We start from the raw sequence: 60,948 nt of genomic DNA, 5'->3' as shown, positions 1-60,948 counted from the left end.
AGTGCTAACTGCAGCTCAAACAGAAATAAATAAGCATAGGAAATTACTGAAATAATATGTCACAGGAAATTCAATGTCTGTGAGAGGGACACTATTATATCCTCCATAATTAATAACCTGGAGGGGTTGCTGGGGGTTTGTTTTGGTAGGTTGTGGTGTTAGTGACAGTGGTAGTGTGACTCCATTTGGTTAACAGCCTTTGGAATGTTATGATAAAGGGACACAAAATCACCTTTGTAAGAAGCACGAGAGAGAGAATGAGAGAGGGAGAGAATGAGAGAGGTGGGGCAAGACCACAGGTAAAGAATTCAGAGTGAATTAGCCCTATGTGACCACAAAAAAAACAACATGGGAGTATTTTTTATAATATTTTATAATAATATGTCATTTCATAATCAGCATATCTCTATACCACATTCACAGTATTGTACACCCTGACCCATTAGATTCATATAAACACGTTGTTCCTCTGTTGGTTCCTGGTACTCAAAGAAATAGAAATGTCCTCTCCAGGATCCTCATATACAAATAAATGTACAAGAATAAGAAAAATACTCTCCATATTTTACACATTTATAAAATGTTATTTTACAAAAAATCTCCCAGTTAAATCAAAAAATCCCTTGCTTATATAATTTGTCATTTGTATTTATAGTTTCATAATTACATACATGAAAAAATGATTCAGTACAGTATGTGGTAGCTTTTCTGTTATAGATGATAGCAGTTTCCTATAAGTAAATTAAAAGACAATATACTGTATCTGTGAAGACAGGTGATTCTGCTGTATGTTCTACAACAGGGGTGTCAAACTCATTCCATGGAGGGCCTAGTGTCTGAAGGTTTTTGTGTTTTCCTTTAAATTAAGCCCTAGACAACCAGGTGTAGTGAACTAATTAGTGACCTTAATTCATCAACTAAGTACAAGAAAGGAGTGAAAAACACGCAGGCACTCGGCCCTCCATGGAATGAGTTTGACACCTGTGATCTTATGATGGCCTCATTCCTTTGAATAAATAATTGTGTCTCCCCATATTAAAGTGAGCAACATAATTATCAGGTTAATGAATGTATCATGCTACCTGGATACAACTGCAGCTCTAGTAAAACAATAACAACTAGGCCACAGGAGGTCCTCATGCACTGCTGGTTTTGTTCTGTCTTATTGGTCAATTCAATAATCTAAGTCAAGATGGAGAGTTATTGAATTGATGTGTTATTCCAGCTGGTTCCAGAGTGAAAGAGATGACCTACAAATACATCATGTCCATGTAAAACACAATATTATCCCTCTGTTGTGGTAGGTCATCTGATGCTCCTTCTGTCTCTATGGATCACTCCAGACACAGCCCACCAACCAGCCTGGAGGTCTTGGGCATTGCTAGCTGTGAGGGCCGGCAGCTCTCCCTCCAGTCCAGTACTAACAGAGAGTCAGGGGGCCCTTGTGTTCGGGTGCAGTGAGGGTAAGAAGCAACAACAATAAGCTTGGAGTTTTGAGACTGTCTGCCTCACAGCTCTCACTGCAAGATGATACTCTTGGCCTTCAAATTAAGAGGAAATCTCTCCTCCTTCCCTCGCCATGCCCCTCAGGTGTAGATATCAAGAATGGAGTAAAGTGTATGAACAAGGTCCCAATGTGCAGAGTTGTAGGCTTTTTAAACATGAAAGGAATTTTCTTATTTTACACAACAACATGGCAGTCACAAGTGGGCCTGAAGACAGCTGGGTCTATGAGAGGCCGTGACCTTCTGGAGCAACAGCACTCCATGTTATTTTTGTTGTGTTTACTCTTTGTCAAATTTTCAGGGGAGAGAAACCTTGTCCTGAAGCAAAATGGAATTGGCTTCTTTAAAAGCAAGTCTGCCAGGGAAATTCTCCCGGGTCTAATGTTTCATCCTGGGACCTCTGTAACTCCAGTCCACCAGTGACCTATACGAACATGAAGTCAAACCATCTGACTACGTTTTAGATGAAGAACATGCTTGGTGGCTGTGGAGTACATTAAAGGAGAAAACTGCCCGTGTTGCGATAAAAAGGTGGTGTTCTCTTGAAGATGGTTCCGAGACAGAATCAATTGGATAGATATACTGGTATGACGCAGCCCCATTCCCCACGTCAATGTGTAAACGTAGTTAAACGTAGGCTTCGTTTGTCGCTACTGCATGTAAAAGTCAAATAAATATGATGTACATCGACATGGGGGAGACAGAGGAGCATATATCACTCCTATTTCCCATACTAACACCATGATGATCAACAGTAGTGTTACATATTTTCCTATAGAAGGTTATGATATGCCATAACTGTGTGTATCAAATGGGAGTAAGGATGTTCAAGGGCTGAATAAAATGTTTAGTCCTGTCCTGTTCTGTCCTGTGGAGGTCAGAGGGGGCCCTTGGATCCAAGCACACATATTGTAAAAGCCTCACTTGACTTTGTTGTGTTGTGTGTACAATAATGCCATGACATCTTTGTGGTAACTGAGAAGAGGGAACACGTAATGTATGTTTCGAGATGTGCTGTATGTGAACACACTTCATGATTTCTGGACAGAGGAATAAAAGCTATTGTATGTTAGCTAAGCAGGCTAACAACCAGCAGTGATTGTCACAGTCCCAGAAGAGAACACATGCAGGATCAAGTAGGCTAATACCATGTTGTCTCTAACACTGTGTCCACATAGATCACATGTTTCTCACAGACTCTCACAGTGAGATAGAGTGTGAAGTATTGTCTGCTTCTCCTCCTGCCAGTATTTACCTTTTCACTGACACCCAATGACACTGTCTAGAATTGAACAGATGGTCCTGTTAGAAAGTCAAATAAAAGTGATAAATATAAGGCGATTTGAGCGGAAAGCCATAAGGCACTTCCAGTATGGTGATGGTGACAGCCATTATCATGTGTGTTGTAGTAAGTAGGCTCTCAGGATTGACACCACACTGTCCACTGAGTTCCTTACATGATGGCTGCTAGTTCCGCTGCGTTTAGTTGCATGGAATACACATCGGATACTTTTAAGGCAAAGTCATCATCATTGCCTGCATGATTGTTGTGTGTTGTTTTCTGTAGTGAGGTAACAATTAAAATTGTTGTTTTGTGGTCAGCTAATGTTCGTCATTTGTCTTGTTTTTCTCATGAGACTAACTGTGCATGTTTGGTCTTCTCTTGTTGATGTCTCCTAAACACATTAGTAAAATTAGTACTATGACAAGGTTTTACATTGTGATGATGTTCCCATCCTCTCTCATGCTCTCCTGGCTGCTGCTGGTCTTGGTGGGGCTGCCGTTGTGAGTAGGAGTGGTCAGGGAGTTCAGAGAGGCCTTGCTGTCTGACAGAGAACCACTGCTGGGCAGGAAAATGCTCTGGGGGAGGGGCCGTTGCCCCAGTGACGAGGACAATGGAAACTCCCTGTGGCTGCCATTACCATTGGACACACAGTGGTGGGGCAGGTATGGCAGTATGTCACTCTCAATGATAAGGTCTCCATCCTCGTCGCTGTCGCCCTCCGCCACACTGTTACTGTTGCTATAGTGACTGACACTTTGAGAGGCGGGGCTGGGGGCCAAGTCATGGGAGATGGTGGAGCCTATGGATCCAGAGGAGCTGTTCCCCCCTACCGAGACCTTGCTTCCTCGAAGAACCACGTTATTGCGCTGGTTGGCTGGCTTCACCGTCACGATCAGGTTGTGGCTGTTGGCCACCATCATGTCTGTCACCTGGTCCAAAGACTTGCTGTCCACGTCAATGCCGTTGACCTCCAGGATCTCATCGTTAACCCCCAGCAGGCCTGTGCTCTCAGCCAGGCCTCCACGTACCAGCCGGGAGATAAAGACACCAGGCACCTTCTCCACTCCCTGAGGCGTGACCCGCACACTCACCCCGTCCCGGATATAGAAACCCAGGGGCTTGTGGGTGCCGTGCTTGTGCAGACGGACGCGCCGGTGTGTCTCGGGCAGGATGTCGACATCGATGATGGAGGAGATCTGCCGGAAGTCCTGGGGATGGCCAATCATCAGTCCTGGTTTGGTTTTCTGCTGTGCCGGGCGCAACCCTGCCAGACCCTTTTTCCTCCTCTGCAGGGAGTTGGTGGCAAAGACCACAGGCTCATCCACATCTACAGGACAGAGAAGCCATGTCAGAAATACACATACTGTATGACAAGGCAGCACCAGGGTCTCAGTTCATTCCAAACATGGATAATAAAATACATTGAAATATGTTCTGACATTTTTTTTAAAAGGCATCACATCCTGTCATAATGTCACCTTCTGGTGTCAACAGCTAACCTGAAGGTAAGACATGGATTAAATTGAGTTAGTTTAGAGTGTGAAAGGTGGAGAGACATAGCACAGGTTTTAAATCTACTCTAATCTTTTGCCTCCGTCTGTCTTTCCGTGTGTAAACCGTCAATCTCAAACGCTCAGAGCAGGAAAAAGCTCACCTTTCAACTCTCAAGAAGGAAGTTTAATTTCCCTACTATATAAATACACATATTGATATAGAATGCAGTGGTCTCACTTTATCCTGCTGTATGTTTCTTTTGGCTTTTCTGCGAGAGATTCATTAAGATCCAATATTATGTCAACCATAGAGATCCTATGAAGTTATATACTCATTTTTATGATGTCAACAATCTGAGCTGAGTGTAGGATTTCCAAAAACATTGAGTCTCTATTCCACACTGTTTTCATAGTTACGGTTCCCAATGCCCTCTATCCCACTTCTCCTTTTCCACTCCCTACTCTCCACTCCACCTCTATCTACATCTCCCTGTCTGTCTCTCTCACTCACATCTTCCCTGTGCTGATTGAGAGCAGAAGTTGCTGGCAACAGGAGAACAGTATTTCAGAACCTGCCCCATAGACAGACGGAGACAGACTGGATCTGAGAGATGGAGAGATGGAGCAGGGCTGCAGGGGTAGGTGTAAGGACACAGTGAGGATTTCCATAACTCTCTCTCAGCCCCTACTGAGGGGTCAGAGGTTGCGAAACAGAATCAGATTACATAGCAGGCAGATGAATCACAGCTTCAGTACCCACTGTTAAGATGAAATAGACCAGGCAATCTAGATCCATCATCACACACACCTGACTCATCCACTGGTGACATAGTCATGTTTTTAGTGCTAGCAGGCAGGTAGCAGCATGGGGAGGAACCACTCAGGGCTCAAGTCTAATGACAAGCCATGCTCGCTGCGGAAGAGAGAATATTTTAAGTTATTTTTAAACTGCGGAGAAGGGCGTGCTATGTGAACCTGCTCCTCAGAGAGAGACAGAGATATGTAGGAGAGGTCTAGATGTGGCTCTGGTGGGCGGAGACTAATGCTACCAACACGTCTCCTGTGCCACTAGGGGCCCTGATAACTCTAGACCAATTTTATTCATCCCACAGAAACGCATACAAAGCCCTCCCTCACCCTCCCTTAGGCAAATCAGACTATGACTTTATTTTCCTGCTTCCTGTTAACAAACAAAATGTCATAACAGGAAGTATCAGTGGAGCGCTCAATACAGAAGTGGTCCGATGAAGCTAGTACAGACTGAGATATGTTCCGGGATTCATCCGATAGCATTGATGAGTTTACCACATCAGTCACAGGCTTCATCAATAAGTATATAGACAACGTCCCCCCCCACAGTGGCTATACTATATGTGTTGTAGATATGTGGTAGTAGAGTACGGGCCTGAGGGCACACACTTAATGTGTTGTGAAATCTGTCGTGAATGTATTGTAAATGGTTTTAAAATTGTATAACTGCTTATATTTTCCTGGAACCCAAGAAGAGTATCTGCTGCTAAATACGAACGTATCCAAACCAAAAACCTTGGATAATAGGGAATATCCTCGCTGGGCTAAAGGCTAGAGCTACCACTTACAAAGAACGGGACACGGACATGGACACATACAAAAAAGCTCACTAGGACCTCCAACGAGACATTAAACATGCAAAATTGACAATATAGGAGGAAGGTGGAATCCTATTACACCGCCTCTGACGGATGTTGCAGGGCTTGCAGACGATAATGGATCACAAAGGGAAACCCAGCCTTGAGATGCCCAGTAATGCAAATAACACAACAATTACATACTTAATGTTGCTGGGTCATGCAGCAAGACAATCTAAAACCACACAAACAAGTCTACATAAAAATAGCTAAAAAGCAACAAATTTTAAGATTTGTAATAGCCTAGTCAAAGTCCAGACCTAATCCCAATTGAGATTTTGTGGCAGGATGTGAAACGAGCAGTTCATGTTTGAAAACCCACAACTGTCACTGAGTTAAAGCAGTTTTGCAAGAGTGGGCCAAAGGTCCTCCACAGTGATGTGAGGGACTGATCAACAACTACAGGAAGTATTTGGTTGGAGTCATTGCAGCTAAAGGTGGCAAAACCAGTTATTGAGTGTAAGGGGGCAATTACCTTTTCACAAAGAGGAATTGAGTGTTGCATAGCTTAAATAATTAAAGTAAGTATTCATTGTTTTTGTTATTTGTAAACGCAGGTTCCCTTTTTTTAATATTAGGTTTTGGTTGACGATCTGATAACACTCACTATAAAAATATGCAAAGATCAGAAAGGGGGAAATACTTTTTCACAGCACTATATTTCTGATTTTTGAATATTTTTATAGTGAGTGTTGGAGTTGAAGTCAGAAGTTTACATACACGTTGGAGTCATTAAAACTCATTTTCAACCATTCCACAAATTTCTTGTTAACAAACTATTGTTTTGGCAAGTCGGTTAGGACATCTACTTTGTGCATGACACAAGTCATTTTTACAACAATTGTTTACAGACAGATTATTTCACTTATAATTCACTGTATCACAATTCCAGTGGATAAGAAGTTTACATACACTAAGTTGACTGTGCCTTTAAACAGCTTGGAAAATTCCCGAAAATGATGTCATGGCTTTAGAAGATTCTGATAGGTTAATTGACATAATGTGAGTCAATTGGAGGTATACCTGTGGATGTATTTCAAGGCCTACCTTCAAACTCCACGCCTCTTTGCTTGACATCATGGGAAAATCAAAAGAAATCAGCCAAGACCTCAGAAAATAAAGTGTAGACCTCCACAAGTCTGGTTCATCCTTGGGAGCAATTTCCAAATGCCTGATGGTACCACGTTCATCTGTACAAACAATAGTACGCAAGTATAAACACCATGGGACCACGCAGCGATCATACCGCTCAGGAAGGAGATGCGTTCTGTCTCCTTGAGATGAACGTACTTTGGTGCGAAAAGTAAAACAAGTCCTATATCGACATAACCTGAAAGGCCGCTCAGCAAGGAAGAAGCCACCGCTCCAAAACCGCCATAAAAAAGCCAGACTACTGTTTGCAACTGCACATGGGGACAAAGATCATACTTTTTGGAGAAATGTCCTCTGATCTGATGAAAAAAAATAGAACTGTTTTGCCATAATGACCATCGTTATGTTTGGAGGAAAAAGGGGGAGGCTTGCAAGCCGAAGAACACCATCCCAACCGTGAAGCACGGGGGTGGCAGCATCATGTTGTGGGGGTGCTTTGCTGCAGGAGGGGCTGGTGCACTTCACAAAATAGATGGCATCATGAGGATGGAAAATGATGTGGATATATTGAAGCAATGTCTCAAGACATCAGTCAGGAAGTTAAAGCTTGGTCGCAAATGGGTCTTCCAAATGGACAATGACCCCAAGCATACTTCCAAAGTTGTGGCAAAATGGCTTAAGGACAACAAAGTCAAGGTATTGGAGTGGCCATCACAAAGCCCTCAAAGTATGTAAACTTCCGACTTCAACTGTGTGTGTGTGTGAAAATATATATATATATTTGTGTGTGTATAATATGCATATTTATATTGTATTATACAGGGCACATTTGGAAAAGAGACCTAAGTCTCAATGTCTTCCCTGTTAAAGTAAAGGTTCAATGAAAAAAAATCTTCCAAGATTCCAAATCCCAGTATCTCCCATCGTCTAATTTACATCACTTTGCGTGGCACAATACATCAACACAAAATGCAGATAACTTCTCACACATTCTTGAATCTTATCACCACACCTCAAAACTGTATGATAGGGTTGCGCTCCTGTGTCGCTCCATTTTGAACTGATTAACACCATTTCCCTGTAAAAAAGGAATCCAGAGCAGTACAATAAAACATTGGTAACTCTTTATGAACACCTGAAACAATCCAATCCTTCACACCTCCAACGGTGTCCGTGCTCCCAGGGTATGTGGGAACGTCCCGCCCCGGACAAAGCCACAGATGAGGTGTGTTTGACCTCTGTGATAACCCACAGATGGTCAGCCATCTAAACAATGCCATAAATCGTGATTGAGTCATCATGCTGGGCCTCGGCCCTTCATCCCTGGCCTTCATCATCGTTCACATTTGTTCATTCTCTCTATTTTTCAACAACACACACATACTGTACACACACACTTTCACATACTGCTGCTAATCTGTTCTTCATTACTATCATCACCACCATCATCGTCATTATTATTATCATCATCATCATCTATTCTGATGCCTAAGGGCAACAGACAGGAAATCGAGAGGAGGAACAACAGACAGACATCTTACAGTGACTGCCTTTATGTACATATCTACATCAAATACCTCGTACCCCTTCACAATGATCTGGTACTGGTACTCCCTGTATATAGCTTAATTATTGTGTATTTATTCCTCGTGCTACCCTTAAAACAATTTAACTCTGCATCATTGGGAAGGGCTCGTAAGAAAGTATTTCACAGTAAAGTTGTATTCAGCCTATGTGAATAATAACATTTGATGTGGTTATGAGGAGCACTGTCTGCTGAGAGGGTGAAAAACAGGAAGTCATCAACACCTCAGTGAGGCCATGGAGAAAGAAAAGAGAGCTTTTCCCACTCTGGCATTCTGATTTTACTGCCTGTTTGGTTATACCGTTGGGAGATCGGTGTACGACCACTATATATCATAAAGGATGCAGTGTATATGATCCTCTTAATACCGTTATAAAGGCACATTCAACACAGTGGTCGCTAGCCTAGCAGGGCCAGTAAGCAAAAGGTTACTGGTTTGAATCCCTGAGCTGACTAGGTGAAAAAACTGCCGATGTGCCCTTCAACAAGGCACTTAACCTTAACACACTGAGCTATAGGCTAGTCACTGCAAAGAGGTTTTATGGATGACAACATTAAACTGATTTGACCAAAGCCACAGGCTGTTGTATGGCGGGATAAAAGGGAGATTTGATGTATATCCAGGCTCAACTAGAGGGCATGAGACATAATGGGAGGGTGACTGTCTGTCCAGACTAGTGGTGATCCCTGACCTCAACACTATGAAGGGAAAACAATCATCTGCTCACCAACAGAAAATCTCTTCCAACATAGTGAGTAGACCGAAAACCCGCTGCATTCACTGCATGTGTATTAAATAGATATTTATATGTTCCTATACTATATGAATTTCCAGTTATGAAAAGCATGTGTGTGGTATAGTTGACATTTCTTTGTTTGTTTGAGTTCATAACATATATGTTTAAGTGTCTGTCTGTTTGTGTTTGTCTATCTGTTTGCGAGTGTCTGTCTGTTTACGAGTGTCTGTGTCACACCCTGACCTTAGAGATCCTTTTAATTCTCTATTTGGTTAGGTCAGGGTGTGACTAGGGTGGGTAATCTATGTTTTCTATTTCTTTGCTGGTCGGGTATGGTTCCCAATCAGAGGCAACTGTCTATCGTTGTCTCTGATTGGGGATCATACTTAGGCAGCCTTTTCCCACCTGTAGTTTGTGGGATCTTGTTTTGGTACTGTGCTGTTTAGCCCTACTAGACGTTACGTTTTGTTTTGTATTTGTTTTTTTTTCTGTGTTCATTTAATAAATTAATATGTACGCCTACCACGCTGCACCTTGGTCCGATCCTTCCATCGACGAATGCTACAGTCTGTCTGTTTGGGAGTGTCTATTTGTGAGTGTCTGTCTGTTTGTGTGTGTCTGTCTGTTTGTGAGTGCTCCACACAGAGCTGTAGCCTGCCCTGCTTCCCTCCCTGTCACCTCCATTAGGCTTATTGTCTGGACCCCCACAAAGAGCAAAGCAGCCTCTGTTATTAAACCCACTCAGGGGCTGGAGGAGGCGGGCGGGAGGGAGAGCCCATCCGGAGAGCACATGGGGGGAGGACTGGAAATGAACCAGCCAGACTGGCGTGACAGCCAGGCACCCAGGAGGAGGGGTAGGCTGGGGGCCGAGGTTACAGACCAGGGGGGTTGGGTCTGCTCAACGATCTAGCTGTCAATAAAAAATATTAAAAAGTCAGCAGATCAGGGAGAACTGCAGTACCTTCTGAATGATGCTTCCTGTCCACATCATCCCCACAGAGAGAAAGCCAGAGTTCATTACAATGGTCTGTTAAAGAGTCTGGACAGAACGGCTAACACACAGAGACGTGCAGGTTAACGGAGTAGGTTATTGAGGGCATGACCTTGTCTGTAGAGAAAAGAGGGAAATGTCTGAAATGCTACTAGCGATAACCCTGGACATAAAAACAGCTGGAGCTAGACTCACTTCCCTACTAAATCCATTTCCCCCTTTTTCTTATTATCAATCTCTGCTTCGCTTTCCCACTCGGTTCTTCTTTCCCTTGTGTCTCTGTGATTGTATTTGTACACAGTGTAAGCATTGCACGGCCAGGGATCTGTGTGGTCTATGAGCACGTCTACACTCTTCCGAGCAGGATTATTGACCAACTGGGCTATAATGTGGTTTAACGGTGAGTGAGATCAGAGGCTAATGTGCAGAGTGGCTAGCTACAGAGATACTGTCTCCCTAGTGTGTGTGTGTGTGTGTGTGTGTGTGTGTGTGTGTGTGTGTGTGTGTGTGTGTGTGTGTGTGTGCGTGCGTGCGTGCGTGCGTGCGTGCGTGCGTGCGTGCATGCGCGTGCGTGCGTATTAGTGCTGATATAAAAAGGATCCATTGAAACCATCCCTTCACCCGGTCCTGTCCAATATAAATAACACACACACAAACATGTACACATTTCTAGGTATGCCTGTATGCAGAGCCTGTATTGCACACAGACAGACTGGAACATCTATAAAGTTGTCCTCTCCCTGCCCTGTCTCCGCCCTCTGGTGAGGGGTTGTGGGATTCTCCAACCCATTCTAGAATACACTGCTATGGTATCCATAAAGAACAGATGACGAATACCAAATATGCTTCCCTCACATGATGAAATCAATCAACTACGCTCCTCTCTATATCATGTGATCTCTGTAGGCTACCGCATGAATCACCTGACTCATGTTATACACAACATTAACTTACTGTAGCACAAGAGCCAGTAAATGCCTGTTAATGAAATGAATAACCAGCATCAGTAGGGCAACTCAGTTCTGAATCACTGCTGACATCTTACATAACCTTGAGCATGTTGAGTTTAATACAATGATGATTTGTAACAATGCTGGCATCATAAGGTGATATACTGATTCAAAGCTAAGCAGTCATTGGATTGAAACACTGGGAAGATAGGCTAAGGTGGGAGGGGTCAGCAGCACTGGGCCTCAGGAGAGGACATTGAAATGAAGTCAGCAGTGGAGGGGCCTCAGGATCTCATCACAGTGCATTCAAATTGCCATTGTTAAAATGAAATTGTGTTATTTTTCCGCAGCTTCTGCCTGCCCATACCATAACCCCACTGCCACCATGGAGCACTCTGTTCACAATGTTGACATCAGCAAACAGCTCGCCCACACCACGCCATGCAAGCTGTCTGCCATGTGCCCGGTACAGTTGAAACTGGGATTCAGCCGTGAAATGCACACTTCTCCAGCGTGTCAGGTCAAGACCCTGGTGAGGATGACAAGCACACGCAGATGAGCTTCCCTGAGACGGTTTCTGACAGTTTGTGCAGAAATTCTTTGGTTCTGCAAACCCACAGTTTCATCAGCTGTCTGGGAAGCTGGTCTCAGACGGTCCCACAGGTAAAGAAGCTGGATGTGGAGGTCCTACACGTGTTCTGCGGTTGTGAGGCCAGTTGGACGTACTGCCAAATTCTCTGAAACGATGTTGGAGGTAGAGAAATTAACATTAAATTCTCAAGCAACAGCTCTGGTGGACATTCCTGCAGTCAGCATGCCAATTTCACGCTCCCTCAAAACTTGAGACATCTGTGGGATTGTGTTTAGTGACAAAATTGCACATTTTAGAGTAGCCTTTTATTGTTCCCAGCACAAGGTGCACCAGTGTAATGGTCATGCTATTTAATCAGCTTCTTGTTATGCCACACCTGTCAGGTGTCTTGGCAAAGGAGAAATGCTCACTAACAGGGATATAAACAAAATGTGTACATTTGAGAGAAATAAGCCGTTTCTGTGTATGGACAATTTCTGGAATATTTTATTACATCTCATGAAATATGGGACCAACACTTTATGTGTTGCGTTTATATTTTTGTTCAGTATAGTATAGTATAGTATTCATGACTCTAACAGAATTGAAAATAACTATAACAGAGCCAGTTGTCTGCAGCCTACAGGCATAGAGCCTCTCAGGCCTCTCTCCCACTGGATCCATCAGACATGCTGATTTACCCACTTCCACAAGCCCCTCTCAGACTCACAAACAGAAGACAAGGAGGAATGGGTATGAGATACAGAGGGAGGGAGACTGATAGCTTTTCCATCAATTTGCCTCCTGCCCATGTATAGTCTATAGTGACAGGTCCGTCTACGCTGCCATTCATGCTAACCTTGGAGGGGGTCCCGAGGGAACTCACTATTGGTCTGCACAGAGAGGTGTGTGTATTAAGTATCGATGGGTATAGAGTGAACATCTGTCTCTCTGCTCTGCCATAAAGAACCCTCCCCCAACGTGAGCAAGATAAAGAAGCTGATCGTGGACGACAGGATAAGGAGAGCCGAGCACGCCCCCGTTCACATCGACAGGGCTGTAGTGGAGCGGGTCGACAGCTTCAAGTTCCTTGGTGTCCACATCACTAAGGACGTATCATGATCCGAACACACCATCATAGTCATGAAGAGGGCACGACAACGCCTATTCCTCCTCAGGAATATATTTGGCATGGGACCTCAGATCCTCAAAAACAGCTGCACCATTGAGAGTATCCTGACTGGTTGCACCAATGCTTGGTACGGCAACTGTTCGGCCTCTGACCGCAAGGCACTACAGACACATACATACTGCCCCCCCCCCACACACACCCACCCACACAGTACCCAATTGTCATACTTGAATAACAGTAAAGATATTTTCATAGAAAATGACTCAAGTAAAAGTCACCCAGTAAAACACTACTTGAGTAAAAGTATAAAAGTATTTGGTTTTAAATATACTTCAGTATAAAAAATAAAAAATCGAATTCCTTATATTAAGCAAACCAGAGGGCACCATTTTTGTGTTTTGATTTAGGGATATCCAGGGGCATAATTTACAAAACAAAGCAAGTGTTTAGTGATTCTGCCAGATCAGAGGCAGTTGACCAGGGATGTTCTCTTGATAAATTGCGTGAATTAGACCAAATTCCTGTCCTGCTAAGCATTCAAAATGTAATGAGCATTTTTGGGTGTCAGGCAAAATGTATGTAGTAAAAAGTACATTATTTAGGAATGTAGTGAAGTAAAAGTTAAAGTTGTGAAAGGTATTCATAGTAAAGTACAGATACCCCAAAAAAACTACTTAAGTAGTACTTTTTACTTAAGTACACCACTGCACATAGACAAACACACACATTCACATTCCTTTTACACCCATCACATACTGCTACTCTCTGTTTATTATCTATGCAGTCACTTAACCCCACCTACATATTACCTCAATCACCGTACCTTGACAAACCCGTTCCCCTACACATTTTGTATTTTTATTTAACCTCAGCTAAGACCACTCCGCCACTCGGGAGGCCACATTACACCACTGCGCGTGCGCACACACACACACACACACCTTCTTATTGGTCTACGATTGGTCATCTCTAGGAGACAGAACGCGTCTCCTTCCTGAGCGGTATGACGGCTGCGTGGTCCCATGGTGTTTATACTTGCATACTATTGTTCGTACAGATGAACGTGGTACCTTCAGGCGTTTGGAAATTGCTCCCAAGGATGAACCAGACTTGTGGAGGTCTACAATTTGTTTTCTGAGGTCTTGGCTGATTTCTTTTGATTTTTCCATGATGTCAAGCAAAGAGGCACTGAGTTTGAAGGTAGGCCTTGAAATACATCCTCAAGTACACCTTCAATTGACTCAAATTATGTAAATGAGCCTGTCAGAAGCTTATAAAGCCATGACATAATTGTATGGAATTTTCCAAGCTGTTTAAGGGCACAGTCAAATTAGTGTATGTAAACTTCTGACCCATAACAATATTCAACAACTGAGACATAAACTGAACACATTCCACAGACATGTGACTTACAGAAATTGAATAATTTGTCCCTGAACAAAGGGGGGGTCAAAATCAAAAGTAACAGTCGGTATCTGGTGTGGCCACCAGCTGCATTATGTACTGCATTGCATCTCCTCCTCATGGACGGCACCAGATTTGCCAGTTCTTACTGTGAGATGTTACTCCACTCCACTCAGTGTAACGCTCATTACTTCGACGATAAACGCGAATCCGACCATCACTCCCGGTGAGACGAAACCACGACATGTCAGTGAAGAGCAATTTTTGCCAGTCCTGTCTGGTTCAGCGACGGTGGGTTTGTGTCCATAGGCGACGTTGTTGCGGTGATGTCTGGTGAGGACCTGCCTTACAACAGGCCTACAAGCCCGCAGTCCAGACTCTCTCAGCCTATTGAGGACAGTTTGAGCACTGATGGAGGGATTGTGCGTTCCTGGTGTAACTCAGGCAGTTGATGTTGCCATCCTTTTATTGTAGACCTCCACAAGTCTGGGTCATCCTTGGGAGCAATTGGACCACGCAGCCGTCATACCGATCAGGAAGGAGGTGCGTTCCGACTCCTTGAGATGAACGTACTTTGGTGCGAAAAGTGCAAATAAATCCCAGAACAAGAGCAAAGGACCTTGTGAAGATGCTCGAGGAAACAGGTCCAGGAAACAGATATCTATATACACAATGAGTCCTATATCGACATAACCTGAAAGGCCGCTCAGCAAGAAGAAGCCACCGCTCCAAAACCGCCATAAAAAAAGCCAGACTCCGGTTTGCAACTGCACATGGGGACAAAGATCGTACTTTTTGGAGAAATGTCCTCTGGTCTGATGAAACAAAAATAGAACTGTTTGGCCATAATGACCATAGTTATGTTTGGAGGAAAAAGGGGGAGGATTGCAAGCCGAGAAAAACCATCCCAACCGTGAAGCACGGGGATGGCAGCATCATGTTGTGGGGGTGCTTTGCTGCAAGAAGGACTGGTGCACTTCACAAAATAGATGGCATCATGAGGATGGAAAATGTTGTGGATATATTGAAGCAACATCTCAAGACATCAGTCAGGAAGTTAAATCTTGGTCACAAATGGGTCTTCCAAATGGACACTGACCCCAAGCATACTTCCAAAGTTGTGGCAAAATGGTTTAAGGTATTGGAGTGGCCATCACAAAGCCCTGACCTCAATCCTATAGAAGATTTGTGGGCAGAACTGAAAAAGCGTGAGCGAGCAAGGAGGCCTACAAACCTGACTCAGTTACACCAGCTCAGTCAGGAGGAATGGCCCAAAATTCACCCAATTTATTGTGGGAAGCTTGTGGAAGGCTACCTGAAGCGTTTGACCCAAGTTAAACAATTTAAAGACAATGCTACCAAATACTAATTGAGTGTATCTAAACTTCTGACCCACTGGGAATGTGATGAAATAAATAAAAGCTGAAATAAATCATTCTCTCTATTATTATTCTGACATTTCACATTCTTAAAATAAAGTGGTGATCCTAACTGACCTAAGACAGGGAATTGTTACAAGGATTAAATGTCAGGAATTGTGAAAAACTGAGTTTATATATTTGGCTAAGGTGTATGTAAACTTCTGACTTCAACTGTGTATATATATATATATATATATATATATATATATATATATATATATATATATATATATATATATATATATATATATATATATGGTACCCTTGTACAGTATATAGCCTTGTTGTTGTTATTTTATTGTGTTACTATTACTTTTCCTTTAGTTTATTTAGCAAATGTTACTTACTTTATAAAAAAAAATCTGCATTGTTGGTTAAGGCTCGTCAGTAAGCATTCCACGGTAAGGTCTACACCTGTTGTATTCGGGCACGTGACAAATACATTTTGATTTGATTATGCTGCCTTTTCAAATAGAATAGGGTGAAAAGGGCACTTAAACTGGTTAAGTTTGCCTCCATCTTGATACAATATCTTCTTGTCTCTAGTTCAGAAAGACAGGCTATTCTAGAGTATGCTAGCTTATTGACAGTGTTACACCTCTGTATGACGTGTTATTGCCGTGTTACAGCTTATTGGCTGTGAGTTTGCACTTCATAATGTTGTGTTATTGCAGAGGGGAACAGCTTATTGACTGTGTATTCATACATCACTAGGACGGGTTATTACAGAATGACAGATCTCACTGGTTGGCTGCTGGTGTTATAAGGCTGAAGAAATCTAGTTGCTTATTTCTGACCATATATACAAATACTAAAAATGTGATTCCTTTTTCTGCAGAACTGTGTGGCTTCTTTTATATTGTTTACAGACAATTTTCACTTCCCACCACAGCTGACATAAGTAGTGTTGTTTGGTACTCTATTAGCTGCCTGGGTTCCTTTGAGGATTAGCTGATCCGCTGATTTCACGCTCTAATCAGACAGACAGCAATAGTCCAATGACTTCCTGACTGTTCAGTCACATCACATAAATCTGACAAGGAGAGTCCTGCCTTAAGGCACACACCGGCACTAATACTCCCATGTGCCCTTACAGCAGCCTTGCTGGTAGGTCATTGAGGAGTAGGTTGATTCTACTTCACCATCACTGCTCTTGTCTGCCTAATTATTGAGAGTACGAAGATGTTCATCAACCTGCTGGTCACCATGAATATGCTAGTGAGGTCCCTGAAGGGGTCCCACTCTGAGCCCATTGTCAGACCCTTGCTATCAGATGAATTATTCCCCAGTGAACAGGCCAGGCTGTGGGATGGGAAGCCTGGCCTGGCGGCACTAGCACCAGCAAGTCCCTGTCCTCCAGAGTAGATGGATACCTGATGCTGCCAGCGGGAAGCTGATCACAGTGCTGTGGAGGGATCTCTTTGCTACCACAACTCCTGGATCCCCTTACAAGGGCTGGCCACTGGCTGCAATGTAGTGCTGCTCCAAGAACAAACTATTCCTGTCTACAACAGCTGAGCTCTGTTGTCTATCAGTGTTCAGATATGATCCTGTCTTTAAGTATGTGCTCCAAATACAGATCATATATAGGACCCAGGAGTTTTAATTGACCCTCTGATCTAACCAGGAAGAACTCTAGTAGACTATTAAGAGTTCTTTCCTTGTCAGGTCATAAGGTCAGGAAAAACTTGCCCTACCCATATAGTGTGACTGACCTCTCCTGACAGGTCTCCATCTGTGTGTGTGTGTGTGTGTGTGTGTGTGTGTGTGTGTGTGTGTGTGTGTGTGTGTGTGTGTGTGTGTGTGTGTGTGTGTGTGTGTGTGTGTGTGTGTGTGTGTGTGTGTGACCATGCTGTCCCCGTCCTGAGCCTATGATCTCACCCTGTCTGCACTCCAACCATCTGGAGGCTGAACTGAAGCCCTGCCATATGGTCACCACAGCAACCCTTAACGCACCACTGTTTCCAGGAAGAATAGGCTTCAGTTGAACTTCCCTCTGCCATCTACAAAGGGCTCAGCAAAGTCTACCTAATCTAACACATTCAAAACATGTACAGTGCCAACACAGAAGAAAACACTCATTTTCTGATTGAAAGACTCAATGACAACACGGTGTGTTAGTGGAGCAGCAGATCAGATCAACAGCAATGTGCCGCGCGTGAGGTGGGAGCAGCAACAGGCCTCATACCTGTGTGTGTGTGTGTGTGTGTGTGTTTGTGTGTGTGTGTGTGTGTCTGGGATTACCCTTTAAGGTTGAGGGCAGCTCTAATCCCATCCCAGGATTATTACTGAGACACAGACACATGAGAGGGACCTGGTCTAACCGCTCTTTATATAAACCCTAACCCCACCCCCACTAACCCTGATCACACTATAAACCTCTGAAAGCTGGAGGATGGAGAACTATAGCTTTCACAAAACAGGCTCACACAGGGCACTGTGAGCATCATTCATACAGGTACATCCTCTCACCCACCAATTGCTTCCCTGTCCAAGAAGACACAAACACAGGTAAAGGGAAGTTTACAGTGTAAACTTCTCATGTTTTGCTAGCACAGACTGGAATATGTTCCGGGATTCCTCCGATGGCATTGAGGAGTACATCACATCAGTCATTGGCTTCATCAATAAGTGCATCGATGACGTCGTCCCCACAGTGACCGTACGTACATACCCCAACCAGAAGCAATGGATTACAGGCAGCATCCACACTGAGCTAAAGGCTAGAGTTGCCGCTTTCAAGGAGCGGGACTCTAACCCGGAAGCTTATACAAAGTCCTGCTATGCCCTCCGACGAACCATCATACAGGCAAAGCATCAATACAGGACTAAGATCGAATCGTACTACACCAGCTTTGACCCTCGTCGGATGTGGCAGGGCTTGCGAACCATTACAGACTACAAAGGGAAGCACAGCCGAGAGCTGCACAGTGACACAAGCCTACCAGACAAGCTAAACTACTTCTATGCTCGCTTCGAGGCAAATAACAATGAAAAGTGCATGAGAGCACCAGCTGTTCCGGAAGACTGTGTGATCACTCTCTCCATAGCCAATGTGAGTAAGACCTTTAAACAGGTCAACATTCACAAGGTCGCAGGGCCAGACGGATTACCAGGACGTGTACTGCGAGCATGCGCTGACCAACTGGCAAGTGTCTTCACTTACATTTTCAACCTCTCCCTGTCCAAGTCTGTAACACCAACATGTTTTAAGCAGACCACCATAGTGCCTGTGCTCAAAAACACTAAGGTAACCGGCCTAAATGACTACCGACACATAGCACTCACGTCTGTAGCCATGAAGTGCTTTGAAAGGCTGGTTACGGCTCACATCAACACCATACCGCCCCAACATATCCACAGATTATGCAATCTCTATTGCACTCCACACTGCCCTTTCCCACCTGTACAAAAGGAACACCTATGTGAGAATGCTATTCATTGACTACAGCTCAGCAGTCAACACCATAGTGCCCTCTAAGCTCATCACAAAGCTAAGGACCCTGGGACTAAACACCTCCCTCTGCAATTGGATCCTGGACTTCCTGACGGGCCGCCCCCAGGTGGTAAGGGTAGGTAAACACATCCGTCATGCTGATCCTCAACACAGGGGCCCCTCAGGGGTGCATGCTGAGTCCCCTCCTGTACTCCCTGTTCACTCATGACTACTTGGCCAGGCACGACTCCAACACAATCATTAAGTTTGCCGATGACACAACAATGGCAAGCCTGATCACCGACAAAGGAGATGATTGTGGACTACAGGAAAGGAGGACCGAGCACACCCCCATTCTCATCAACGGGGCTGCAGTGGAGCAGGTTGAGGGCTTCAAGTTCCTTGGTGTCCACATCACCAACAAACTAACATAATCCAAGCACACAAAGACATCCATGAAGAGGGCACAACAAAACGTATTCCCCCTCAGGAGACTGAAAAGATTTGGCATTGGTCCTCAGATCTTCAAAATGTTCTACAGCTGACTGGTTGCATCACTACCAGGTATGGCAACTGCTCGGCCTCCGACCGTTCGGCACTACAGAGGGTAGTGCGAACGGCCCAGTATATCACTGGGGCCAAGCTTCCTCCCATCCAGGATATCTATACCAGGCCTGAAAAATTGTCAAAGACTCTAGCCACCCTAGTCATAGACTGTTCTCTCTGCTATCGCACAGCAAGCGGTACCAGAGCGCCAAGTCTTGGACCTACCAAGACGCTTCTAAACAGCTTCTTCCCCCAAGCCATAAGACTCCTGAACATCGAGTCAAATGGCTACCCAGACTATTTGCACCCCCCACCTCTTTACACCACTGCTACTCTCTGTTGTCATCTATAAATAGTCACTTTAATAACTCTACCTACATGTACATACTACCTCAACTGACCGGTGCCACCGCACATGTCTCTGTATCATTACCATGTATATAGTCTCGCTATAGTTGTATACTGTATATAGACTTTCCTTTCTCTACTGTGCCATTGACTTGTTTGTGTTATTGGCTTGTTTGTTTACTCCATGTGTAACTCTGTGTTGTTGTCTGTGTCACACTGCTTTGCTTTATCTTGGCCAGGTCGCAGTTGCACATGAGAACTTGTTCTCAACTAGCCTACCTGGTTAAATAAAGGTGAAATAAATTTAAAAAGTTATTTTCCTGCTGCTCTTTAATTACTTGTTACTTTTATCTCTTGTTTTTTTGAAACCGCATTGTTGGTTAGGGGCTCGTAAGTAAGAATTTCACTGTAAGGTGAGTATACCTGTTGTATTCGGTGCATGTGACTAATACAATTTCATTTGATTTAGCTGCACCTGCGTTTGTCAATTTGACAAAATTCTATTCTTCTCTTCTGTACCTACTGTTGTATCATTTCATTATGAGCTCCCTTACAGACTGCTGTTTCATGCCTCTGTCTGTCAACACTGCGCTGGATCACAAAACAGTATGACGTCTCCATCAGTATGAGTTGAGTCATCTCCATCGTAGGCGTACTGTAGTGTACATACGTACACATTCCATTCAGAATCCAGAAATGTGCTGTGGACAGCTGCCAATACCAGCAAGAATTCTTGCAAACCCTAAACAACGCCCACATACCCTCTCTGAACTCAGCAGGCAGCAAGCTCACAACTGTCCCTTCAATGTCTCTCTCTTCCTCTTGCCTCTGTTTATGCGTCTGCTCTGTCTTTAACCAGCCATATTACTTGTTTCTGGACAAACAAACACAACTGAATAGAATAGACCCCTGTGCTGCTGTTCAGTGAACCACTGGGTCTTTGATCAAAGGTTAGATCAAAAATCACATGCAATCTGGGGAAAAGGAATTCCATCCTGTACATCTGAGTGGGAATTCCATCCTGTACATCTGAGTGGGAATTCCATCCTGTACATCTGAGTGGGAAACTGGAAATAGAAAACTCTATTTTACTCTTTCACACTACACAGTGGTTTACAGTTTCTCCATCGCTATTTATTTGATGAACTTGGTAACTGCACCTCTATATCAACTAGTCAATACTGCCCAGGTAACTAGTCAATAGCCCTGGATCATACTGCCCTTTATTCACACCACTGACAGCCTATTGATCCTCAGTGGCATGGGCACCTGCAAACCAACCACGCCAACCTGTGGTTGGTAACCTCCTGTTCCCACACCTCCAGTGAACCTGCTGCATGCCAGTACATTTCTCTCACTGCCTACACTCCGCCCTCAGCCAGGCTCCGAAAATGTACCAAACAAGCCATGCACCAGGCTGGCTGTTTCACAGAAACAAGAAATCCCAGCAGTTCTCAGAAGTCTAAGAAGCTGAAAGACATGGAGAAAGACTTGGCTAGAGAAGAAATTCTCTGCTCTAACAGTGGGTGATCTGTGTTGCCTCAGAGCAGGTGTTTTGTCTCGTGATCTGACATGGCATGCAGTGCTCCGAGGTGAGAGAGAGAACGCTATACAGAACCCTGCCCAACACATACACCTGCACAGCAGATGTTCCTAGCAGTACTCGCACTCTGCCTACTTTCCTCATCTCTTTCTCTCTCGCTCCTCTAGCTCTGCTATCCTAATATACGCAACATGACCAAAAGTGTGTGGATTCGGCTATTTCAGCCACACCCTGTGCTGACAGGTGTATAAATCGAGCACATAACCATGCAATCTCCATAGACAAAACATTGGCAGTACAATGGCCTTACTGAAGAGCTCAGTGACATTCAATGTGGCACCGTCATAGGATGCCACCTTTCAGACAAGTCAGTGTGTCAAATTTCTGCTCTGCCCTGGTCAACTGTAAGTTCTGTTATTGTGAAGTGGAAATGTCTAGGAGCAACAACGGCTCAACCACGAAGTGGTAGGCCACACAAGCTCACAGAACAGGACTGCTGAAGCGTGTAGCGCGTAAAAATGGTCTGTCTTCAGTTGCAACTCTCACTACCATGTTTCAAACGGTCTCTGGAAGCAACGTCAACATAATATCTGTTTGTCGGGAGCTTCATGAAATGGGTTTCCATGTCCGAGCAGCCACAGACACAAACCTAAGATCACAGGGCGCAATGCCAAGCGTCGGCTGGAGTGGTGTAAAAGCTCGCCGCCTGGCAGTCTGACGGATGAATCTGGGTTTGGTGGACGCCAGGAGAATGCTACCTGCACCAATGCATTGTGCCAACTATAAAGTTTGGTGGAGGAATAATGGTTCGGGCTAAGCCCCTTAGTTCCAGTGAAGATAAATCTTAACACTACAGCATACAATGACATTCTAGACGATTCTGTGCTTCCAGCTTTGTGGCAACAGTTTGGGGAAGGCCCTTTCCTGTTTCAGCATGACAATGCCCCCATGCACAAAGCGAGGTCCATACAGAAATGGTTTGTCAAGATCAGTGTGTAAGAACTTGACTGGCCTGCACATACCCTGACCTCAACCCCATCGAACACCTTTGGAATGAATTGGAATGCCGACAGCGAGCCAGGCCTAATATCCCAACATCAGTGCCCAACCTCACTAATGCTCTTGTGGCTGAATGGAAGCAGGTCCCCGCAGCAATGTTCCAACATCTAGTGGAAAGCCTTCCCAGAAGAGTGGAGGTTGTTAGAGCAGCAAAGGGGGGACCAACTCCATATTGATGCCCATGATTGTGGAATGAGATGTTAGACGAGAAGGTGTCCACATACACTACATGATCAAAAGTATCTTTCTCCTTTAGTCCACCTATATTAAAAACTCCATAACTATTCATATTTGATTTCACTCTGTCACTAATGACAGTTATTGTCCTTGTTTAAATGTATTTTTTATGTATTTAAACAGGGAAATCCCATTGAGACCAAGGCCTCTTTTACATGGGAGCCCTACACACAATCATACAATTCAAAATATTTACAATTCCTATGGAGGGGTAGTACAATATTTACAAGCAGTTTAAAAAAATGTACTTACAAAACACGTTTATGAAAAACAATCACATTCCCCATGAAAAAATTAACCTATTGCCCATAATAAAGTGTACGCTCTTAAAAAAAAAGTCTATGTAGAATCTAAAAGGGTTCTTCGGCTGTCCCCATAGGAGATTCCTTTTTGGCTCCAAGTAGAACCCTTTTTGGTTTCATGTAGAACACTTCCCACAAAGGGTTCTACCTGGAACCCAAATTGGTTCTACCTGGAACCAAAAAGGGTTCTACCTGGAACCAAAAAGGGTTCTACCTGGAACCAAAAAGGGTTCTACCTGGAACCAAAAAGGGTTCTACCTGGAACCAAAAAGGGTTCTACCTGGAACCAAAAAGGGTTATCCTATGGGGACAGCCGAAGAACCCTTTTGGAACCCTTTTTCCTAAGAGTGTAGTGTGCTATGAGAAAGTGCGTCCAATGGCACAGTGGCAGTGTACAGTGGCAGCTGCATGGCGATATCACCACAGTCCAAAGCCAGAATGTATGCCGACTGAATGATTTGTTTTCTGCTATTTAACTCAGGCATGCCCTATTCCTAAAAGGAAGACCATTTTAATTCTTAACTAACGTTAACTCATCAACATGTTTTTGAAAGATAGCTTTTAGTCAATCCAGATACCCACATATTTATAAGCGAGGACACGATCAATGTGGGCACCGTGCAATGTACATAAATCATAAGATACATTTGTAAGCATTTGCATTAAGCGTGCAAAGACAGCAGGATTGTGGGGGCATAAATTCACTGTCTCTCTCCCAGTCCTATACATAACACAAATGCATTCCCAGGCACACACAAACTCACACAACAGTACACACAACAGTATACACAATGCACACACACACACACACACACACACACACACACACACACACACACACACACACACACACAGCTGCTCCTCGGGGTATTGAGCAGCTGGTGCAGCCTTAGTTGAGCGTGTGCTGGGTGAACACAAGGGAATCTCTCTGACTATGCTAAAAACAGAAGCACGGCCAATGGGCTTTACACCAGCATGCCAACCCACAATAACACCACTAAAACACTACCTAAAGCACTCCTGCATGACTGTCGGAGCACGGTTTGAATTTGCATATTGTTTTGAATGTAGTAGCAGTGTGTGTTTGTGTTTGTGCATGAGTGCGGGTAAGGGAGATGGGGGGGTGGACTTTTAATGTTAGCTAGAGGAGATCTTACTGGAGGCATCTTCAGGTCCCTCTCTGGAGAGTGAGGAGAGAAGAGAAAACCATTTCTTCCCTCTTTTCCCTTCTCCCTCTGTGTTTCTCTATCTCCCTTTTCCCTCCCTCCTCTCAGCCTTTCTTTCCATGTGAATTAGCTGATTAAACCCCAGCTTATAAAGCAGTTTGCTGAAATAAATCTTCAATGAAGTAGATTGAGCAACCACAAAGAATATATTATTTTCACTAATCTATGCTTCTTGGACTGCCAGCTATAGCCCAGCTAATTCCCCAGACCTTTGCTACTGGCCTCTTGTGACTGTACCGAGAGATTGTGGAGGGATGTGGTAGCTAGCTAGTAGAGAACGGCAAGGATGGGCTAGTGGACTCACTGGGCTGACAGATACCATAGGTGTTTTGTGCTGGGATTATGTACGGGTGAGGATGGAAGCGAGCGTTGGATCCCTTCTGTATGGAATCCCATTAGCCAGCCTGTCAATGGCCACTCTGTGTGATGAGCTCATGCTAAATGCCCCATCAATCTCATCAGTGTTTCGGTGAACCAGCAGCACTCTGTGACATCAATGCCCCATAGAGTGGCAGTGGACAAGGGAGGATCTGGTTAGAGACTTTTAAAAAATGGTTCCACCAGCACAATGTGTCCATCATGCCAGTAATGAGTCAATGGACCAAAGCTCTGTCATGTAGCAGCCTCTGGGGGAGGTTAGATAAGAGTCAATCTCTGGACAGCAGCTTTTTGGGCTTTCAATAGCCAGATGGGCCAGTTGTGCTGGTCAGAGTGGTTGACCAGTTTCCTAGGTGTGGTCCTAGACTAGTATCACCACTACCTACGGTCTGTTAGTATCACTACAACCTTTACATTAAGCTGACAACAGACAGGGACTCCACCCCCATGTTGACTCTCACCATTTGATATGATTGCCCATAGTCCTCTGAGGTTATGATTCAAATATGTCATGTCTCTGTACTGTATGGCAAGGATGAATAGTCTCTCTGTATGGATGGTCTCTCCAGAGATGAAAGGGAGATGAGAAATAGAATACAAAGAGAGAAAAGCAAGCAGGTAAGGTTGAGCGAAATGTGGTTGGCTGAATAACGACCGTGTAAAGCAGTTCAAGTGAATGAAGAGCACTGCTCTAATGATTTGCTACTTATTTGCTCTCACAACAAAACTTGTGAGCGAAAAAGCCATTACTGTGGAAAAATGACATTCCTTCCATGGAGAAGATGAAGCTGTAATCACGTAGCGCCAGGCCCTGCACGGGTATGTCTGTAACAGCGATAAGCCCTCTCTGGAAATGTGCATTTCTGTTCCCCTCAAAACATGGTTTTATCAAATAGATCCTTTAAGAAAGCTATGCTAGAGAGAGAGAGAATGAGAGAGAGAGAGAGAGAGAGAGAGAGAGAGAGAGAGAGAGAGAGAGAGAGAGAGAGAGAATGAGAGAAATGAGAGAGAAATAAGAGAGAAAGAGAGCTGAGATTGAGGACCAGGGGCTAATCTGCCTTCTTATTCTCCTTTAAATAGAAATACAGGCATAACTCATGAAGATTTCACTAGCCGCATAGTGTAATCTTAAAAAGAAGAAAAAACACTAGCACATGCAGTAGTATTGCAGAGGGTTACCAAATCAAATCAAACTAAATGAAACTGCATTTTGATGAGGGAACAAACATATTTCCTGTTACCATATGGTTAGTAAGTGGAACTATAGCCAGACATTTAGCCCGTTGAAAGGCTGACAGGTGTTCAGCTATCCAGGACACTAAAGAGCATCCCCCATGAGAACAGGAAGTAGCTATGTCGTCAGTCGGTGGCAGCCGAACAGAAAAACTCCTGCTGAGTGAACAAATAGAGCTCAAAGATTCTGATTGCTTTTGTCTCCTGAGCCATTCAAATTAATGATCAGAGTTTTGTCTGTAAAGCGAGGAGGCTTTTTCCAGCTAATGAGTAATTAGCAGGTGTGCTGGATCTCCTGGAGCATACAGGGATGATGGCTTCCTGTTTATACACAGACAAACATTCACTGTGCAAGCTATGGCTTTGTTATTCAACTAGGCCTATCTTCCACATATATACTGCAGATGCTGTAGATGAGAACAGGTAGCAAACATTGAGATGGATTGTAAAAAGATATCCCTATAGCAGTCTCTTTCTCTCCTTCTCATTCTATTTCAAATTCCATTCCTCACTTTTCATCTCCATCTTTGGGTTTTTCTCTTGAAGCCTAATTCTAGGACCACAGGGCCGACTAGATCCCATTAGCCACATTCCTCGCTCCCCTGGTCTGTGCTGAACGTAAGGCTCCCTCTGAGCTTCCCTCCCCCAGCCGCCAACCCTCAAAGCCGTACCTCTCAGTGCACCTCACAAATGGCATTTCAATTGCTCTTCCTGAAATGTACTATTCCAGCATGCCACTCTAAGCATCCACGTCATCTTTGTCCAGCCAGCGTTATTGCTCCTAACCACACCCGTGTTGACCTCATCTCAGGCCCCAGCAGGGAGGTTTCTGTGCTCCCCACAATGACAGGCAGAGCAGGGCCCTGGCCCTGGTGCTGATGCAGCAGGAGTCACTCCCACAGAGAGCAATGGACAGAGGCAAAGCTGCACAGCCTCTCTCTCTTCTGACTGACACATAGCACACTAAACCATTAGAGCTTCAGCGACCACACAGAGGGGGGTTGAACTACAGGGCACTACAGGAAATCTCCTCTCTACCCACAGCTGAGCACATACCAAAGATGGTTAACTAGAATACCCATCTATACCCACTGGCCTGTATAAAATTGTGAGCCTGATGGATAATTATATAAAGTGGTAATTGAATCATGGACTCTATCCTGTAGCAATCACAAAGCAGCTGGACTTGGCTAATAAAGAAGGATAATAATGGGAATTTCATGAAGCTCTTTTTTTATGTTACAAAATAAAACTGATTATGGAACAGGATGGTCCTCTAAAACTTGGAACAATAGGAGCCATTCTCCAGATTAACATTTCCAAATGAATTATGCAAACAAACAAAACAATAAAACAACATGATATAGAAAGACTGGACTATAAACAATAGGGGAGCGACGTTTAAGTGCATTAATGGGCGATATCCAGAATGCAGAATTGGTTTTGATCAAACTCACTGACCGTGATGGGGCATTAGGAATGGAGGGGTATAGCTGGAGATAAAGAGCTAGAAACAGAGCGTGGTGGGGAAGAGAGGGGAGCATCCGAGGTATAGTGTGTTTCAGGGCAGGCTGGGTGAGATAAGGGTGAGAAGTCAGCCCCAGCCCCAACTCCAGCCCCAACTGCATCCCCAGCTCCATAGCTCCATCCCTATCCCCAGCTTTAGCCCCAGTCCCAGCTCCAGCCCCAACTGCATCCCCAGCTCCATCCCTATCCCCAGCTTCAGCCCCAGTCCCAGCTCCAGCCCCAACTGCATCCCCAGCTCCATCCCTATCCCCAGCTTCAGCCCCAGTCCCAGCTTCATCCCCAGCCCCAGCTCCATCCCTATCCCCAGCTTCAGCCCCAGTCCCAGCTCCAGCTTCACCCCCAGCTCCAGCTCCATCCCCAGCTCTAGCCCCAGCTCCCTCCCCAACTGCATCCCCAGCTCCACCCCCAGCTCCAGCCTTAGCCCCAGCTCCATCTCCTCTCAGCACAGCACTCTGCCTCTGCATTCCTGAGGGCTGGCACAGCACCAGACAGCCCCACCCACTGAGGCAGGCCAGACTGGCAACAATGAGCAGAGCCCCAGACACTCATCCACTCACAATACAAACAACAACATCATCACCATTGCCATACTGACTGACTCTCATATTTCCATCATCATTCACAGTAAGAAATGCAGCTGTCAACAGCAGAACCCTTTCTGCTAACAATTAGACAACAGCATAAGACATAAAACAGTATTTAATCATGAACACACACTACACACTGTACTACTCTATAATTTTCTGCTAGCTCACCTCAAAACTAATTTCCATGATTGACAACTGATTTAAAAACACATCAACAGCGCCGATAACAAACAAGCATCAACAGTAGCACTGGCAAACAACTCACTTCAACACAACAGTCAACAGCCATTGGAACAAAAACACAGTGACTCCAATTGCAATAAGGTCAACATCAATAGCAGAGAGCTTTAGCCAACAATGTAAGCTAAAAATGAGGTTTGCCCTATAAATAACTCTCCTCTCCCACCCCATCCCTCTCTCCCTTCCCTTCCTCCCCTCCCATTCCTCTCTCCATGCCACAGCCTCACCTCTCTTCTGGATGATGATCCTGAGTAGTGGATTGGCTGAGGACAGGGCCTTGTAGAAGTTGTCATCGTTGTTAATTGGCAGCAGGTCACCATAGATGTCCGCATATCCCAGCAGCACCTCCACACTGGGGATGCGGTGAACGGTCTGCAGCAGTCGGTAGAACTCCTGAAAGCCACCGGTGCCGCTCTTCTTCAGAGCGAAACGTCTGTACTCCGCCTCAAACTAGAACACAAAGGTCAGAGAACATTGTGTCATGAAAACAATAATGCAAACTGGTAACGAATGGTGAAGCAACAAACAACAAACAATTGATCTATACTCCAATAAAAGCCTCGGCCATAACATTGCTCTTCACTAAACAATTTAAAATTCCCCTCTATTGCTTTTCATGAATGCATTCTGGTCCTCATAACATAACATAACCTCGGTATTAATTTGACTAGACATAGAACTAAACCTATAGACATGGTCCAGTATGTAAGAACTAGGACCATGTTCTGAGATGTCTCACTAGGTGCGACACGGTGGAGTGTGGGTCATTGTGAGGTAGCTGTGTAGCACAGATACATACAGATCGTTTAGGGGACAACACAAGCTGTGAGATATGCTTGTCTGTCTGGAGCTGCTGCCCTGCAAGGCCAGTGAATTTATCTCTGTGGTGCGTATCACATGGAAACACACACAGAAGGTTGTGTCACTCCTCTCACAATCCCATCCTTGTCTGGGGCCACAGACTTCCTCAATCACAAAGACAGGGAGACAGATAGAAAACAGATTGGCAGACAGACAGATTACAGAGGGAAGGAAAAACAGGCAGGCAAGCAGAGAGAGGACGGGAAAACAGGGCTAGACAGTCTGGAGTGGACTGAAGAGTACTGGATGGTGCACCACCAGCTTAAGTCCATTGGGTGTTTTCATAATAGCATGATTGACTGGTTTGTGTGTCCAACCATATTGACAGACTGAAACAAATAATGAGTACTTGAGAAAATGAGTGGTCCAGGGCCTAATCACCTTTTCCTCTCACCACTCTACCTCTGCAGGGGGTTACTACTGAAGAAGAAGAATATATTGCATGCGTTACTGGACAGAAAGGGTGACTGATTATGCCATTTCCACCCATTCACCTATAACACAGCTTCTGAGCTTCAGTCTATTTCACAAAGATCAGAGCAGAGCTGCATGGGAAATCACCATATTTATAATGACCATCAGAGATACAATGCACACTCTCATCTCAACTCTCAACACATCATCTCTGTTTGCTCTTTATCTCCTCTCCTCTGATGGTGGTATCTATGGGGACATGGAGTTCTCATTTTGTAACAATATCAAGGAATGCACTCTGGAGAACGAAGTCAAACATTATAGCTTCAATTCCTTAGTTCTCTTCATACCTTAATGAGCCATTTGGGTGGATACAGTAAACTACGTATGGGCAGGATGGCTTCTATCAAGTATGATCAACTCTGCCTAAATATCACCTTCATACCAAGTAATCAAGTGAAAGAGTATTTGAGTGTGAGAATATAGAAGGTGACGGTAAATGTGTAAGAAAACAAATCAATGAATGAGTGAGTGCTGGACAAGTTAGTGTAGAAGATTCTACTGTATTCCCAACCATCCTGGGGCTCCAATGTGCAAAACATCTTTGCTGAGTCAAGAAAGTCCGTATTAGTTTGCCGAGGCCAGCCCTCTGGAGAACCGTGTAAAAGGCTGTAGAACAGGGGAGCTAACGATGGGCCTATTTGTCTTTAAACCATTTTAAGATGCAGTGCTTCAGCTGAGGCACATAACTGAAATACTAACAGAATTAGAAAGAATCCACTGTCAACAAGTTGTTAAAAATCACTGCTGAGGAGAGCCAGACAGACAGTGAGGCAGTTAGTTGCACATTACACTGCAGAGATATTGCCTGTATAGATTTCCCTATTAGAGTTTAACATCACAATCAGTAGCATATTGTTTGAATTTGATAAACACACATGAACTGTGCATTCAGACTAGAGGTCGACCGATTATAATTTTTCAGCGCCGATTATTGTAGGACCAAAAAAAGCGGATATCGATTAATCGACCGATTATTATATATATATTTGTAATAATGACAATTACAACAATACTGAATTAACACTTATTTTAACTTAATAAAATACATCAATAAAATCAATTTAGTCTCAAATAAATAATGAAACATGTTCAATTTGGTTTAAATTATGCAAAAACAAAGTGTTGGAGAAGAAAGTAAAAGTAAGAAAGCTAACGTTTAAGTTCCTCGCTCAAAACATCAGAACATATGAAAGCTGGTGGTTCCTTTTTAACATGAGTCTTCAATATTCCCAGGTAAGAAGTTTTAGGTTGTAGTTATTATAGGACTATTTCTCTCTATACCATTTGTATTTCATATACCTTTGACTATTGGATGTTCTAATAGGGACTTTAGTATTACCAGCCTAATCTCGGGAGTTGATAGGCATGAAGTCATAAACAGCGCAATGCTTGAAGCACAGCGAAGAGCTGCTGGCACACGCAGTAAAGTGCTGTTTGAATGAATGCTTACGAGCCTGCTGCTGCCTACCACCGCTCAGTCAGACTGCTCTGTCAAATCATAGACTTAATTATAATATAATAACACACAGAAATACGAGCCTTAGGTCATTAATATGGTCAAATCCAGAAACTATCATTTCGAAAACAAAACATTTATTATTTCAGTGAAATACGGAACCGTACCGTATTTTATCTAACGTGTGGCATCCCTAAGTCTAAATATTGCTGTTACATTGCACAACCATCAATTTTATTTCATAATTATGTACAATTCTGGCAAATTAATTACGGTCTTTGTTAGGAAGAAATGGTCTTCACACAGTTCGCAACGAGCCAGGCGGCCCAAACTGCTGCATATACCCTGACTCTGCTTGCACAGAACGCAAAAGAAGTGACACAATTTCCCTAATTAGGAGAAATTCATGTTAGCAGGCAATATTAACTAAATATGCCGGTTTAAAAATATATACTTATGTATTGATTTTAAGAAAGGCATTGATGTTTATGGTTAGGTACATATTGGTGCAATGACAGTGCTTTTTTCGCGAATGCGCTTATTAAATCACCCATTTGGCGAAGTAGGCTGTGATTCAATGATAAATTAACAGGCACCGCATCGATTATATGCAACGCAGGACAAGCTACATAAACTAGTAATACCATCAACCATGTGTAGTTAACTAGTGATTATGTTAAGATTGTTTTTTTTATAAAGATAAGTTTAATGCTAGCTAGCACCTTACCTTGGCCCCTTGCTGCACTCGCATAACAGGTAGTCAGCCTGCCACGCAGTCTCCTCGTGGAGTGCAATGTAATCGGCCATAATCGTTGTCCAAAAATGCCGATTACCAATTGTTATGAAAACTTGAAATCGGCACTAATTACTCAACCATTCCACTTAATCGGTCGACCTCTAATTCAGACCATACTAGATTGTTAAAGGTCCAATGCAGCTGTTTTTATCTCCATATGAAATCGTTTCCGGGTAACAATTAAGTACCTTAATGTGATTGTTTTCAATTAAAATGGTCAAATATAAACAAAAATAGCTTCTTAGCGAAGAGCAATTTCTCAAGCAAGAATTTTGCTAGGACTGTCTTCGTGTGGTCTGAGTGGGGAGGGGGAGTGGTCTGAGTGGGGGGGGACTAGCTGTTTTGGGCAGAGAGGTTTGGAACTCTCTTTCTTATAAGTCTATTAACTAATTTACAAGGCAGGCCAAAACTCCATCCCACCAAAACAAGCTGAAGTTTCAGGTGGTCTTTTCAAACAGCTCTTACACTAAAAGGGCATTATCATAATTTTCACAATTTCACAGTATTATACCAGCTTATAGTGTGGAAATATACATAAAACACAGGTAAATTGTGTTTTTAACTGCACTGGGCCTTTTGACATCAAATCAAATGTTATTTGTCACGTGTCGATTACAACAGATGGAGAGTGAAATGCTTACTTACAAGCCTATAACCAACAATGTAGTTTTAAGAAAAATACGTGTTCAGTAAAAAATAGATAAGTAAAAAAATGTAATTAAATAACTAATAATTAAAGAGCAGCAGTAAAATAACAGTAGAGAGGCTATATACAGGGGGTACCGGTACAGAGTCAACGTGTGTGTCATGCCCTGAACTTAGAGATCCTTATTATTCTCTATGTTTGGTTAGGTCAGGGTGTGACTCGGGTGTGAAAGTCTATGTTTTCTATTTCTTTGTTTTTGGCCTTGTGTGGTTCCCAATCAGAGGCAGCTGTCTATCGTTGTCTCTGATTGGGGATCATATATAAGTTTCCTTTTGGGTTTTGTGGGATCTTGTTTTCTGTTTAGTGGTTTTTGCCTGACAGAACTGATCGCTTTCGTTTTCACATTTGTTATTTTGTTTGAGTGTTTTTTGAATATTAAAATCATGAACACTTTCCACGCTGCGTCTTGGTCCACTCTTCATTCAACAAACGAGAGCCGTTACAGTGTGGGGGCACAGGTTAGTCGAGGTAATTGAGGTCAAATCTGTGACAATAAATAGATAATAAACAGAGACTAGCAGCAGTGTAAAAGGGGGGGTGGACAATGCAAAAAGTCAGGGTAGACATTTGATTAGCTGTTCAGGAGTCTTATGGCTTGGGGGTAGAAGCTGTTAAGGAGCCTTTTGGACCTAGACTTGGTGCTCCGATACTGCTTGCCGTGCAGTAGCAGAGAGAACAGTCTATGACTAGGGTTGCTGGAGTCTTTGCCAATTTTTAGGGCCTTCCTCTGACCGCGTAGTATAGAGGTCCTGGATGGCAGGAAGCTTGGCCCCAGGGATGTACAGGGCCGTACGCACTACCCTCGGTACTGCCTTGCGGTCGGAGGCCGAGCAATTGCCGTACCAGGCAGTGATACAACCAGTGCTCTTGATGGTGCAGCTGTAGAACCTTTTTGAGGATCTGAGGAGACATGCCAAATATTTTCAGTCTCCTGAGGGGGAATAGACTTTGTCGTGCCCTCTTCATGACTGTCTTTGTGTGTTTGGACCATGATAGTTTGTTGGTGATGTGGACACCAAGGATACTTGAAGCTCTCAACCTGATCCACTACAGCCCCGTTGATGAGAATGGGGGTGTGCTCGGTCCTCCTTTCCTGTAGTCCACAATCATCTCCTTTGTCGGTGATCAGGCTTGCCATTGTTGTGTCATCGGCAAACTTAATGATTGTGTTGGAGTCGTGCCTGGCCAAGTAGTCATGAGTGAACAGGGAGTACAGGAGGGGACTCAGCATGCACCCCTGAGGGGCCCCTGTGTTGAGGATCAGCATGACGGATGTGTTTACCTACCCTTACCACCTGGGGGCGGCCCGTCAGGAAGTCCAGGATCCAATTGCAGAGGGAGGTGTTTAGTCCCAGGGTCCTTAGCTTTGTGATGAGCTTAGAGGGCACTATGGTGTTGACTGCTGAGCTGTAGTCAATGAATAGCATTCTCACATAGGTGTTCCTTTTGTCCAGGTAGGAAAGGGCAGTGTGTAGTGCAATAGAGATTACATCATCTGTGGGGCGGTATGCACATTTGGGTGGGTCTAGGGTGTCTGGGATAATGGTGTTGATGTGAGCCATGACCAGCCTTTCAAAGCACCTCATGGCTACAGATGTGAGGGCTACGGGTCGGTAGTCATTTAGGCAGGTTACCTTAGTGTTCTTGGGCACGAGGTCTTACTCACATCGGCTACGGAGAGCGTGATCACACAGTCATCCAGAACAGCTGATGCGCTCATACATGCTTCAGTGTTGCTTGCCTCGAAGCGAGCATAGAAGTCATTTAGCTTGTCTGGTAGGCTCTTGTCACTGGGCAGCTTGTGGCTGTGCTTCCCTTTGTAGTCTGTGATAGTTCTTCTGGTTGGGGTATGTACGTACAGTGACTGTGGGGACGACGTCATTGATGCACTTATTGATGACTGATGTGGGGTACTCCTCAATGCCATCGGAAAAATCCCAGAACATATTCCAGTCTGTGCTAGCAAAACAGTCCTGTAGCTTAGCATCTGCGTCATTTGACCACTTCTTTATTGGCCGAGTCACTGGTGCTTCCTGCTCCAGTTTTTGCTTGTAAACTGGAATCAGGAGGATAGAATTATGGTCAGATTTGCCAAATGGAGGGTGAGGGAGAGCTTTGTACGTGTCTCTGTGTGTGGAGTAAAGGTGGTTTAGAGTTTTTTTCCCCCTCTGGTTGCACATTTAACATTCTGGTAGAAATTAGGTAAAACGGATTTAAATAACCATGCATTAAAGTCCCCGGCCACTAGGCGCACCGCCTCTGGATGAGCGTTTTCCTGTTTGCTTATGGCCGGATACAGCTCATTGAGTGCGGTCTTAGTGCCAGCATCGGTTTGTGGTGGTAAATAGACAGCTACGAAGAATATAGATGAAAACTCTCTTGGTAAATAGTGTGGTCTACAGCTTATCATGAGATACTCCACCTCAGGAGACTTCCTTAATATTAGATTTCGTGCACCAGCTGTTTAAAAATATACACAGACCGCCATCCCTTGTCTTACCAGAGACGGCTGTTCTATCTTGCTGATGCAGGGTAAAACACCGCCAGCTGTATGTTACTCATGTCGTCGTTCAGCCACGACTCGGTGAAACATAAGATATTACAATTTTTAATGTCCCGTTGGTAGGATATACGCGATCGTAGTTCTTCTATGTTGTTATCCAATGATTGTACGTTGGCTAATAGGACTGATGGTAAAGGCAGAGTACCCACTCGCCGTTGGATCCTTACAAGGCACCCCAACCTATGTCCCCAATATCTCCGTCTCTTTCTCCTGCGAATGACGGGGATAAGGGCCTTGTCGGGTGTATGAAGTAAATCCTTTGCATCCGACTTGTTAAATAAAAAATCTTCTTCCAGTACGAGGTGAGTAATAGCTGTCCTGATATCTAGAAGCTATTTTTGGTCATAAGAGACAGTGGCAGAAACATTATGTACAAAATAAGTTACAAATTACACAAAAAAACACACACAATGCACAATTGGTTAGGAGACCGTAAAACAGCAGCTATCTCCACCGCCGCCATTGTATAGGATCTGAGTAGTGAACAACAACAGTAAAATTGAAAAAGTGATTATCAGAGGTATTAACCCTATATTTCTTTTACATACACTCAGCTACCAATTTTGCTTTGTCTGAGAAAGAAGTGCATGGAGGCATGAAGTTTTGCTTTTCACACTAGCTCATTCTTGTCTTGAAATGCAAACATGCAGTCTAAAGGAAAACTACAACCACTATTGAATTTGAGCTCTTGTGACAGCTATAATTAGATATTATTTCGCAACAACTTTATTCCTATTGAATTTCAAACTCTTTGAGTACTCTTTATCTTCGGGGGATCCATGGAGCCATTGCAAGTTGTACATTGCAAGTTGTACATTTGCAAAAACATGTGTTGCCAGGACAGACAATGTGTGAAAGAAATATTGTCCTCACTAATATTTTAATAATAAAGGACACCTTAATCATTATGTCGGAGTATATTTGACAGAAGGTCAATTGGTTTTAAGGTGATACACTGATGAAGATGAGAATGATGATGATAAATGATAATAAATATATAATTTATTATCTTCAATGTATTTTTACAGTTAGGCTAAGGTATTGTATTGGCTACTATGGCCTATTCAATTATGGGCAATTCTTAAGCATTGGGGTTCCTGAGTGGCACAGCGGTCCAAGGTACTGCATCTCAGTGCTAGAGGCATCATTACAGACCCTGGTTCAATTCCAGGCTGTATCATAACCGGCCGTGATTGGGAGTCCCATAGGGCAGAGCACAATTGGCAACAAGGCTGGGTTTGGCTGTCATTGTAAATACGAATTTGTTCTTTAACTGACTTGCCTAGTTAAATAAAGGTTAAATAATTTATGCCATATGGTTTGTAGGTTTCATGCATAGCCTAATTAACTAGCCAGGCCCTATATTCTAATTAACCACGTACAGTTACGCTCCATTCTGCACCATAGCAGCGCGCTACAATGCATAACAAAAATGACAGAGCAGAGAGCGACTATGCAAACTGTCATAGCCTCCTAGCGTGCATGGATAGGGTTTCTTTCCACTAGTTACCAAAGCCACAAAGTAAAAATTGGCTATATCGCAAAAATGTATGAAAACAAAAATGATATTTTTAGTTTTAATTTAAGTTTAGGATTCGGTATACTATTAGGTATAAGATCGTCAGTGTGGTTAATATTAGGGATAGGTTTAAAATCAGATTTGAAGTAGATACATATTAGAAATAGGCGGGGTTTACGACTTTGTGACTGTAATAACTAATGACGACCCCCATGGATAGAGACAGACACGCTCGCGCCCGGAACGTCGTGGTGACAAGCATAAATCAAGGACACGAACATCAGTGTTTCGCGCTCAGATATGATTAGTTTAGGGGGGATTCAAGAGCGCCGTTGTGACAGGTAGTGCAATACGGACAATCCCATTTATAGGCTACATCCTGATTTTGTTAGCCCTGTGTACCGCGCGTGCCTGATACGGTAGCCTACCAACCAATAAACCGCGGTCTACCGGTTCGTTACCGCATTATGAATGTGAAATGAATTAGCCAGCCACTTACTTTGCTTTTGACCTCGACCACATTGTTCGTGTTTTTCAATGGGGTCCTCTGATGCCTTGACATGTTTGCGCGTTGAACCCCGGTGGATTGAACCATCCACAGGCTTTCCTCGAAGCAGGTTTGATTAGATAGTCAGTCACTTCGTTGTAAACGAATTTGCCCGCAGTAACATGGGGCTAGATAGACGCACAGGTACAGTCCTGGTGCTGTAATAGGAATCAGATCTGTATCTGTTCTCCTCACTATGGGCAGAGCTACACCACTGCCTCAATAACAATGACGTCAGTTAGACACGCCGCTTGAAGGCGGGGATCGGGTCGTGCGTCGTGTCAGATGAAATGTTTCAGTTGGTGTTGGTTGCCCTGGAGACCAGGAAGCATAGAGCAGGTGAGACAAGGCCAAAGATGGAGGATAAATGAAGATAGTTAGCGAAGCGACAGGATTTACTCGGCCCAAAATCTGTCAATGAGATAAGCCCTTTTTTTGTATGGTCTATGAGAGAGTGAAGTTACGTGAAGCTTATTTGATCGAATAGAAATTGCTCTCTGTTTTTTAGGCTGTACAAATGTACGTATAAAAGTTGATGCACGTGGTATTCCGGCAACTTTAAGAAAAACAACATATAATGCTTTCAAGTAGGATTTGTGGTATTTTACCTGTTGGAAAAATGGCAATGTTTATATGACCCTACAAACAGGCCCATTTTTACCACATTATTGCCCGCATACACATTTTATGCCGAGGAAAAGTGTTGGTTGTGGTGTGCAGATGTGGGCGGGCATCTATTTTAATCAATTAATTGAGAATATACCCCATCAATAAGTAATTCATTATTAATTTATTGAGGCAGGTAATACAATTGTTCAAAATAATAGATTTTTTATTTTATTTTACCTTTATTTAACTAGGCAAGTCAGTTAAGAACAAATTCTTATTTTCAATGACGGCCTAGGAACAGTGGGTTAACTGCCTGTTCAGGGGCAGAACGACAGATTTGTACCTTGTCAGCTCAGAATAGCATACTTTTGGTTGAATTAGGCATATGTTATGGGCTGTGCAGCCATGACTGCACCATCCAAATTAAATCAATAGTTTGTTATTTTGTTCATTAACAAGACACATCTACCCGATCACAGTCAAACACGTATTTTATATATTTTTTAAAAGTGATATTTTGAAACAGAGCCCAATCTCATGCTTTTCTTTATGCAGGTTTCATCTCTTTTGTACCCTCAATCTACTTTGTTAGGGAGCATGAATAGGGTCTTACCTTCATCATGACCTTGTGTAATCAGTATCAGTCTGGGTATCTCTGACGAAGGAACGTGGTTTTGGTATGGCATGGACCCTACTAAATTATGTAAGTGCCTCAAAAGATTTCCAGATTAGGATACTAAGGATTAGATTGTTCATTTTGTGTTGTTAAATTCACCAACGAGATGTTTGTGATCTCAACCTTCTCTGTTTCACCCCTGTATTTTGTACCATATTTCTCTTTATTCACAGTTCAACCTGTTCAGACTGGGACAATGACAACATCCTGACTAACAGCTAAAACCTAACCAGATCTCTAGAAGCAAATGTATTTAGTGTGGAGGTCCCTCCCGGGGCCCCACAGTGTCTCAGATGATGGAGAGAGCTGGAATGCAGGAATGTGGAGAGATAATCCTGCAACCTCAGTGGATACTGCTCAACGCCTGCCAGTGCTTTGATCTTCACACCGCTGACAAGGGGGACAAGCAATTTCCTGAGCTCTTCTCAGAGGAAGGTTCCTGTAAATGCATGTTCCATGTCAGCACGCAGGTATCCAAGGAGCCTACCCACATGAACACAAATCTATTTAATTTGGTTAATGCTGCTGATAAACAGATTCTGCTCATAAAACTCCTCCATCACCCGGGAGGAAAGGGTGCATGTCAAATAAACCCTATATGTTTGCAGTTTCACCTCTGTAGCCGCACCCTTGAGTCACAGGACAACTTCCATCAGAATTTCCACTAGTTGTTGCCTAAGAATGTAAGCTACTGTATGTGAGTCAGCCATGTCAGGTTTCTGAGCAGTAATGTTGATAAGATATATAATGCTCCCACCCCTGACTCCCTGTCCTTCTGGCGACTGCCCTGGAAAAACATTCTCATCTATCAGGAATGTAATTCACTCTATAGTGACGGAAAATACTACTAAGAACAGGTTTTCTCTGTGAAATATTAAATTAACTGGTATCCTGAAATGCAATATTCTTCTAAAACAAAGTGATGTATTTGTCTGACGTCTCTAATTTGGGGAAACTACAGTAAACTACTGGGCAAATGTTAGAGTTTCGATTAGCATATGTCTATCAGAAGCACAAGCACGGAAATCTAAAGCCCTGTGATAGCTGATAGATAGAGGGGTGGGGGGGACAGGTACAGGTGACGGCGCTCAAGTGATGTTTCCTCTTTGAGATGCCTCTATTCATATCCTGCTACCAAATAGACAATGGGGGGTGGTTTTCAGTCTCATGTTTGTTATTCCTGTTGCAATATTCAATAGCTGCCACAGTCCCCCTGTTGTGGTACTTACTACCTTTCCACGGCCACCTCTCTGGTTATGCAACTTTTCACATCCTCTTCGAAGATAACATTTATAAATTAGATTAATCTACTTAATTGCCAACAGTTGTCTCCTCCACACCTTTTCTCTGATAAGATTTTATATGGACAAAAATATGCTGTACCTTTACTGTAACTTATCTGAGCAATAATACATATTCAAACTTGTACCAATAGTACTGAAGACTTGCCTGGGTTAAAGAATTTAAGGGAGACACCAAATGAGCAGCAGATGTTTAAATGATTCATGAGATAGAACTGGCGGCCTTTTTTTCATTGAATGAAAGGGTCTATTAGTACTGTAAATATACATAGGCAAGCCATCCCCCAGTAAACACAACACAGTGTACCCAAGGTGGATGATGCAGGTGGAACCTGTGCAGTGCTCTAAATTCTGAAGAAAGTCGTGTGGAATGCTGTAGAAGATTCCTGGGGCGGTTGAGTAATGTTGTCAGACCAGCCTGTCTGCTCTGGGCCATGCATACCCTCAGTTCTATGACTCCCACACCTCAGCAGGTTACCAGGCCCGATCCACTGGCTCAGAGCAGCCTGGCTACCTACCCAGCATTCCTCTGGCTTTAGTCAAAGGATTCCGGCATGGTGCAGGGAAAGTTGCTGTAGAGGTCCCACACGTCTTACTGGAGGATTCAAACATTTCTGAGTCAAGCATCAAAACAAAAAGAGACTTAACTCTGAGGAATGTTTCACGGTGATGGGGACTCTAATATACTTTGAAGGAGACACTAGTGCAGAGACAGTTGTGAGAGAGAACCACTCAATGTTGGCCTACAATCAGCCATGTGCATTCATAGCCCTAAGGAGAAATACAAGCTTGTGCGCATTCTTTCTTGAAATGTGTTTTTGTCTGGTTGAAATGCCAAGCATGACACATCATATAAAAGCTTGTTTAGCTGTTTGTGTCCCTTGAAGATAAAAAGTACTTAGCTTATTTGAATGCTTGGTTTATCTATTTACTCATCCATAAATCCATAACATTTCAGTGTGATTAATCATGACTGTGTGAGGATTTAAGATTGACATAACTTAAATAAATTAGACTGGTGAAAACAAGTATTATTCTTGAGATTTGAGTACTGTAACTGGAATGTGAAAGGTCACCATGATCACCTGACTGAAACGCATGCTCTTTATTCTGAATACACGCATAGTGTATTCGTTTTTACAATGGCCTTGTTGTGTTTCAATGAAGTCATGAAAGTTCCTTATCTGATATCAGCACATAACATACCTTTCTGAGACGGCGAGATTGTGAAAGGAAAAAGCATCCATTTATGTCTTGTAGATATCATTGGTCTGTCTTCTCACCAATTCTATTCATCAGTTGTCATGCTTCCCATAGTTCTGCTATTTGTAATGTCCCAAAGCCATTGGTCAAAATAAATGCCAATTCCAGATCCATTTATATAGGTCTCTATGTTTATTTTATTACCAGGTGATTGAAGATCAAAATAGTCCATCACATTTCATATCCACCACATATCCAATGTGTTTTGGGGAATTTTCTGTTGCAAGTGGTCTCACAGCATACCATTGCTCTGAACAATTGGTCACTCATGCCACCTTGTGGACACAATGCATTATCTCTCTTTGGCAAATATTTTTTAATTATTTCACAACTAGGGTCTTTGAGTGGTCCACTGCTTAAATTGTCCATCTATTTTGTCTTCTACTGGTCTTGCCATGAAAAATGTACTGCCCAATTCAGCTACAGATGGCAATACAAAAGCATTAGGTAAATGCTAGTCTATATGTTTGCTGAATAGTTAGTAGGCATGCCAGCCATTGTTGGGGAAAAGGGTTGGTTCTAAGGTGCAGCCCAGGAAGAGTAAACATTAACATAGGTAAAGATGCATGAACTAAAGAGAGCATGAACTATGAATACTGTACTCCTTCACACATACATTATCCATATGTGATCTCTCGGTCCCATCTCCCAAGTCAGTGAGTCAACACGAAGGAGTGTTGGATGACAGTTCATTTATTGCCAAGCTGCAATGATGGGACACAGTATAGATGAATGTTCAGTCTTTAAAGGGTTATTAACAGCACTCCCATAACAATTATCCTTATAGTTGCTGTTTAATATACTAACGAAAAGGACATCTAAATGCCTATAAAAGTTACAGTGATTGTAATAGTGGATTAAACTATTTCTAGTAATTCCTAGTTTACTATAATAAAAACATATACATCATTTTCAAATGTTCTCATGTGTACAACAGAATAAACTACAATCATCCATTTTAGTATACAAAATATATCAAATGAACCTGAAAAGTGACTCTTGTGATGAAGAAATAGAATGCACCACACAGTACTTTCTGGGCTAACAACCAGGCTAACAGACACAGCTAACAAGCTAGCTGGTGCTCATGAACTTATAAAAACATTTATACTTCGTACAATCATCAACAAAATATTACCTGCAATAATGGGACACAGTATATTGATGAATGTTCAGTCATCAAAAGGATATTAATAGCACTCCTAAAGAAGATGCATTTGAGTTACAACGGGGCAAACTTACCTAGCATAAAACCCACATGGGAGAGATTAGATTGTTATGACCTAATGACAACTTTCTGACAGTTTCTATCCCTGAGCCATTCAACTTTCAAGTCACCCACAACACATCTCTATAGACCTGCTGTGGATTACCCAGAATTGTTTTTTTCTTCAATTAGGTTTAATGGCGGTTGGCATCCAATATGTTGCATTACCGCCACCAACTGGACTGGTGTATAAATCCATTATACTTTGTGACATTAAAAACCCACCACCCTATTCCAGTAAATTAACCAACGGCCTAGGAGGACGGGTCAGCACACCCTGTAACTCTTCTGGTACAGTCAAGTCTGGTACACCCAAGTACTTCTCTGCAGCTGCCACCACAACATCTGTTTTCTGTGATTTACTTTCCATTCCTGCGGTATAATTGATATCCATTGCTGTGAACGCTAAGAAGCTCATTGGCCTATTTCTCTGTGCTGGCACAGATCTACTACTCACAGGAATCCTGTCAGGATCCCTCACCCTTGACCCATCCTCCTCTACTTTCTTCACTGCTTCAGCATAAGACACCCTCTGCACTACTCTGACCCTGGCCACCTCAACCTGCCTCTCTCTTGCACTTCCGATTCCCAGCAACATGGGCACCCCTAAAGTTGACACCTATAACTTTTCCCACCGAAACGACACAATCCTCTATCCCATGCCCTCCTGCACACTTCCCACATCTTGGAATCTCCCTCCTACAAACTGCTGCAACATGATCATAAACATAACACCTGAAACACCACAGTGGGTTCGGCACAAAAGCTCTAACAGCATAACTGATATATCCTAACATGAGTTTGTCAGTTAAAGAATCAAAACTCAAAAGGACAGACTGTGTCACTTCTGTTTCACCACGCTCCCCACTGGGTCTGTGTTGCACCAAATGGCGGGCGTCACAAATACAGGTAATTTTAAAAAATTAAGGGGGTAAAAACAATACGATAAAAACACCATGAATCTTCAACTTCAATTGCTCCACTGCCACACTTAACTCTTCTCCAGAAATCACTCCTTTCAATGATGCCCTGTTCCTATGAGCAAAGCAAGAAACAGATGATTGACCCGAGTTGCGTGGCACGGAGCACCCGCTCCCTCTGGGCGGAAGAACTACAAAAAAAACATCACAAGTCCCCTTCAGGTTATTTTCCACCCAACCACCAACTTGATACCACATACAGATCAGCCAAAAGGTCTGGATCCACCTTCTCCAAAAATCTCACTCCCACTGGGCCAAACTCATCTTTATCGGCCTCCCGAGTGGCGCAGCGGGCTATTCTACAAGAAATCTGCCTCCAGAAATAAAGCTTTTCCCAAGCTTCTCTCACCTACTCCCATTGTCTGCTGCACTGCTGCTTGGACTCCACCTGGCGATCTGTTCACCGTCAGCCCTGTCTGCTTTCGCTCGCCTCCATCACACAGGCACTGTTGGGGCGAGTGACTCTGATCTTACAATGACTAGTCCCAAGTTGTTATAATTTAATTTTTTTCTTGTGCATTTTGCCTCATGACTCCTGCATGCTTTGTTGACTACGAATTTTCTTTACCCAACCGTGGGACAGACTGTGTTTGTTCCCAAACTTGGGGTTCTGACTCTCTATTGGTTACACAGACTTTTGGACTCCCTTCCCATTCTAACCACCTTTCGCCGGCTTTGTATTCATGTTACCTAATTAAATTGTTGTACAATATGATCTTGTTGCCATCTGATGCGCATTCAGATGCCATAAATCAGCACTGCAGAGCTCTCCCTGTCCTTTGTCATTCCTTGATTGTATTACTGACGATGATATCTGGAAATGTGCATGTACACACGGGCCCATCTACTGTTGCTAGCACCAATTCTGATTTGTGCTCTGTTATCTGCATCACTGATTTATGCTCTTGTAAAAGCCTGGGTTTTCTGAATGTTAACACTATAAGCTTTTTACCTAAAATGGATCAATTGAAAGTGTTGGTTCACAGCTCCTGTTGTGTTGGTCATTACTGAGATGTGGTTAAGGAAAAGTGTTTTGAATACTGATGTTAATCTTTCTGATTATAACTTTTTTCAGCAAGACAGATCTTCCAAAGGTGGGGGAGTGGCAATCTTTACCAAGAATCACCTTCAGTGCTCAGTTGTCTCCACCAAGTCTGTCCTCAAACAATTTGATTTGCTGGTTTTAAATATTAAACTTTCAAATAGCTCTTTGTTGACTGTTGCTGGGTGCTATCGTCCTCCATCAGCACTGGCCTGTACCATACCTGCTCTAAGCTCTCTCCTGGCCCCTTACACAAACACACTTGCTAGGTGACCTAAACTGGGACATGCTTAAACCACCCGACCAAGTCCTAAAGCAATGGGACTCCCTAAATCTTTATCAGATTATTCCCAATCCCACAAGGTATGACTCCAAACACCCAGAAAAGGCTACTCTTCTTGATTTTATCCTCACAAATAATCCTGATAGGTATCAGTCTGGGGTTTTCTGTAATGACCTTAGTGATCACTGTTTTACATCCTGTGTTCGTAATGGCTGCTCAGTGAAGCAACCTGTCCTGATTTGTCATAGACGCTTGCTAAACAACTTTAATGAGCAAGCCTTCCTTCATGAACTGGCCTCTGTGAAATGGTATAGAATCAGCTTGATCCCCTCTGTCGAAGACACTTGGACCTTCTTTTTTTATATTTTCAGTGGTATTGTTAACAAACACGGCCCCATAAAGAAAATGAGAATTAAAAACAGGCTCAGCCGCTGGTTTGACCATGATCTTGCAGAGTTACTCCACCTCAAGAATTTGCATTTGGCGAATTCACACAGCTACAAGGATGCACTTTCATGCTAGTTTTAGGACATCATATTGACGCTTATAGAGACCCCAACTCATGGAACAATCTTAAAATTATCCACTTTGGTTTAAATACAAGCATCATGAAACCTCTAAACACCTCTAAACACAATAAATTAATTTGACTTGATTTGATTTTTGGTGAAAATTTGTTTAGGACCTAACTAGCTCCCCACTTTTTCCATGTGGTTTCTTCCTTCACAGACTCCATGAAATGATGACCTCTTCCTAACTATTTGATCAAATTATTCATTTTGGTAATTAAGTATGGCTCAATTTAGCCCTTTAGCTCAATTTACCACACTCTCCCTATTTTTTAATCCCATATATTTTCCCTGATATCCAAAAGTACTCATTACATTTGAAATGCTTAGCAGGACAGGAAAATTGTACAATTCAAACACTTTTTAAGAGAACAAGGAGTCATTCCTACTGCCTCTGATCTGGTGGACTCACTAAAAACAGAAATACTGCATTTGTAAAATATGTCTGAGTGTTGGAGTGTGCCCTTGGCTATCCATAAATAAAAATAAATAAAAAATGTGACGTCTGGTTCCTCCTTTAAAAGTTGTGTCATACTGTGGCACACCTTCCGTGCTGCTGCAGTATTCTGTGGCACGTCATTTCATTCTCTGACAATTTTTCTGTTACTGCTAGTTATTGCTAGTTTGACCACCAAAGGGCATCTGGAAGCATTTGATAATATTGAGAAGCATTTGATAGTATTCAGCATTGGCATTACCAGATAATGTAAAACCTTTTTGTAATAACATAGTATATGGGATTGATTTTCAGAAATTTGGCTTAATTAATTTGATTAATATTATTGTGTTTCTATTCAGAGAAAAACGAAAAACAAATCCCTCAGGGTTTCTATGGCGCTGTGCCAGGTGATGTTGGGAGTAGGCTCTAGGATCTGAGGATTCTAACTTGTTTGCCTTCATTAGACAACTTTGTTCCAATATTTCTGTAAATCTGTGATATTTATTCCCATAGTAATTTGTTATGGGTCCATAACTAAATCAACATCTGCATAATGAAAGAGTATTTTTTATCATTATTTTATTAACAAAATGTGTTTGTTTGTTTATTAGGCTACTGTGCAGTCTACAATACATACTATAGTAAACATGAGAAAGTGCCTAATTCCTTACATAAGGGAGAGCAGGCCATGTCTGTACTACAGAATGCGGGGCAAGTGGGAGACCGGGGTTCAAATCCCCGTTGGGGAGGAAGGAGTCCTTGTAAATAAGAATTTGTTCTTAAAATGTAACTATATTTTGGAGATCTCGTTTTCATTTATCCTAGAGTGAACGAGAAAAGGCAAAAAAACAGACATCACTTGCTTCAACACATATCTCAAAAATATCATGGCATATTTGAACAAGTAATACGTTGTGGATCCATTACTAAATAAACTTCAGCATTTTGAAATATTATTTTTAGCATTATTTTTTAAACAAAACATAGCATATAGTACATACTGTAGTAAACATGGGAAAGTCCTTACATAAGGGAGAACAGGCCATGTCCAGACTTTCTCTGTGAACTCAAGTACTCATTAACTCCGTCTTTAATTATTTTTCGGGTTGCATCAGTCATGGACGGAAACTTCTGAGACACAGTATTAATGATGAACACCCGGTGGTTCACTGGTAAGCCACATTTGCCTCGGGATCCATCCCAGTTTGTATTCTGTGCCCACTTTTGGTATCTCTCTTCGGTTACACATCTCCGCCTGAATCTCCACTAATGAGGAGTGACTCTCCACCAATACCACCTGGCTCTGGACCAATGCATCAGCTTTCGCCCGTATCTCTGCCCTCAGATAATGTTTCTCTTTCTGATGGGCTACCTTTAATGACTCGATCTCGGTCTTCAAAGTTTTAATCTCACCCATGAGCACCTTCATCAGATGAGCAGAATGGTATCGCCCTGAGCCCCCATCAATTACAGTGGCCTATGATAGAAACAGTAGATCAATTAAGAATTAAAGGTGACTCCAACACACAAATGCTGCCTACACATTTTAGGAATGTAGCTTAACAAACCTCTTTCTTGGCAAACATGCGTTTTTTTCAGTGAGACCCAAGTTTCAGCCCTTTGTCCACTGATCTCCACGGATCGTTGTACGCATGGTTGAAGCTCTGCAAAAACACATTCACGTTTTTAATACATAATTATCAATTTTATTATACAGTATGCCTACACATTGATAGGCTATATACCTTCTCTTTTTATATATAAAATGCTCTGAAACCAAAATACCTTTAGTTTTGGTGATCCTCTCAGCTCCGGCTCATTTTCAAGTCCTCTGGTGGTTACAGTCCTAACCCTGGAACGGGTAGCACCATAGAAAGAAGCTGGTGGTTACAGTCCTAACCCTGGAACGGGTAGCACCATAGAAAGAAGCTGGTGGTTACAGTCCTAACCCTGGAACGGGTAGCACCATAGAAAGAAGCTGGTGGTTACAGTCCTAACCCTGGAACGGGTAGCACCATAGAAAGAAGCTGGTGGTTACAGTCCTAACCCTGGAACAGGTAGCACCATAGAAAGAAGCTGGTGGTTACAGTCCTAACCCTGGAACGGGTAGCATCATAGAAAGAAGCTGGTGGTTACAGTCCTAACCCTGGAACAGGTAGCACCATAGAAAGAAGCTGGCTTGATGAAAACGATGTCCATTCCGTCTGTTCTCCTTGGTCTCAATGTGATTTTTACATTTTTATTAACAACTCGTTTTGGAATAGTAACTGTGTTTAGGGTGTAGTTTTGGGTGGGGTGAGGAAAGGCATGACTTTCAGGATACAATAGGCTATAAGTATACAGCATATTGCAGATTGTCCTCACTTTGATTATACTGTAGCACCATGACCAGGATCTCTTCATTTAAGTGAGCAGATTAGACCTTCAGGAGGAACGGAGAATATACTGGAGACATTTCAAAAATACTGGTAGACTTGGAGATTTTGGTCACTGACAGTGCTTTTCGCAAACACTATCATCAGATGCCTGTTTAGCGCCAAACTCGAAAGCCCAGGAAAATGAACAGGTACAGTAGGCTACGATACTATAATGTAGACATAATAATGCTAAAAATAATTCTTAATTAAATCGTCTACTGGTCTTTACTGCATACTGCACATTTTCACATTTAAAAAAAAATATCATAACATTAACCATGTGTGTTCGCTTGTTTTGTACTGTTCTGTAGTTTCAACCCAATGATTCGTCTGACAAACAAAGAACTTTGCGTCCTGCAGGCCCAGGCATGGATCAAAGCTGAATAAATACTGTACTGCTGTTTTGAGTTAGAAATGTAACACTTTAGAGTACTTAAGCACCGAATACTTTGCAAGTTGGGGGATTTTTCCCAACAGTAGCCAGGTTATAAAAAGTCTATTGTCCTGCTAATAGGAAACATTTGCATGATGGGCTACAGCTGCTACAGTTGTGAAAAACAAGCATTTGAAAACCTGTTTTCAAAATGCCCCCAGTTGTCCATCACTACTGTAAATAAAAACACAGCATCTTGTTTACATCTTGTTTCCATTCTGTATTGTGTCACACATAATTTCTATCTACCTTTCCAATTACTTTTAGAGTTTGGGATTTACAAATGTGCACTTTTAATTATTAGTTCCATTGTTTAGATCTAACGTGCAGACTTTTTTTCTTTAAATGATTGTTTTACAATTGGCTAATTCATCCCCCTCCTCTCCCCTGTAACTATTCCCCAGGTCGTTGCTGCAAATGAGAATGTGATCTCAGTCAACTGACCTGGTAAAATAACGGATACATTAAAAAAAATAATAATAATAACAATAATAATTGTAGGATGCTACATTTTTGACCAGTTGCAATTGTAAGGTGGCCTAATAATGCCTCATAGCCTGCCAGTTAAGTTAATTTATATAGGTCTAGGCCCAGAAGAAATAGACTCCAATTCAGCCCACTTGTTGTTTGTAAAATCAAATTAAAATGAAGATGTCACACCTAGCTCGGCTATTAGACAAGTCTTTAGTAAAGGTTGAATAGTCTATTGTTCAGCTAATAGCCCATCTTGCTACGCTTGTGAAAAACTAGTAATAATACTTTTTACCCTTTCCACATGTTAAAGATTCCAATAGATGAAGTGTTTTATCCACAATCGGCCCCAACCCCAATTAATAAATTTGGGCACAGTCGATAGCGTGCTGGACTTCGGGCTAGAATGTTGAGTGTTCGAAACCTGCTCCCTGCTTGTTTCATTACATTATTATGCCGGTCTCAGATCAAATAGCCTGGATTGTTACTCCCATCTCATTCCTCGCTCTCTTCCACGTGTCATTGCAGGATGTACTGTTTTTATTCTGTATCTATGAATTACAAAATAATGTTTCTAGTCTATTGCATAGCTACAATGTGTAATCATTTATGTTCCAGGAGCAGGGGTGGTAAACACTGTTGAAGTGTATAATTGTAATACATACATGCAGACACAGCATCATTCACAGAATGGAGTTTGATACACCTGGTTTTGGATATGACAAGAAAAACTTGCAAAATAGCGATTTTCGTAAATTAACTTTATGACTAAAAAATATGCACAATCGTTTGTTTCTACATTAACTAACATATTCCACTCAATTGTACATTTTTTGCTTGACTTGTTATGACGTTATAACTACTTACATTTGCCTCCCCGTAATGTTTTGTCAGCAATCTTTGCTGAAGAAACTCACCAGAGAGGGGGTGGCTCCGTGTCAAATTCGTCATTGGAACCACTCGATATGATTGGTCATTTAAAAACCTTGGGACCCAAATGCGTAGTGAGTGCTCTAACTCCCCCTTGTGGTGGTCTGGAGCAATGAAGCCGTGACGCTGGGTACCTCTAAGTCCCGCGTTTTAAGTTCGCAACTTTTGTAGGAGGAATTACTGTTGAGGTTGACAAACAATAAAAACACCAGGGTTTCTGTTTTATGTAGCAATATTTGAGTTGAATATATTTTTTTATACGTAGATTCTCATAAAGTACTATAAAATGTTACTAATTCTCAATTATACTGTATGTTGTGAATTTGTATTAGAAAGATTCATTAGTACTCTACTTTGTTATTTCCATTTCATTCTCTCTGGAAATTGCCAGAGTGAATCAGGGTACTGGAATTTAGCCTGCCCTGAACCAACACCTATGTTCCTGCTTCAAGACACTGAAGGAGCTGGCACAGAGGTATCCACAACTGCTACACTGGCTTTTTAAAAACAATTTAAAAAATGTCCCTCTCTTGCTGTTGCCATGAGCATTTTGTAAAAAAAACAAACAAAGGTCCTATGGTGAGGCTTATATTTTGTCCAATACTGACCTGCCATGAAAATACACAGAAGAGATGACTTTGTGCAGAAAATGTCATTCTTACAGGGTGACAAGAGCTGAGTGACTTTCCATATTTCCTCTTCCTAATCCTCAAAATGTCGATATTTTTGTGTTGACATGTTGCAGACCCAGTCAGTATTTCCGAGGCCTCCAGGGTGGTTGGTCATAAATGGATTGACAGCAGCATGAATCTGATATTTAACAATTACCGTTGTCGTGAACAACAGGAACAATCCTTCAGGCACACTAGCAGTGATGGGCAAGAAGGAGATGGTGGATTTGTTTTTCACCAATGCAGTGGCACCCATGGTCATCGCTAGAGTACATACAGACACTATCACATGAACTTCTGAAGACTTTTATCTTACTGTTTCATTGTTTACCTACACCCTGCTCAGAAATGTTGTTATAGTGTACTTCAGTGGAGGCTCCTCAGAGGAGGAAGGGGAGGACCATCCTCCTCAGTGAATTTTATAACAATAAAAATAGTGAAACATGAAAGTTATCCTTTTTAGATAAAACTATACTAAATGTATTAATGTCACCAAATCATTTATTAAAACACAATGTTTTCAAATTGGCTACAGTAGTCTTAGCAGCACTCTGTAGGGTAGCACCATGGTATAGCTAGATTCTGTCCTCCTACGGGTACATTGACTTCAAAACAAAACCTAGGTTGGTCTTGGTTCTCACCCCCTTCCATAGACTTACACAGTAATTATGACAACTTCCGGAGGACGCCCTCCAACCTATCAGAGCTCTTGCAGTGTGAACTGACATGTTGTCCACCCAATCAAAGGATCAGAGAATGAATCTAGCACTGAAAGCATAAGTTACAACTAGCTAACACTGCAGTGGATACAATTTGGTGAGTAGATGACTCAAAGAGAGAGAACGACAGTAGTGGAACAGTTTTTAAGAAATTAACTTCTGAAATGGTTTCTGACAGATTGTGCAGAAATTATTTGATTGTACAAACCAACAGTTTCAGCAGCTGTCCAGGTGGCTGGTCTCAGACCATCCCGCACGTGAATGCCGGATGTGGAGGTGGCGTAGTTACATGTGGTCTGCGGTTGTGAGGCCTGGTTGGACGTACTACCAAATTCTCTAAAATGACGTTGGAGGTGGCTTATGGTAGAAACATTTTCATTAAATTATCTGGCAACAGCTGTTATGGACATTCCTGCAGTCAGCATGCCAATTGCATGCTCCCTCAAAACTTGAGACATCTGTGGCATTGTGTTGTGTGACGAAAAACATTTTAGAGCTACCTTTTAATGTCCCTAGCACAAGGTTTACCTGTGTAATGATCACGCTGTTTAATCAGCTTCTTGATATGCCACACCTGTCAGGTGAATGGATTATCTTGGCAAAGGAGAAATGCTCACTAACAGGGATGTAAACAAATTTGTGCACAACATTAGAAAAATAAGCTTTTTGTGAGTATGGAACATTTCTGAGATCTTTCATTTCAGGTTATGAAACATGGGACCAACACTCTACATGTTGCATTTATATTTTTGTTCAGTATACTTCCATGCTGAATAATAATAATAATAAGATGTGGATACATTTTTTGTCCTATTGTCCACTAGGCAGTGCTAAACATGCTGAACACTGTCTTGTGGAGTACTTCAAGCGGTGGTATTCTGGTCATGGCCATCCACCCTGGCTGGGTGAAAACTGGCATGGGAGGCCTACTTATGAGTAATGGAGGCAGGGAGAAAATGACCTGGTTTCATGGATTATATCGAGTGCTATTAGCATGTTTATGTAAAATAAAACTATTGCTTAAAAGCCCACAATGGCGTTCTGCACAATGCACTCTACATTACTCTGAAGTAGCAAAACTCATATGATAATAACATATGTGTTTATAAGTGTAGAATAAGGTAGGACTAGAGTCATATGAGATTGGCATAGATCTGGTAACTGTCTGTCTGTCTGTAGTGTGTTTCTGTTCGACAGGTGCTGATGAGGACTGAGGACAGTGCCAAAGTCATGCTGAATGTGATGTCAACCCTCACAGAGAAGCACAATGGCAGCCTTCTGGACTGGGAAGGGAATGGTATCCCATGGTGATGATGTTCCAGGCCAACGGTTCAGTCTCTGGGACCAATAGACTTCTGAGATCAGGGTTCTATGAAAGACTCTCTTAGTACAACAGTACTGAATACTGTTTTGTCTTCTTAAAAGGGAAATCTGGGATTCGAAAAACAACAAAGCGGCACCCCGCTCCTTGTTTTGTTTAGCAGCTGAAGGATGGGGCTGGAGAAATGGAACCACTCTCAAATTCAGGCTCAAATCTCAAATCTCTTGACAAGGTCGCAAGTTGTTGTACTCTCTACCGCACCTACTGTCTCTAACTCCTGAATGCTCAACTATGAAAAGCCAACTGACATTTACTCCTGAAGTGCTGACCTGTTCCAACCTCTACAACCACTGTGATTATTATTATTATTTGACCCTGCTGGTCATCTATGAACGTTTGAACATCTTGGCCATATACTGTTATAATCTCAACCTGGCACATCCAGAAGAGGACTGGCCACCCCTCAGAGCCTGGTTCCTCTCTAGGTTTCTTCCAAGGTTCCTGCCTTTCTAGGGAGTTTTTACTAGCCCCCGTGCTTCTACATCTGTATTGCTTGCTGTTTGGGCTTTTAGGCTGGGTTTCTGTATAGCACTTTGTGACTTCAGCTGATGTAAAAAGGGCTTTATAAATACATTTGATTGGTTGACTTAGGTCGCTATAGTATTTTTACAAGGGGATAAATACTTTTTATTCGCTCACCTGCCTCACTTTTCCAAAAATGAAATCCGTTAAACTTTAAATAGAATGTGGATGGCCTAATGGAAACAATCTGCATAATATGTCCACTGTAGGATGTCATCAAATGTTTCATTCTGATTCAATTGCTGGGAATTTCTTAACTTAATAAACTGGCAGCAACTCTCATGGATAATTTATCCTCTAATAACAGCTTATCATGATTATGGACACAAAACAAAATGTGTCAACAGCATATATTGTATTATCTGTTCATACAAGAACTTATTCCTTTACTTTGTCCGACTTCCCCAAAAGACAGCTCTAGTTATGACTATATACAGTGGGGCAAAAAATTATTTTGTCAACCACCAATTGTGCAAGTTCTCCCAGTTAAAAAGATGAGAGAGGCCTGTAATTTTCATCATAGGTACACTTCAACTATGACAGACAAAATGAGAAAAAAAAATCCAGAAAATCACATTATAGGATTTTTAATGAATTTATTTACAAATGACGGTGGAAAATGAGTATTAAGTACAATTGGTGGCTGACTAAATACTTTTTTGGCCCACTGTAAGAAAGGTTAAACCAATGGGCAAAATGAGCCATCCTAAAGTTGTTTTTTCATGCAGCTGTCCCTGTGATGGGCCTCATGCTATCACAGCAGATTAGTGGCAGAACGAAATGGAAAACAGAGTAAAATACGGAAGGAGGGGTGAAAGACAGATGATGGGAACATAAAGAGGACAATGCAGATGGATTCCTATTATAGCTTGTGTAAATTAATCTGGTGTAGATATGTATAGATTGCATTTAGATTACCGTTACAGTGCTGTCTGTGTTTCTTAATTTCTTTCTTTTCACTTTTTGGATTATGTGTCTATTGTTTTGTTTTACTGCATTGTTGGAGCTAGAAATACAGGCATTTCTCTGCACTTGAGATAACGTCTGCAAATCTGTGTACGTGACCACTTTTCACTTTTTGGATTATGTGTGTATTGTTTTGTATTGCTAGGTATTACTGAATTGTTGGAGGTAGAAACACAAGCATTTCACTGCACCTGTGATAACACCTACAAATCTGTGTACGTGACCAAAAAACTTTGATTTGGATCACAGGTTTCCGATTTACACCCCTCTATCTCCCCACTCTTACTGAAGGCCAACCTGATCTCCAGGGGCCAGGCGGATGTGCGTGCTGGGGGTCATGACAGGGGAGAAAGCACTAGTGTTAGAGCAAACAGGAAGTGTGGACTGGTAAAACTGCTGACTGAAGCTTAAAGGCAGATCAAAGGGGCAGGGGCTGATGGCTTATAAGCACTAACATTTTAAGGGCTTTGCAATATTGCACTCAATAGCAAACATTAAGAAACATTAAATCAGTTTCTTCAACATTACCAATATAGTCATAACCCAGTTGTCATAACCTAGTAATTACAGTGTCTGTAGGGTGAGATCAAGTAATGTGTAAGATGACCCTTCCATGGTGACACAGAATATTTTAGAAATGCTGAATGTTACACCAAAGGGACATGTGTTGCCAGTATGGAAACGTTGTTCCTTGTGTTGGTGGTACAAGTTTAGGCACAGCGCTTTTTGGTGTGTGTACCAATTGTAGTGCAGTCACTCACTGTCCATACAGAAAGGTGCGACAGTCTTCTTGTTTGACGATAGATAAAGCTATGAGACATCTACTAGGCAGTTGGAGACAACAGAATCGTGTGTGTAAGTGAAGTGAAGTGCGTTTCAATGTCCAGCTGTTAACCCTTAATCACTTTATCGGATTGCAGATATCATGCATTCACATAGGGTTTAGTATTGTGTCAACAAATGGTATAGGATTAGACGAAGGGTTAACTGTCCATCACATGTTGAAATTAACAAAGACAAAAAGGGCAGTTGCATTTATCGGGGCAGGTCACTCCTCAACTGTCTGTAAAACAAGCGCGAGAAGGGTAGCCAATAATGCAATTTACGTGGCTCATCAAAAGCGCAAAAGAGGTGGGACATTCGAGGGGAGTTCTGCTGTACCACTTGCATGGGAGTTTGAACTTGAAAGCCTTATTTTGTCTCTACTGTGTTGGTGCTCCTCATTATTGTTCTTCCGCTTACATTTCGGACTAAAGTCAAGGTAAGGCAGTGCTATTTTTGGGGTTTTGATCAGTATCTGTAACCAGGTTTCCCTTCAACCTTTTCATGCGAGTAAAGTACCCCAATGGGCACAGACATCAGTTCAATGTCTAGTTTTGATTTGCATAGTTGAGTTGTCAACTAACGTGAATTCAAGGTGAAATCAACAAAAAATGTCACGATGCCATTGGATTTAAAAAAAAGCTGCAATATGTAACTTTTTGGGCGACTCGATCAAATTCACACAGAAATGTTTGTTATGGATCTATCATTCTCTTTGAAAGCAAGTCTATGAAGCAGTAGATATGTTCTATGTGTTTTATTTCTATGCTTCCCGTTCTTAAGTAAAATTTTTGCGTCTTTTAATTTCGTTTTTATACGTCAGCTTCAAACATAAATATAAAAAAATTAAACACATTTTTGTTTATGGAAAATAGATTTCACAGAGGTTTAGATGGTACAATGATTCTCTACACCCCCCATACTCAGTGGACTGCTGACCAGATCCGGACCCAGAACAGGGTCAAGATAGACAGCAGGTCCCGATTAAAATATATATATAATATATATACAAAGACCAGGGAGGTTTGCCATTGCTTCGCAAAGAAAGGCACCTACTGGTAAATTGGTAAAAAAATAAAAAAGCATTCATTGAATATCCCTTTGAGCATGGCGAAGTTATTAATTACATTTTGGATGGTGTACCAGTACATAGAGTCGCTACAGAGATACAGGCATCCTCCCTAACTCAGTTGCCTGAAAGGAAGGAAACCGATCAGCGATTTCACCATGATGGTGGCCAATGGTGACTTCTTTCGATTTATAACACTTATTTTGTGAGAAAACCATCAGTAGAATTGAAAATGCGATGGAAACCCATTTAACTTGAATTTTGTATTTGGTACATGGGAATTTCACTGCAAAATAAGTTAATTTTATGTGCACGACGTCATCACGCACAGACATTTATCTGCAACAAATCAATTTGATGGAAACACATCTGGTGTGAAAATCCGTATATTGTTTTTATGTGGATTTTAGCATATTTGCATTCAAATCTATCGCCAATTGGATGGAAACCTAGCTTGTGATGTGCTCCTAAACTTAAGCACACCACTATGTCTAGTGCCATACAATATCTCTGTGTTGGTTGACAGCTGCTGATTCACAGACAGTTGTACTCTTGACTAGATACAAGGACTGTCACTCTACATTGTTTGTTTGATGTTTGTAAACAATTAAACTATATTTGGGGTTATGATAGGAAAAAAACTAATGGGGAATTTATTTGTATTCTTCCAAAATTAATGGGTAGGCCTAAATATCAACAATCAAAAATACCATTGAACAGATACCCAGATCCCAAATATAAAGGTATTCTTTGCTAATCAGACATCAAACTCCACAACCTAAACACAGTAGCCTACACTTTTCTTATGGCTTTCCATCTTTTGGTATTTGTTTCATTAATCCATTGTTGATACAGTCCCAAAATGTTTTGCATGTCTGCAATCAAGGTTTCAAGATATAGAAATGTAAAAATACAGAAAGTGTCACAGTATGATGCAAAATATATTTTTTAAGTGGAATTTTCCTTTAACTAACTATGTGGTAACTGAGAAATTGGACTGTTTTTCTGTCCCACAGTCCTGTTGTTTAATCATTAGCTCATTGGTATTGGTTGGTTCTGAGCCAGCCTGGGACATTCCCAGTAGAAGAAGCTGAACTGACAGTGCCCACCTCACCCCTCCCCAGACTTTCGTTGTTGTACACAAGCACTCTCGTTGCCCAGACAACGGATAGCTTTTTGGGGAGGGTTTCTCAATATCAGGAGGGCTTTCATGGAGGAGAAAGGGTGACAGCCTGTCTTCCAGCCTCCCACATGGATAAAATAACATTCAGAAAGTTGTTTTCATCCAGGGAATCTGTGCCGTGTCTAAGGGAATACATGTTGTATCCATGAAAACTGTATCTTACAGTTTTTTTTATTGCTTTGGTGCAATTTTCACAATTATGTGGTCAGTTTTCACAACTCTTAGTACAAAAGTCAAAATGAACTTTAAGCACATTTTCAACTGACTGAGTACATCACACAGTCACTTTTTAACCAAACGTTTCACATTGCAATAAATGTTCATAGAGTACTTGCTTTTCACAATGTAATGCTCACATTACTTTTGATAAGATTGTTTTCTCATTTGTTAATACATTTCACTATTATTTAATCCAACTTCTCTTAATTGATAATCACTTAACCGTTTGGTAAACCTATACATTTTAAACTGGTTTGTTTACTATAGATATTTTGAGACCTGCACAATGAAAATGTATGTTTGTAAAGTATAAAGATATAAAGCATGATTTATACTACAATGTTCTATTATGATGATTACTATTATGATTTTACTTCAGAGTAAAAACAAATAAAATCTGATATTGACAGGAAGAGACATGTACTGCATGTAACAAATGCATCCCTTATACAGTAAGTATGTATCCAAAATGAAGTTGCTGGGGTCTTTTGGCAGCTAGGTTTTCACACTGCTTCACTCATTGCATTGGCCAATTATTCCGTAAATGATTCCATTTACATAGCAGACACTTTAATCCAAAGCATTCTAAGGCACTGCTGTGGCTGGGGGTCCCATAGGACGGCGCACAACTGGCCTTGCGTCATCTGGGTTAGGGAAGGGTTTGGCCGGTGGGGCTTTACTTGGCTCATCGCAATCTCTAGCGACTCCTTGTGGCGGGCCGGGTGCCTGCGGGCTGATCACGGTCACCAGTTGAACAGTGTTTCCTCTGACGCGTTAGTGCGGCTGGCTTCCTGGTTAAGCTGGTGGGTGTTAAGGAGCGTGTTTAGGCGGGTCATATTTCGTAGGACACATGACTCCACCTTCACCTCTCCGGAGCCCGTTTGGGAGTTGCAGCGATGAGACAAGATCGGAAATTGGGAAGAAAAACAGGGCGTAAATTAAAAAAAGATGAGGGAAGATTTTTTATTTTTATGAACATGGCCTTATTTCTATTACATCATATTAGTTGACTGTCATTCATATTCCATTCACCCAGTTCAATGTAACGTCAATAGGTTTAGGCTACTACATGATACTCTAATTTTCCCTGTACCTATTATGAGGTTGCTACAACCTAGCCTATGAATGAAAGTTTAATTCGTAGGTTCATAGGTCGAGAGAAGTTTGAGTAATCAAGGTGACAGACAGTCACACATTCAATAGCGCTTTGCACACTCTTTTCTGCATCTAGTTGATCTAGGGTGCAATCATTAGTCCAACAGTTGCAAGCGAGAGTGTTTATCTCTGTTTTGTTCCGTTTGCTTCCGTTTAAGAAACATTTTTCAACAGGATCAGTGCAATGAATACACCCCCGATCACACACAAACAATTCACTTTCCTAGCAGCCACATACAAACAGCTCGTTGTACATATAATTCCTTCTCGCATCCATCTACGCACTCTCTTCCACTCACCTTTTCCATTCGTTTTGTGGACTTCAGTGCACAACACATCAGCTGTCTGTGAACAGGCAATTGTTTTTTATCCAAGCCAAACCAAGCTAACACACAGCCTACATCGTTGCCACATCATAGTCAACATAGCTACTAAAACTAACTCGTTAGAAAACCCACTAAAATCATCAATCATGCAGTACAGCAGCAAGCAGTTTAGCAGTTACACCGGTGGGCCCTGGTGGCAGTAAATTAATTAAACCAAAAGCTTACCTTGATTTGGAAGAGTTCCAGTGTTGCATAGCAATAATCAGCTACCTCCCCTTCCCCTTCCTCTCTGTTTGAGCCGGGTGTTTGAGTAGGCTAAACTAGGTAGCTGCATTTGATGAGTAAGTGAAAATGAAAGTGAAATAAATATATATTACGAAATATAGCTAACTCTCTCTCTCTTTCTCTCTGTCTCTTGCTTCTCATTAATTTTGGAAGAAATTCATTTGTTCAAAACTGTTCAACTATTGTCTTTCTCTCTCTTTGAGTCAACTATTCACCACATTTTACGCACTGCAGTGCTAGCTAGCTTTCAGTACTAGATTCATTCTCTGGTCCTTTGATTGAATAGACAACATGTCAGTACATGCTGCAAGAGCTCTGATAGGTTGGAGGGCGTCCTCCGGAAGTTGTCATAATGACTGTGTAAGTCTATGGAAGGCGGTGAGAACCGTGAGCCTCCTACATTTTGGATTGAAGTCAATGTGCCAAGAGGAGGACAGAAGCTAGCTGTCCTCTGGTTAGAATATGGCGCTACCCTACAGAGTGCTGCTGAGGCTACTGTAGACCTTCATTGCAAAATATTGTGTTTTAATCAATCATTGGGTGAGGTGAATATATTATAGTTTTATCTAAGAAGTCTAACTTTTTTTATGTTTCATTATTTACATTTTTCAAATTTCACTGAGGATGGTCCTCCCCTGAAGAGCCTTCACTGAGTGAGTCCATACAAAGTGAGGCCATACATTTTCATATGTGACCACAGTGGAAATCAAACCCACAACCCAGGGCCCAGTTTTTCCAAAGTTATCTATCCGTATTTCGGCTATCAGATAGGATTAAATGCATAAAATAGAATTAATAGAACATGAGTCCCCATTCAAGTCAATGATATGTTCGGTCTATTCATTATATTTATATGCATACAATCCTATCTGATAAGCAAAATAGATGGATAACTTTTGAAAAACTGGGATTGGCAACAACACCTCCTCCACACTGACTCTTAACACAGGGGACCCCCAGGGGTGTGTCCTCAGCCCTCTGTTGTACTCCCTGTTCACCCACGACTGTTTGGCTTTGTACAACACCAACTCCATCATCAAATTTGCTGATGACACCAGAGTTGTAGGCCTGATAACCAACAACAACGAGTTAGCCTATAGGAAGGGGGTAAGTGGGGTGGCAGGTAGCCTACTGGTTATAGCGTTGGGCCAGTAACCGAAAGGTTGCTGGATCGAATCCCCATTACCATTGGGCAGACAATCTGATACCAATTGGCTCAGGGACAGTTTCTATCTACAAGCCATCAGAATGCAGAACAGCGGTAGTGTGGACTGGCCACCTGCTCTGATTCTCCAGACCTTAGCACACATGCACTCCCTCACGTACACACCAGGGTTGGGGAACACTGCTTTATGCCAATGACAAGGTGGATAGTTAGCCAACAAGCAGAGATCATATGAGGAGCTAAAAACAGGAGATTCAAATAAAAACAGGAGATTAGCCCAAGTTAACTAGCTGGCATAGCCCCCTCAGCCCCCTCATTTAATACTTGTGAGCCCTCAGTTTTAGGATCCTATATAAAAATGTCAA

General features: G+C 42.4%; 2 protein-coding genes and 2 long non-coding RNA genes across 5 annotated transcripts in view; 2 read left to right on the top strand and 2 right to left on the bottom strand.

Annotated features, from left to right (window-relative positions):
• Window positions 1–355: 355 nt before the first annotated feature.
• On the bottom strand, window positions 356–37,605 carry LOC112252357 (partitioning defective 6 homolog alpha). Its single transcript, XM_024423502.2, has 3 exons — window positions 37,373–37,605; window positions 28,723–28,945; window positions 356–4,117 (listed from the first exon to the last, which is right to left on the bottom strand). Exons 1-3 carry the CDS (start codon window positions 37,466–37,468, stop codon window positions 3,219–3,221), a joined length of 1,218 nt encoding a protein of 405 aa, XP_024279270.1. The 5' UTR covers window positions 37,469–37,605; the 3' UTR covers window positions 356–3,218.
• On the top strand, window positions 37,083–41,386 carry LOC112252358. Of its 2 annotated transcripts, none has more exons than XR_006083597.1 (3): window positions 37,083–37,214; window positions 38,585–38,732; window positions 38,879–41,386. It is a non-coding gene; the product is annotated as an uncharacterized LOC112252358 (long non-coding RNA). The 2 variants fall into 2 exon arrangements; XR_002953834.2 differs by lacking the exon at window positions 37,083–37,214 and adding an exon at window positions 37,635–37,759.
• A 5,025-nt stretch (window positions 41,387–46,411) lies between these two features.
• LOC112253348 lies at window positions 46,412–47,832 on the bottom strand. The gene is made up of 3 exons (XR_002953985.2): window positions 47,635–47,832; window positions 47,418–47,513; window positions 46,412–47,326 (listed from the first exon to the last, which is right to left on the bottom strand). It is a non-coding gene; the product is annotated as an uncharacterized LOC112253348 (long non-coding RNA).
• Window positions 47,833–55,480: 7,648 nt separating this feature from the next.
• Window positions 55,481–60,948, top strand: part of ripor1 (RHO family interacting cell polarization regulator 1) — a 115,159-nt gene continuing 109,691 nt past the window's right edge. The window contains exon 1 of the mRNA XM_042323137.1: window positions 55,481–55,620. The gene's annotated coding sequence lies outside the window, so the exon portion shown is untranslated. The remainder of the gene's footprint in view (window positions 55,621–60,948) is intronic.

This window comes from Oncorhynchus tshawytscha, linkage group LG06 (genome assembly GCF_018296145.1).
Source record: "Oncorhynchus tshawytscha isolate Ot180627B linkage group LG06, Otsh_v2.0, whole genome shotgun sequence".
NCBI lineage: Eukaryota > Metazoa > Chordata > Actinopteri > Salmoniformes > Salmonidae > Oncorhynchus > Oncorhynchus tshawytscha.
This window is presented reverse-complemented; position numbering and strand designations above follow the sequence as displayed.

What these genes read in the sequence shown, in the direction of transcription:
- LOC112252357 (XM_024423502.2), bottom strand. Translation starts at nt 37,468, where the DNA reads ATGGTTCAATCCACCGGGGTTCAACGCGCAAACATGTCAAGGCATCAG. An exon ending in TGGTCGAGGTCAAAAGCAAA is followed by an intron (nt 28,946 to 37,372) that starts GTAAGTGGCTGG and finishes TTTGTGTTCTAG; the next exon opens with TTTGAGGCGGAGTACAGACG. An exon ending in GATCATCATCCAGAAGAGAG is followed by an intron (nt 4,118 to 28,722) that starts GTGAGGCTGTGG and finishes TCTGTCCTGTAG; the next exon opens with ATGTGGATGAGCCTGTGGTC.